We start from the raw sequence: 72,089 nt of genomic DNA on the forward strand, positions 1-72,089 counted from the left end.
ATAAGAGTCTCCCCTATGCCGAGTTCTTCTGCAATAACAGCTACCAAGCCAGCAAACAAATGGCACCCTATGAAGCGTTGTATGGACACAAATGCTAGACTCCACTGTTGTGGGGCCAAGTTGGGGAAAGCCAAGTGTTCGGGACTGATATTGTGAGAGAAGGTGAAGCTAAAGTCAGAACCATTCGAGATAACCTAAAGGTGGCAAAGTCTCTGCAGAAAAGTTATGCAGATAACCGACGCCGCGATCTGGAATTCGGAGTGGACGATTTTGTGTATCTTCGGGTCACGCCACTACGGGGAGTGCACAGGTTTCAGACAAAAGGGAAGCTCGCACCTAGGTATGTGGGGCCTTTCCGCATCATCGCCCGACGCGGAGAAGTTGCTTACCAGTTGGAGCTGCCCGCATCCTCGGGCAATGTGCACGATGTGTTCCACGTGTCGCAGCTCAAGAAATGTCTTCGAGTGCCGTCCGAGCAGGCCGATTCAGAGCAGATTGAAGTTCGCGAAGCCTTGACTTACGTGGAGAAGCCGGTGAAGATTCTGGACACAATGGAGCGCAGGACCAGGAATCGGGTAATCCGTTATTGCAAGGTCTAGTGGAGCAACCGCGCCTAGGAAGAAGCTACTTGGGAGCGTGAAGACAAGCTGAAGGCAGCCCATCCCGACCTCTTTGCCAGTTCTTCCGAATCTCGGGGTCGAGATTCCATTCAAGGGGGTTAGGTTTATAACGTCCCAAAACGACCCTAAAATATATCCTTTAAATTATGCCTAGAATAATTAAAATCCTAGTGAAAGCCTCCAAAAATTAAAATGTGCAAAGTTAAAAGTCAAATAAGGCTTGGAGGCTTTTTGTATATTTGCTAAAAGCCTAAAATGTGTAAATAAATTTTAGTGGAATTTTCAGAGCACAAATAATAATTATCAAGAAATAAACAAAGTTGAAAAGGTTTTATAAAAAGAAAACCCTAAAACCCTCTCCCCTCTCTCTTGGGCCGAATTCGGCCCAACTCCCTCCCCCTCTCTCTCCTCTCCCCGCAGCCCACTTGGCCTCCCCACCCTCCCTGCGTGCGCGCCGCTGACGGAAGGGCCCGCCCGCCACCCTCGCTGACGGGTGGGGCCCACCCGTCATCCCCTTCCTCGCGCCGCATGCGCTGCTCCCTCCGCCTGCGCCTAGCGCCGCCGCCGCCGCCAAATCCGCCGCGCTCCGCCGCTCCCATTCAAAATTGAATGAGGAAATATTCCCCCCGATTCCCTCTCCCTTTCCCCCCATTTTTTCCCTCTCTCTCTCCCTCGGATTCGTTTGGAAACTCTCCGCTAACCTCGCCGGCGCCATTAATGGCGGCCGGGTCTTCCGCGCCTATTTCCTCCTCCTCCAGCCGCCCTCTCTCACTCCCAACCCTATATAAACCCTCCCCGAGCTCCCCACCACCGTTTCCGCCACTCGCCGCCCTCTTTCCCCGCCGGAATCGAGCCCGCGCCGCTCTCCTCTCTCTTCGCCGCCGACGCGAGCTCCGATTCGCAGCTGTCGTTGCCCGGACCTCCTCCCTCCTCGGCACCGCCTCCTTTGGCTTCGCCGCGTCCTTGCTGACCTCGTCCACCCCTCCGTTTCGGTCGCCGACCGCCAGAACGCCGCCGACCCCGTCAACCCGAGCCGCACTACCGCCTCCCTCCACTCCGGCCGCCTCCTCCATCGCCGCCGTCGCCTCGGGGTGAGCCGTGGACCACCGCTTCCTTTCCCCCTTCCCTCCCCTCTCTCGGCCGCCGCTCCGCCACGCGGGTGGTCACCGGTGGCGACCATCGGGGCGCGGGCGCCGCCTCCGGGCACGCCGTGTGGCCACCGCGTGGGGCCCGGCTGTCAGCCGCCCGTGCCCTCGGGTGCGACTGACGCGTGGGGCCCAGGATGCCGGCTGGTGAGCCCTCGGGTGCACCCGGTCCATCGGGTGCGCGTGGGGCCCACAAATCCTGTGGACCCGGCCCGCGCGCCCTCTCCCCTCGGCTGACGCAATAAACCCTATTTTTAATTAAAATTTAAATGAAGAAATTCACAAATACTCACATTAAGAGCATATAAACTTCAAATGGCCATATCTTGGCCATTTGAACTCAGAATTGGACCGTTCAAGTCTCTAATTTTTCCTTAAGAAGTCAAGAACCTATTTTTGTGCTTTGTTTCTGCTTGTTATCTGGATTTTATTAGAGTAAAAGCCTTTTTCTTTCCGTTGGTCGTGTAGACGCTGCAGCTTCAGAAGATCCGCTCTACGTGGAGGTTGAAGCCGACGTTTGCAAAAGCGAGCAAGGCAAGTCACATCATCCTTGAACATATTGAATCCCAGTTTATAAAATTATTTTGGTTTAAATTACTGCATTATCGCTTTATTTAAATTCCCGCGTTATCACTGTTTTATTTAGCCATGCTTATTTACCTTTGTTATGACCTTATTATTATTGCTATTGTTATTGTTACCTTGTTCACCCTAGGATAAACAAAACCCCAACTAGTGGGTACCCTATTCATGGTTCCACTAGTATGAATTTAGCTAGCTGCTTCGCTGATTAATTAGGCAACATTAGGTGGTTTTATAACCTTAGACTTTGGGAATGCTCATATCATTTGGACATTATGGAATTGTTGGATTATGTGGAAATGGACACACACCTCCCCCTCTATTCAAAACCCTCAAAATGGTTTTAGGCTGGGCTCGAGGTGCAAGGTTTTGATAGTAGCACCTCAGCCACTATAAGGACCGGTCTTCGGGCCTCTGTTGCAAAGCACCACCGTACTTCCACATGTCTAGTGGGTAAAGCTTAGTTTGTGGCTCAGTCTGGTCATGGGCAAAAGTACACGAATGGAGATGGACGAAGTTGGGGCTCGATGGACATCTCTAGGACAAATGAAGGCTACACGAGCTGCAGCCCGGTAGTCGAGATGTCATGGCATAGGGCCGGTTTCCTGCTGCTAGGGGCACAACCTTGGTTACCTGTCTCGGGATTCCGGCCGTAGCCAGGGTTGGGTCGGTACTCTTGTTTATGGCTAGGATGGGTTGGGAACTATGTGACGTCTTTCGTCCGTATGCCGTGGTGGTATGTGGCACGTGGTTACACGTGAGGAAGATGTGTCTTGTGGGTAAAGATGTTCACCTCTGAACAGAGTATAATCTATTCGAATAGCCGCGCCCTCAGTTATGGGCAAGCTTAGCAATGTACCCAAGTTAGTGGTTTAATTCTTAAAACTTGCTTAACAATTAAAACGTGGAATGGTTGGCCCGGGTTGGCTTGGGACGAGCTGGGACCCAGGTCGGGTTGCTAGTTCGGTCTGAATTATCGTAGGCCTTGGGTTAAGGCAGGTTCGTGCGGGTTCACGGCCTTGATTAATAACACTGTGTAGCTCTAGGATCATCCTTACAAAATGGCCCTGAGCAACTAAAAGTCTTGTAAATGCTGTTTACTGCAAACCCTAACCCCTTTATTATAACTCCCTTGTACTCCTTTGCATTTATTCTGCATTCGTGGGTGTGTCGTGCTGAGTACGGTGGTTGTACTCAATCTTGCTCAATTTTTCCCCAACCCAGAAGAGGAGTTCCTGGAGGATGAAGGCTTTGGTGTCTAGCTCGTGCCTGCCGTCAAGTGCCTATGGTCGTCGCCCTAGTCTTCCGCTGCTTTCCGTTTATCTTCGTGTGTGCTGGGCCTTCGTCGTCCATGTAATAAATTAACTATTTACGCTTCCGCTTGTTAAACTCTGAATTGTATCAACTCTTGGTGTACCTTGCCTCCTGGGACAAGGAATAATACACGCACGTATGGAATGCCCGTTGGGTTAATTCCGGTCGTGACAAATACTTCCCTTTTGTATGGCTGCACATGGAACCATGTGGTTGGTCAGGCCAAATTACTTGGCTCTGTTTGTTATATTTTCTATCTGTTTGGTCATCATGAGTACTGGCTTTAAATCTTGTAATGTGCTTTGCTGGAATATTAGGGGGATGAATACTGATGCTAAGCTGCTTTCTTTAAGGCAAACGATTGAGGACAACGGATTTCAGGTTGCTTGTGTTCAGGAAACTAGAAAGGATACCTTTCAAATATCTGATATTAGAAAGTTTGCTCCTAAAATCTTGGATTCTTTTGCTTATGCCCCTTCTGTTGGTGCTTCTGGTGGTATTTTAATGATATGGATGTCAAAAGTTTCTGATGCATCTATTCGGGAAATTCATCCTTTTTCTGTGACAGTTGACTTAACCTCCAGGCAGTCCTCTCACGTTTGGTTTTTATCCTGTGTGTATGTGTTATAAAACCGGCCCTGAAATTACATTGGAAACCAAACGCGGAAGAAACGCTATAGGAGATCCAAACATGATGACGACACCGAGGAACGGTATTTGTTAATGGAGTTCAGTCGAGGCCTACATCTCCGGGGCACTGATTATGGGCGCTCCTCCCCGATCCAGCATATTACAGCGTATCAGACTTACAACGATTCACGGCCTCTCGCTATGCTATGTTGCTATGCGGTTACAACAGGCATGCCCCTCTATTTATGAGAGAGCCTAGGATAGAGTCTGACTCTTACTCTAGTCCTAATACCTAGTACAACTCCAAGTCCTAAACTGTAACCGACTACGCACACATATTCGACACAAACTCTAACAAACTCCACCTTGGCGAATATCCCACGCCAATTTGAATCTGTTACTTGCTTGAATCTCCGTGTACCAGGACTTGAGTTGATCCTTTTTCGCCGCTCACGCCGAGCTGCCCCGACAAGCCTCTGCTAGGCTCACCGTAAACAAGAGACTTTCGCTATCCCTGTAACTTCTTTCTCTTAACTCCACCTGCAACAGTACTCCACCTTCTCTCATATCACCACAGTCGTCTTGCCAAGCGAAATTGGATTCCTTCCTAGCTGTCACGTCATAGACTTCCCGAAGACCATGTTCACCTCCATCTGCTGTCTTAAGTTTGACTTGATCTAATCCATGGCTAGATAACCGATGTCGTCACCAAACAGATAAATCAAACTCACCAGACACGGAGAACTGAACCTTTTCTTCCTTATCGTCTTATGAACTAAGCTAATAAATCCAATATCCTTGCTTTCCTGCATCGTAGATTGAATATCTGATAATTTGAGAAAATCACTGTTGTTGAACCACCGTAGCGATTGCTCTTCTCCTTCAGTGACACAGTTTCCATATATCCCCATCATGCAAACCCCACAGATTCTGGATATATCCTGTACTGCCAGACAGCCCGTTGACACCCTCAACGATTTTCACCCGCTGTTGCCCGGGAATATCTTTCCAGTCACGACCATCTCCACCGAGTCACACCTTGACTTAACACGTCACCTTATCATGTCACATGTAAACATTCCCATACATAGCATGGTCACACTGGATTGACCAAGTTCCTATGCATCTTCAAAGTTGCATGCAGCCAAGCGATGAAGCAATGAAGCGATGAAGCAATGCCGTGCATCTTCAGCTTCACATGGACCCACAACCAACCTGACTCGGCCGAGAACGGTCGCAAGCTCGACCAGTCTAACCACCACCGAACCATTTTTTCCACCAAAAAATCAGCCCCGTTTTCCTTGGTCAAAACCAGTCAACAGGGGATTAGATCGAACTGTTCGTCTGTTCCCCTCGCCCCTTCTGCTCGCCTTCTCCTCGGCCCGAGCATACCGCTGCCCTGCATTTTGGCTTCGCTACCGTCGCCCCCTCTGCCGACCACCGAGCACCAGAGCCTGCCGCACCTCACCGCTCCTCCGCACCCCCCGAGAAAATTGCCACCGACTGCTACTGTCGCCGCCTTCGTTCCTCTTCAGCACTACCACCATTTTGGACAAGGCGCCGCCGCGCACGGGATCGACTCCCAAAACGCCGCCTCCCCCTGGAACTTCTCCGGTGAGTGTGCTGCCACCACCGCCGCCGTGAGCTTCCCGCCGGATGGGGATGCCGACGCCCACGCGACAGCCTTCCGACACTGGGGCAGACGCTGCCCCGCCGACGGAACCCACCGCCTCCTCCTGGAGCTGGTCCGCGTCGAACTCGTCGGCACCTGCACGACGACTACACCAAGCCGTGCTCCTACCGCTCGCAGTTCATCGCCCAAACAACCGCCGCCCAAGAAATCGGGTCCGATCTCTTTATTGCTTTGGTTAGTTTGATTCGATTGCAATATCTGCAATCCCGTGTACCTTTTGCTGATTTTTTCCGGGTTTAGTTGGAGTTCGGTTCATTCACAAAACAGAGTCCTTCTTCCCTTCTGTATCCCTCTTGGAGTCTCACAGAGCCACCATCCATGCGCACGATAGTGTTAGCGATATTATCGCATGTGGAGTTTATCTCTTTCTATTGTATCCAATCTCTCCTTCTAATCCTCCCGATTCTTTTGCTATAAGTCGGTTGAGCGGTTATGATATGGATGAGGTCTATATGTACACATGTTCCGTGATTAATCCATCTATCGCGTTGAGCTATACTCGTCTTCATGGTATCAGACTTCCCGATCTAATCGCTTCCGCTCCTACCTTCCTGCCGCGCCCGGCCACTTCTCTCGCCGGCCCTCATGTCGACCTCCGACGACGCGGCCCTCTCCGCGGCAATCAACTCCGTCACCGACGCCGCTACCTCTGCTATTCGGAAAACCCTCCGCCCGGCCGATGACACCGTCTCTCCGGACGATCTTGCCGCTGCTCAAGCCCTCGTCGAAGCCACGACTGCTGCAACCGTCAAGGCTGTCCAAGACGCCATCTCCGCCCTCGTCGTGCGTCCGTCCGCCGCGACGGCCGCGGCGGCATCGCCTTCGTTTTCCCCAACCATGGTCACCATCGACGCAGTGGCGCTCCGCGCCGCCCTCGGTCTTCCTCCGACTACTCCCGTCGACAACACCTCCGGAGCGCCCGTCGACAATTCCTCCGGTGCACCCGTCGACAACACCTCTGGTGCGCCCGTCGACAACACCGGACCTGACCTGTCAAGCCTCTTCACCGCGCTCGGCCTCAATCCTCCTCAACAACATGACAACCTCCCTGCTGGTTTTGTGTCCGGGGGGGCGCCGTCCGGCGCCGACACCGTCGATGCGCTCCACGCTCAGGCTGTCTCCGTCCTCAACGTCAAGGCACTCGTTCCCGTCGTCCTCGACCTCGGCTCAGCGAACTACTCCAAGTGTCGATGCCTCTTCCTCATCACGCTCAGCAAATATGCCCTCTCCGACCACATTCTCTCCGACGCCTTCCCCAACAATGGGGCATGGGCTCGGATGGATTGCGTCGTCCTCGCATGGCTATATGGCACCATCGCCGCTGATCTTCTGGAGACTGTTCTGCAGCCGGTCGTCACCGCACGCCAAGTCTGGCTCTGCCTTGAGCAGATGTTCCTCGGCCACCACGAGCAACGCGCCATGCAAGTCTCGGCAGAATTCCACCACTTCGAGCAAGGGGATCTCAGCGCCAACAACTACTGTCGCCGTCTCAAAGCTCTGGCGGGACACTCGCGGCGAGCTCGGCGACCTCGTCACCGACAAACAACTCGTCCTCGCGATGCTTCAATGTCTTAACCCTAAATACGAAAATCTGCAAACTATTCTTCCGTTCCCCACGTTCGTCGAGGCACGCAGCCAGCTCATCCTCGCCGAGATCAACAAAGGCTCCAAGGTCTCCACCACTGCTTCGACCGCACTGCTGGCCACCGCCGGTGGCAACCGCAGCAGCACCGGCGGCATGAACCCGGCGCATGCCACCGGTTTCAGAAATCCTTCTTAGAACATGCAAGGCGGCGGCGGCGGCAATCAAGGTGGTGGCGGCGGCAACAACCGGAGCCGGCACCGACGCAATAACAACTCTGGCGGCAACGGCGGGACGAACAACTCCGGCGGCGGCGCTGGTCAGGCGTCCCAGGGCAACAATCAGGGCGCCATGCAGACTCATGGCCCGCCAGGTTGGCCCACGCCCCAGCACCCATGGGCTGGCCCCATCCAAATGTGGCCTGGAGGCCCACTTCTGCGCGCGCGCGGCATCCTCGGCCCACTGCCCAGCAGCGCTCCGTTCGCAGGCGCAGCCGTCGCTGGGCTCCCTGCAGGTCAGCAGGCCTCCGGCTACACCAACTAGGCTAGGCTTCTTCTGGCTCCACATCAGCAACAGCCAGCCCAGCCATCGGCCTGGTACAGCGGCACCCTAGCTGCGGGCCCAACACCGGCATGGGATCAGCAAACCCTTGCTGGCCAGTTCCAAACAGGAACCTTGTCGACTCCGCCATCCACCGACTGGTACATGGACACTGGTGCCACCTCTCACATGACATCGGACACCGGTATCCTATCCTCTCCCATTCACCCTAGCCCCTCTACTCCTTCACATATCATTGTTGGTAATGGTTCTTTCTTGCCTATTACTGCTACCGACGATGCCTCCTTTATTCCTGCAAACCGAATGTTTCTCCTTAACAACGTTCTTGTTTCTCCTGGCATGATAAAGAATCTTATCTCTGTTCATCGCTTTATTACCGACAACAATCTTTCCATCGAGTTTGACAAATTTGGTTTCACTGTGAAGGATCTTCCTACCAGGACCGTGATCGCCAGGTGCAATAGCTTTGGTGACGTTTACTCCTTTCCGACGACCTTCTTCAACACCATGGCCCGCTCCTTTGCTGCCAGCACTACGACTCTTTAGCATCGCCGGCTCGGACATCTCGGTCACGAGGCTCTCGCTCGCTTGGCTCACTCTGCTGTCATCCCCCCACCCAAAGGCGGCTCCTCCACAATTTGTCATGCATGTCAACTCGGTCGTCATACCCGTTTACCCTTTACTTCTTCTTTGTCTAGGGCTAAATCAAACTTTGAGTTAATTCATTGTGATTTGTGGACCTCTCCTGTTCCCAGTGTGTCGGGTTTTAAATACTATCCTGTCATTCTTGATGATTGCTCTCATTATGTTTGGACCTTTCCCCTCCGTTTGAAATCCGATACCTTCACTATTTGCCATTTTTTTTGTCTATGTCAGGACACAGTTCTCTACACCCATTCGTAACATCCAATGTGATAACGGCCGTGAGTTCGACAACTCCGCCGCCCGCACATTCTTCCTTACTAACGGTGTCTCCATGCGCATGTCCTGCCCCCACACTTCTCCCCATAATGGTAAAGCTGAGCGCACTCTCCGTTCTCTTAATAGCATTGTTCGCTCACTTCTCTTCCAAGCCAACCTCCCTGGATCGCTCTGGGCTGAGGCTCTCCATACCGCCACCTACCTCATGAACCGCCACCCCACCAAAACCCTCCTACGCCACACTCCCTACTTCGCACTTCACGGTGTCCACCCCTCCTATACACACCTTCGGGTCTTCGGTTGCCGATGTTATCCTAACCTCTCCGCTACCGCACCCAACAAATTAGCCCCCCGCTCCACCATGTGTGTTTTCCTTGGATACCCTAGCAACCATAAGGGATATCGGTGTTTCGATCCAGTCACTAACAGGGTTATTATTTCTCGGCATGTCGTGTTTGACGAAAACACGTTCCCTTTTGCTGAGAACGCTCCTGCTAACAATTGTGCTACTGATCTCTCTTTCTTGGATGATTTTTCTGCTCCAGTACAGGCACCGATCAGCTCCGGCCGCCCCAGTGGCGCGCGGCCTGGGCCCTCTCCATCACCAACTCGGTCTCTTGGTGGGCCGACATTGTCTGGGCCGCCCCCTGCTCAGCCTCCAAGTACACGCTCGGCTGGCTCACTGGGCAGTACTACTCCTCGGCCGGACTCTTCTCCAGCACCAGCTCGGCTGGCCCATGACTCGGCTCGGCTGGCCTCGCCTGCTCCAGCTGTCTCGAGTGGACGCGTTGCCTCTAGGCCGTTCCCCTCGCCAAGCTCCCCAAGATCGGCCCATGATGATTCAGTGTCTCACACAGCTGCAACATCCCCTCTTCTCCCACCGCTCGCGATTCCAACTTGTGCGCGGCGTGCACGCGTTCCCCCACCGCGCCCGATCATCACCGGCTTCGGCAAGTCTCCCGTCGACAATGACCACGGCATGATCACCAGAGGCAAGGCCGGCGTCAGGGTTCCCATCACTCGCATGAACCTTCACGCCACCGTCTTGTCCCCAGTCCCTCGCACCTACCGTGCCACCCTCGCCGACCCCAACTGGCGCGATGCCATGCAAGAGGAGTACTCGGCGTTGCTGGCAAACAACACGTGGGATCTCGTTCCTCCTCCGCCCAGCGCCAACATCGTCACAGGGAAGTGGATTTTTCGGCACAAGTTCCATGCCGATGGCAGCCTGGATCGTTACAAGGCCCGTTGGGTGCTTCGTGGTTTCTCCCAGCGCCCCGGTGTCGACTTCGATGAGACTTTCAGCCCTGTTGTAAAGCCGGCTACGGTACGCACTGTCCTCAGCCTTGCAGTCTCTCATGGCTGGCCCATCCATCAGCTTGATGTGAAGAATGCCTTCTTGCATGGCACACTTGCCGAGACGGTCTACTGCATACAATCTTCTGGATTTGTAGACACTGCTCACCCCAACTCTGTCTGCCGCCTCAACAAGTCACTCTATGGACTAAAACAATCTCCTCGGGCCTGGTACAGTCGCTTTGCAACTTTTCTACAGTCTCTTGGATTCGTTGAGGCCAAATCAGATTGTGTTAACGACCAAATTTGGCAATATCGGTATCGGAAAAGAAGATTAGATTGAAGTGGAGTCGAAAGCGGAGGTCGATTCGAGAACAGAGCACGAATCGGCTGGAGTCCAGATCGGCTATGATTAGGATCGGCTGGGTCTGAGTCGGACTAGGTAAGCCGATGCAGCCGATTCCGACAATACGACTTGGTGTATGACATCGGGTTGAATTGAGGTAATTCAAGATGATTGCCGCACATGGATAGAGTCCCGAGAAGGCAATTGTATCTATTAATTAGGATATTTTATGTAATTTCCTTAGAGATATGTTTGGGCAACAGTCTGCGGTAAAGACTTATGGTATCTTAGAGTTTGTTAGAGATAAGAGTTGTGTTCGACATGGACATAGTTTGTAATTTTCGGGTATAAATAGACCCCGAACCCATGTAATTAATTAATACACACGTTCAATACAATTTTGGCGCATCGCCACCCTTTTGCTTTAGTTTTATTTCGACGAGTTCTTGCTTTCGGGTTGAGCTGCATCGGTTTCGATATTCAACAAGAGGTAAAACTTGTTATGACGGCTTGCGTTCTCAGGATTAGTGATTCCATCTTTATGACACTCTAATCTTGTTCATGTAATTCGTCGAGTTATCATATATCTTACATAATCTCTGGCAATATCGTCATCTAACCTATAATCGGCTAACATCTGTCGGTAGAAGGCAGTCGATTAGGTTAGATTTCGACGTTGATTAAGATTATATAAGATATCTACCACTCTATGAAACTTCCAGCGGCTTGATTGTCTAGATATTGTTCTTCTTTTCATACTTAATGCTGCATCAGTTGAGTTTGATCTATTAATTGCTGCTAGAATATCAATCTCTAGCCTGCTTTCTGGTTGCCAATTAGGGTAGCATCGGAGTTTCAGCCGATCTTATCTGATTTAACTATATTTGCTCTATATGCTTAATTGACACGTTAAATCTGCCCTTTATGTCAAGATATTATTGCATCTAAGTATATTAAGCTTCTGTTTGGTATATTCTGCTTGTTTTAACATCTTAATATAGAGTCGTATCGGAGTATTAGCCGATACACGCTAGATCTATCTAATTGGCTATGCTATAAACATATATATTCATGTTATTAGTATATATTTCAATCTAAGTGATTTATACTGTCTCGGCATGGCGACCGATCTATCCCAATCACTTGATCTAAGTATATACCGATATAAGAACTATATATTGTTAATATCTACAGCCGATCGTGTAGATTTAGTTCCTTTTTATCTATTTGCAACTGCCGATCAATTTACATATGACATCGGCTCAAAGATAAATGATATGTCATCGGCACTTAGCCAATCGGCTATCGTTTATAGGTTTAACTGCGGTTTCTTTGTCTTTATTTCTTGTTGATTGCAGGATCAAATCAACTGGTACGCTAGCATACCCGAAGGCGAGTTTTGGACCTGCATTGGAGTTAAGCAGATCTCCCAGGCCTCGTTTTTACGTCAACAACGTCCCTCTTCATTTACAGACGTGACAGTCATGTGATATATCTGCTGCTGTATGTTGACAACATTGTTCTCACTGCTTCGTCCGGATCACTGCTCCGTTGGACCATCTCCTATGTGCAGGAAGAATTCTCTATGAAGGACCCTGGTGAGTTGCATCACTTCCTTGGAGTCTCAGTCTCTCGTCAGTCCTCAGGGTTGTTTCTCTCACAACGGCAGTACTGCCTGGAAATCTTGGAGCACGCCGGCATGACAGATTGCAAGCCCTGCAGCACACCGGTAGATACTACCTCCAAGCTGTCCTCCACAGACGGTTCTCGGGTTGCTGACCCCACAGATTATCGCAGTCTTGCTGGAGCATTACAGTATCTGACATTCACTCGGCCAGACATTCAGTATGCTGTCCAGCAAGTTTGTCTTCATATGCATGATCCTCGAGAGTCTCATCTCATAGCTCTCAAACGGATTCTTCGCTATGTCCGCGGCACTATGGAACTTGGGTTGCACATTCGCACGTCGTCTTCTCACGACTTGGTGGCTTATTCAGATGCCGACTGGGCTGGATGTGCCGATACACGCAAGTCCACCTCGGGCTATGCTGTATTCTTGGGTGACAATCTTGTCTCCTGGTCATCCAAGCGCCAGCAAACTGTCTCCCGTTCTAGCACCGAAGCTGAGTACCGGGCTGTTGCAAATGCTGTCGCTGAAACCTGCTGGCTTCGACAATTGCTGCATGAGCTTCACTCCCTGCCAGAACGAGCCACCTTGGTATACTGTGACAATGTCAGCGCCGTCTATCTATCAACTAACCCTGTGCAGCACCAGCGCATGAAACATGTTGAGATTGATTTGCACTTCGTGCGTGAGAAGGTCGCCATTGGGTCAGTCCGCGTTCTACATGTGCCAACTACATCTCAGTTTGCTGATATCTTCACCAAGGGGCAGCCTACTACAGTTTTCACTGAGTTTCGATATAGCCTGAACGTTCGTTCTCACGACGCTCCGTCTGCGGGGGGGTGTTAACGATATTATCGCATGTGGGGTTTATCTCTTTCTATTGTATCCGGTCTCTCCTTCTAATGCACCCTATTCTGTTGCTATAAGTCGGTTGAGCGGTTATGATATGGATGAGGTCTATATGTACACATGTTCCGTGATTAATCCATCTATCGCGTTGAGCTATATATACTCGCCTTCAGACAGAACCAGAGTTCAACTCCGCGTCCGATCCGTCTCCGCACCACAAGCTCCACAACTCCCCTGCGATCCCGGCTTAGACAATCCTCTCTGCTACCTCCACTCTCGTCACCTCGGTGGTCTCCGGTCTCAATGCGAGCTTTGCGCACACCGCCGCAACGTGACCAATTGAGTAATGTGTATCTTCGTGTGACGTCCACGCCCATCCATGACACACCATCTGACATCATCAGTGATGAAAGTCACCAAGCTATTCAGATTATGTCCTCCGATGCGCTCGACGAATTTCGGACCCTAACAATTACGATGATTGCCTCATGTCATGTCCAAACAAACGCCAGCCACAACCTGCAGATACAATGCTTCGTAGTAGATTCATCGCCGACACCTTTCCATCAGCCTCCAAGGTCCACCCGTGGCTTTCGCCACCGTTGCTGCTCCACCTCGAGCCCGCAACCCACTCCGACCTCCGATTGATCAACCATCAATCTAGCCGTGAGTTGAAGCTGACAAATCTAGCCGTCTCCCTGTCGAACGCTGCTCATCGAAAGGCCCAGGTGTTGGTATTTCTTAACGACACTACTAGAAATATAATTCCCAGCAATGGCGCAGAAATACTTCTGGTATATTATGGTTACAGAGTTTATCCGCAAGCGCACGGATATACCATTGTAGCATTTCACCCGAGAGTATTCGAAGGGTGTTGTATTTATTTTATCCCGTGGGAAGATCATGTAGAGAGAGATTGACTAATAGTTTATATATTACTTGTAATAATCATATTCTAAACAGGGGTTAAGATAATCTAAGGGTAGAGTGACACATAAGCATTAACAACTCATTCACATAATAAATGATCTAAGCTAGGTGGAAAGAAAAGAGAAAGAGAATCTATTCCAATACTTCTAATATACATACTATACATACATTCTAGTTAACTGGTATACTAGCTAATACCCTCTATCCGATGCCCTCCTAGTACTTCGAGAAGCCACCCCTGACTGCCGAGTTCCTTACGACAGCCCGTGACAACCATACAACCAGGGCTAAATACGGAGGAATACCCTCCCCAGGGAATTAACTTAGGATTATATATAGGCGTGGAGGAATACCCGTACTGAGCTGTCACCATCAGCGACCCACCTCTCATCCGCAATATATAACCCCAAATAATGATATCCTGTAATCTAGATAACACGCCTAAATTACCAGATACTACTCTAATATCATCATCATGACATAGAGCAATTGCATATGCAAACATTATACACGCACCAAAGTATCTCCCAGATAAGCTAGCCGTATATTCAGTATAACATGAACATAATGTAAAGTAGGTACTCATATACTTGGAAAGTATTTCAATACCATAAATGAATGTCGAAGAGTATTCTAATAAAAGTACAAAGCTTACAAAAGAGAAGAGAAAAGCTACTAGAGCCATACCCGAACTCTTCCGAAGGCTTCCGGACTCCTGACTCCTATTCTATTTCTATTCCACCAGCTAGATACTTCTAAACTAAACTTGAGAGAAATGACAGAGCTATTGCTTGAGGTGTGTGTTGAAGTGAAGAGAGTGAGCTCCTTATATAGAGGTAGTTATGACGGTTGTGGAAGCGGAATTGTCCGAAGTACCCCGCAACCGCCATCAGGAGAAGATCTGGAGCGTCCCTGCCAAACCCCACATCCAACGGTGGAGAGATGGGTTCGGCCGAACCTGGGGCCGGCCCAACCAGCCCACAATTTGGCTGGTGGCCTCCTGGACTTCTCTTCTCCGCGGACTTGTGAATTTTGGCCCAATTCATCGTGTCAATTCTGAGTTTTTGGCCTATTCATACATAAGTCCGTTTCTCGAAATTGTCCGATTGATTTATCGTCTGTGTTGATATCGATTCTCCTCCACTTTATTGTCATTCTTCTGCAAAAGGTTAGTATACCTAATACTAGTGGAATATTATTATTCTAACATACTTATGCATTGCAGGCATCACTAGTTCTCCTCTATTTTAGTAATATTGACGGTCAAAACTGATCGATAACGATCGTCAACACCAGGCCACCCCGCCTAGAGTGTTCGATTCCATCGATCGAGAACGCCGATCGCCTCCAGCTTCAATCAACCCGAGCGTGTGGCCGCACATCTCCCTATTGAGAGTAGCTTGTCACAACCTGATTTTCGTTTTAGGATTTATAAATTATTTAATAAATTATTAATAGAATTTATATTAAATGTTCATTAATTTACAAGTGAAGTTAAATGTGGGAAATAAAATTTCCTAAATATAAAGCATGGATGAATTTAATTTTTATTAAATTCTCTATGATTAAGTATACTCTCTGAAATTTTCTCGGATTTTTCAAAGCTCAATTCCTAATTGATAGAAAGAACAATTCAGTAATTAGTTAATCAATTAATGATCTAATTATAATTATGTTAAGTGCTTTTCTTGTTTAAAAATCCTTAAATTATAAATTGTTGTCTACAAGGAATTATTAGAAATAATCTTAAAATCCTAAAAGAGAAGATCTAATTTTAATTTGTTAAATCTCAATATAAAAGTGGACTAGCTAAAATTTTGTTAAATACTTTTCTTGTTTCTATAGTTCCTAGATTTTTCTGGGATTTATTTGAGCCAAGGAAGTATTTTTAATAAATGGAATTGCATTTCATGAATAATTTAAATTGAAAAAGGTTTAAAAAGTTCTCTTTTGGCTTTGGGCCGAAAGTCGGCCCAAATCTCTGATGTGACCATGGCTACTACGGATACATCCATTGCTCACATCATGGATGAACAACAAGATATCAAGTTCGAGTCCTCCAAGTGCCAAAATCCAATTCGGCCACCTGCTACACTGCTGACTTCAAACGGCCGCCGAAGCTCCATACGACCTCCGTTTTCAGCCCGTGAGTACTTGATGGAAAGCTCTCGGAGTCCTCTTTCCAATGCATCAAGCCTCATTGCCAAATTCCATCTCAGTCGGCAGCAACTGAAGAAACAAGGTGCTATGACACCTGTAATGGGCCTATGGGCTTGTAACCTCATTTGGGACCCCGGCCCAGGTGGGGCCCATGTGGGGTGCGCCCCAAGCTGGTGGAGCACGACCCTAGGCACCCCTAGGTCGTCCTCCCACCCCTATATATAGCTAGTTACCTCTTGAGGGTTTCTTGGGTTTTGTTTAGATGAAAGTTTAGCCATTGCTACTTCGCTTGCAGCGCGCGTGTCGGCTAGACCGTCCGTCTGCTTGTATTCGAAACCCCAACTTATCATTTGTATTAAATTCCTATTTGCAATATCAGATTGCTTTTATCTTGTTCTTGCTTGTTTCTTCGATTTGCTTGCAGGAATAGGGTTGATCTGCACCGGCAAGATCAACAACCCACGGAGAGGTGTATCGATCGCTAAGGCGCAACACAACGTCTCGTACGGTTGTAGTCGGATCGTCAACGTTTCTCCCAAATCGTAGTTATCACAACTCACCGAAAGATCGGGCCAACAATAGCCTTGAGTGTCGAGAGGAACTCAAGGTTCATCAGGTGGTATCAGAGCTTTCGTTGCTCGGTGAGTTTTTATCTTCCTATAACCAGAAAATAGCCATACAAAAAAATTCGTATCATTTACCTAGCCATATTGTGCCATTGCATTGTTCTTTTCAGTTTTTGCTTTGTTGAATTTTGTGTTGCATCGTCACGTCGTGTTGCTGGTCTTAGCGTCTAGTTCGTTTAGAGTTTCGAGTTCTGGTCACGTTTTGTACCACAGTCGTCGCTGCCACCGTGTCTCTGTTGTTATCGGGACCTACGAAAACGGAATCGGCTCACTGCCACGGTTCTATTTTTGTAGTTTTCAGAAGTTTCTGTCGGTTAGTTTTGGAGTTCTTGAGTTGCATCTAGAGTTTGCCGATCCTTGTGTGTGTTTGTTTTGGCCGTGCCTGTGTCGTGCACGAGAGGAGGAAGGTGAATTACCATATCTGATTTTGGAAGTAGTCAAGTTTGTTTTGGAAAGATATAGTAGATTGGATTGGTTAAAAATCAGTTTCCTTTTTATCCCATACACCAAATTCGGCTGCCATCCACTCCACCTCCTTGCCGAGTCCCACTCGCCCCTTTGGCCGAGTCCGACCCCCTCCCTCAATTCCACGGTTCCGAGTTGTGTCAAACACCTTGGCGAATTTTTGTTTGGTGTCGGTTTCGAGATCTGTTTGGAAAAACGGAACCGGCATAAATTCAGCATTCCATTTTTTGTATAATTTTAATTTTGGGTTTAGACTTTTATATTTGAGTCCCTGTAAATTTTATATTTATGTTTGAGTCCCTGTAATCTTACATTAAGGTCCTTGAGTCAGTTTTTGTTAAAAAAATCAAGAAAAAAGTGAGAAAAAAAAGGCAGAAAGGTGCAAAAAAAAAAGAGAAAAAAAAGCCGCACAAAAAAAAAACAGAAAAAAAAAGAAAGAAGAAAAAAAGAAAAGAGAAAATACTGTTATGTTTGAGCTAAACTTCATATATCAGAGTTGTGCATGAGTTGTTCCTAGTGCTATCTTGTGGTATCGTTTGTGTCTAGGCTCGCGTCTCTAGTACGTTCTAGCCTAGGACCAGCACGGTACTTGACTTTGAACAATTATTCAACTTTGCATTATCTGATTTGAGCATTTGCTATTCCTTTGCTACATATTTAAGCCTACCCAGAGCTCCACATATTTGATTACAGCCGTACCGCAAGTGTTTGCCAAGGCATCGATACATCCAACCTTCATTGGGGTGCTTGGTTGAGTCGGTGTATGTCACCATTCCACTTGCATTGGTAAGATCTTGTAAGAGCTTGGTTAAAAGCTTGAGTGTGTGTGATTTTTGAGCTGCCACTACCTAGTAGTTAATAGGAACGCGCATATTTTTGTGTATGTTTCTTGTTTTCTACTAACAATGGCAGGGATATGCAAGATAATTGGGGATAGCTGTGCTCAACATCGACATCTTCGTCGAGACATGAGGAGGGATCAACATGACCATTATGAGGTAAGTGATGATGTTCTAGGTAAGATCAAATCTGCACTGCCTTATTTCGAGGGAAACTATGATCCTCGTGCTTACATTAATTGGGAGCTAGCGGTTGATAGTGAATTTCAAAAGCATGTCTTGTCGGAGAAACAAAAGGTTATGTGTGCCTCTAGTGTTTTAATTAAACATGCTTCTAATGATTGGAAACATCTTTGTAGGCATAACAAAATACCACAATCTTGGAAAGACCTGAAACGATATTTCAGAGATGTTTATGTTCCCATGTATTATGCTGACATTTTGTTCAACAAACTACAATGTTTAAAACAAGATACCAGAACTGTTACTTCATACTATCATGATATGCAAGCTTGTTTATTACGTTGTGGTTTAGATGAATGCGAAGAAGCTAAAGAATTGAGGTTTTTATGTGGGCTTAACAAAGAAATTCAGGACATGCTTGATTGTCAAAGATATACATCTCTTTCTCATTTGTTACAACTTGCTTGCAATGCTGAAAGTAAAATAGAGGAGGATATGAAAAAGAAACACGCTATGTCTTTGCCTCCAATTACTAACTATTTGCAGGAAGTGCGTAATCACGAAAAGGAGGAGAGAGATATGAAAGAGCCACCAATTCCACTGTTCACACTCAAGTTCGAGACACCTCCATCATCTAAAGAGGACATCCAAGGTAAAGTAAATGGTACTGAAATTAATCAAGGTGAGTGCATTGTTAACGAAGTAAATTTGTCCACTTTTCATGCAAAAGTAGAGCAACCGTTAGTGGAACCAAATGCTGGAATTCCTTTGTCACAAGTTGATTTACTCGCTGTTCCTGGTGATAAAGAAGAGTTGTGTGATAATGCTTCACTTATATCCATGCCACAACTAGTGAATGAACATGCTATTCCTAGTGTTTCTTTGTGTGCTAATTTTAAGCATGCTGTTCATATTGTTAATGAAGTTGAGGAACGTAAATTGCTATCTTCTTTAAATACTTTGGGCTATGTTCAGTTTGATGATTTTGGTGAGCTCGATAATTTGAAGGAGAAATTATTTGCTAAGTATGATTTGCCATGTCTAACTAATGCTATTTTTCATATCTTTGGCAAATATAATGATAGAGGAATATATTTGGTGCATAGAGTTTTCATTTGTTTGGATTTAGAGAAACATGTTATTGCTAATCACACTATTTCGAGTTTCTCTAGTTTTGATTGGATGAAACAGGTTATTTTGAATGGACTATATGAAGAACACCATATGGAAAAACCGAGGACGGTTTTCCGTGAAGAAGGGGAGGATGATGTGACCATGGCTACTACGGATACATCCGTTGCTCACATCATAGATGAACAACAAGATATCAAGTTCGAGTCCTCCAAGTGCCAAAATCCAATTCGGCCACCTGCTACACTGCAGACTTCAAACGGCCGCCGAAGCTCCATACGACCTCCGTTTTCAGGCCGTGAGTACTTGATGGAAAGCTCTCGGAGTCCTCTTTCCAATGCATCAAGCCTCATTGCCAAATTCCATCTCAGTCGGCAGCAACTGAAGAAACAAGGTGCTGTGACACCTGTAATGGGCCTATGGGCTTGTAACCTCATTTGGGACCCCGGCCCAGGTGGGGCCCATGTGGGGTGCGCCCCAAGCTGGTGGAGCACGACCCTAGGCACCCCTAGGTCGTCCTCCCACCCCTATATATAGCTAGTTACCCCTTCAGGGTTTCTTGGGTTTTGTTTAGATGAAAGTTTAGCCATTGCTACTTCGCTTGCAGCGCGCGTGTCGGCTAGACCGTCCGTCTGCTTGTATTCGAAACCCCAACTTATCATTTGTATTAAATTCCTATTTGCAGTATCAGATTGCTTTTATCTTGTTCTTGCTTGTTTCTTCGATTTGCTTGCAGGAATAGGGTTGATCTGCACTGGCAAGATCAACAACCCACGGAGAGGTGTATCGATCGCTAAGGCGCAACACAACGTCTCGTACGGTTGTAGTCGGATCGTCAACGTTTCTCCCAAATCGTAGTTATCACAACTCACCGAAAGATCGGGCCAACAATAGCCTTGAGTGTCGAGAGGAACTCAAGGTTCATCAATCTCCCTCTCTCTCCCCCTCGGCCCAAGCTGAGCCGCCCACTCGCGCGTGCGCGTGTTCGCCCGCTGACAGGTGGGGCCCGCTTGTCGGGGTCGTCGTCTTCCTCGCGCCGAAACCCTAGCCGCGCCGCACCGCCGCCGCCTTTCCAATTCGGCCGCACCTTTCCCGATCCGGTGAAATCGATTGAGGGGAAATGCTTCCCGAGATCTCCTCTACCTTTTTCCTTTTGGAATCTATCGCTATTTCGCTTTGGAAATCGCCGGATTCGAGCTCGAATCGGATTCGTTTCTTTCCCTTTAACCCTAACCTTTCCATCGCATCGCCGACCGCCGTGGGCCTTCGCCGTCGCTTCCTAGCCTCTATAAAAGGGATCCCTAGGCCCTTCGCTACCCGTCGCCACCCTCGCTTTCGCCTCTCGTCGCTGGTAGAGCCCTAGCGCCGTGCCGCTTAGCGCCGCCGTTCGTCCAGCCGTGCGCCGCCGTCGCTCTGGTCGTCGCTCGGGGAAGCCATCGCCGGGTTCGCCAAGTCGTCACCGTCCCAGTCCCGCCCTCCGTTTTCACCGAGGATCGTCGGAGCACCGCCGTCGTCGTCGACCCGATCGTCGCCGCCGCTTCTACCTTGACGCCGATGCCGTCCGTTGATCTTCCGCCGTTGATTTGGTCACCGGTGAGTTCGCCGCGTCGCCCGCATCGTTTTGGTGCCCTTCGTTAGCGCTGTCGTGCCGTAGTTCACCGGCGAGCTTGCGCCGTCCGGTCATCGCCGGTGATGACGTCATCGCCGACGTCATCGTCGCCGTGTCTCGTGCACCGGTCGTGGGCCGATGGATCCTGGCCGTCCGTTGTGGATAGGATAGATCTCGGCCGTTCGTTCCGTGAGCCGCAGCCGTGCGCCCGGTCCACCGTGCACCCGAACCCGCTGACGCAATAATCCTCTTTTCCTTTTCAAAAATAATTCTTTATTGCGTCATAATTCAATTAAAATCCATATAAATGCTTTAATCCGGTTTAATATTTAAAAATTCATAACTAATTCATTGTAACTCGGTTTAATGTGGTTCCAGTTGCAAAAGTTGAATAAAATAAAGATCTACATATTAAAATTATCCATAAATTGAATTAAATTTATTTAATCCTTTTTAAATAGGCTGTAATTAGATTTAATCTTGTAAAATTCGTAATAAATTCATATGAAGTCAGAATGAGGCTGTTCAAGTCTCATGTTTGTTTACTTTATATGTATTGTTTATTTAGTTTTTATTAGTCTTTTTCCTCGTTTTGCGTGTTAGCTTGTCGTTTCCGTCGTTTCGAAGGTTCGCGAGTGCGCCGGAAGTGTTCAAGAAGATTAATTGAAGACCCGTTATTACAAGGCAAGTCACACAGATCCTAAACACAATTCCTTTGAGCATGTTGATCCTATATTTAAATTCTCTATTTGTTTCAACTGTGCATTTATTTTTTAATGTCACCGGGTGGTGTGAACTTATTCCTTTGTTATGGCCTGTTTGCATTGATTACTCTATTCCTTGATACCTTGTGTTATTATAATTTGACTAGTTGAGCTTTATATATTGGTTCAGCTAGATGTTAGACATAATTGCTTAGCCATGCTTAGAAACATTAGCACACAATTGGGATAACTAATGCTTCACTATTATTTAATGATGGCTTAATGATAGCTCACAATGGTCAATCGTGATTGGTTGATTAATTAATGTGCCAACTAAAACTTGATAATGGTGGGTTGTGAGCACATGGTTTTGATGATAGTGCTCATGACAATTAAGGACCGGTTCATGATTTTCGGTTGTGAATCATTTACCGTGCCAACCACAAGCCAGAATGGGCAACGGCTGGACACTTTGTATAACAAGGCTCACTGCGGAGCACCAGACTGAGAAGTGGCGGAGATAAGCCCACGGGGGTCGCTGGGGAGTCCATGCCTTGTTTAAGAGGGTGATTATGATCCAGGAACGGTGCACTGCTTTGGGTTGTGTTATGCGAGGGGTCTTGTCACAATCACTCAACATGGTGACGTGTCTGGCCGGGCACGGTAACATGCTGGTGGGTTGTGTCTTGTGGGTACAATGGTACACCTCTGGCCAGAGTAAAACAATTCGAATAGCCGTGCCCGCGGTTATGGGCGGGTCGAACAATGTCTTTCGTGATTAGTCCCACACTACTCATTAATAATAATGTGGTAATTGATGGTAATTAATTTAGCTCCTGGTTTGGAATGGTACATTCCTGGTTTGGAGATAAATCTGTGCAGCCGGGTATGGTTGTTCAGGATGGTTGGGCCTGTGCAGCATGGGTGTGCTGTTCAGAGTTGATTAATATTGATGATTAATTACTCTACTGTTTTACAATTTTTACTATTTGCTAAATGCTTCTTTTGCAAATGAACCCTATATTATGCCATTCTTTGGTATCCTTGTGCACTTGCATATTTGCTGTGTGGCTTGCTGAGTATGTCATATGCTCACCTTGCTATAATCAATCAAACCTCAGTTGAAAACAAGTTGCGAAGGAGAAGACGTTTGGCTTATACCCCAGTTGAGCTGCCTGTGGGAGTGGAGCCGGAGCTTCGCTAGACCGTAATTCCACTGCAGTTTTCTTTTCTTTTGTAAGTATGTAACGTTATTATATTGATGAATCTTTATATTAAATTGTCAGTTTGTGTACCTCGGCTTATTCCTGGACGAGGATTTAATGCAAAAATTAGTTCGGAAATTACTAGTGAATTTTTGGGCGTGACATAGCTACCGGAAAGTCCAGGCCACCCGCCCGAAGTGTCTGACCCACCGATTGGATCGCCAATCGCTTTCGCCGCCATCAACCCGAGCACCACGTCTGGTCGTCTCCCTGTTGATTGCAGCCATCGAACGGTTTAGACCGCCGCCTGAAGTGTCCGATTCCACCGATCAAAATTCCGTTGATCGCCGCCATGCTCCACCTTGCGTCCATGTCTGTCCCTGGACACCCCGTGTAGTCGTCGCGGCGTGGAGCACCTCCCTCGCACCTCTACCATGGATCTCCCGTAGGCTCTGATACCACTTGTTATAAAACTGGCCTTGAAATCACATCGGAAACCAAACGCGGAAGAAACGCTATAGGAGATCCAAACATGATGACGACACCGAGGCACGATATTTGATAACGGACTTCAGCCGAGGCCTACATCTCCGGGGCACTGATTACGGGCGCTCCTGTAACGCCCCGATTTTCGTTCGGGATTAAAAATCATTTAATAATCCATTTCCTAGAAATTAAATAAAAGTTAAATCAATTCAATCAAGTGAAATTATTGGGAGAGTTAAAATTTTCCTTTAAAAATCATTGGTCGGGAATATTTTGTAATATTCCTTCTGCCCTAAAATACTCGGAGCTCAAGAAGTAATTATAATAATACAAAGTTCATTTAATCAACTGAATTAAAAAGAAAACAAGTTAAAATCTCCCTTTCTTTGTCTTTGGGCCGCCCCGGCCCAATTCCCCTTTTCCCTCCCATGGCCCGCGCCCTCTCTCTCTCTCGGTTAGCCTCCCACTCCTCTCTTGGGCCGTCGGCCCGTTTCCCCACTCCCTCACGAAGTCTGCTTTGCCTCCACCTTCCAACTATCCCTCCCTCTGTCCCCGACAGGTGGGACCCGTGGACCCTACCTGTCATCTCCTACCTCCGGCTCCCCTCTCCCAACGGCCATGGCCGCCCCGTGCTCCCCACATCGCCGCCAATCCCGCACGCCCCGCGTTCAAATCCGTGCGGACGTGGTTACCGCCCACTCCTCCACCCCTTCCCCCTCTTCTCCCCTCCAAAACCGCCGCTGAACTGCCCCACTTCACCACGTCGCCGGAGCCCACCCCATCGTCGGTTGCCGCCTCTCCCGGGATCGATCCCGCCTTCCCGAGCCTATAAAAGGGATCCCCGGGCTCTCCTCTTCCGTTTCCTCCTCCTCCCCGAGCTCCCCGCGCTCTCTCCCACTTTCCCCACGCGAGCCCAAGCGCCGCCGCTCGCCGGCGACCCTCCAACCGGCCGCCACCGCTGCTCCTGCCGCCGCCGCTCCGCACGACCGCCACCAACGTCTTCGCCACGTCGTGCCGTAACCCAGCATCCCCTCCACTTCCCCATTTTGTCGCCGGAACCACCTCCCCACGGTGCTCCCACTCCCCACCACTCACCGGCGTGCTCCAGCCGCCGCCTCCCGCCGCACTAGCCACCACCGAGCCGCGATGACACCACCATCGGCATCGCCGTGCCGATCTCCACCCCGGCCCCTACTACATTTTCCCATTCCGTCTCCGGAACGCCGCCGCCACGCGCACCACCTCTCTTCGTCGCCATTGCCACCTCCAGCCGCGTCACAATGCCGCTTTGGTCCACGCCGACCCACGCCGTCGCCTCCCTTGGCTTCGCAAGGACGGGGAGATCCTCGGCCACTGGCCCTCTTCGCCGGAAATCCGCTCGAGCTCCACCCCCCTCGGTCACCGGTGAGATCCTCCTAAAATTGTCGTGGTCGGTAGTCGTTTCCGGTTACCTCGCACCAGTCCTCACCTCCCTAACCCCTCAATGATCTTCCTTAGATCAAGGCTGAGCTCGTCCGCCCCTTCCCGAGCGACGCCCGTCACCGGAGCTCCGTCGCGCCGTCTTCCCGAGGAGCCCCGCCGCCGCCGTTCCTTGCCGTCGGCCGCTCGTTTGCCGTCGTGCCGCTCGGTGAGCACTCCCTTCCCTCTCCCCCTTCCTCCCCTTCGTCGGCCACCTCCTGTGCCTGCTCGTGACGCGCCGCCACCACTTGTGGTCGTCCGACCGGGTCGCCGTCGCCGCGCTCCGCGCTCCACGCCGCTACCGGTTGTGTCGGGCAGCCGGATGCCGCCTCCCCTTGTCGCGCCGCACCACCACTCCCTAGCGTGCGTCGCCGCTCCCCGCACCATCGCCGGTGGCCGCGCTGCCGCGTGCTGTCGCTCGGTCAGGCCGGCCTGAGCCGTGCCTGTGTCCCGGCTGCGCCGCCCCATGGCCGCCCGATCGGCTAGGGCCGATCCGGGCCGTCAGTTCCCGTGGACCGGCGGTGGACCGCCTCGATGGTCCCGGTCCACGATGGACCGGTGCCCTTGTGTTGCCGATCGGTGGGGCCAGCTTGCCGGCGCCGCCCCTCCCCCTTATGACGTCAGCAACCCCCTTTTCCTTTGGAAAAATAATTAATAATTGCGTCATAAATCATATTTAATTCTAGAAATTCATTTAAATGGCTCAAAACTTCTAAAATTCATATCTAATTCATTTGAACTCCAAATTGGGCCATTGAACTTGCAAAATTCATCTAAAATTGAGATCAACATGTTTGTTTACTTTTTATGTACTGTTTCCTAGGTTTTTATTAGAGTTTTTCCTTGTTTTGCGTGCCGGCATGTAGAATCCGTCATTTCAGAAGTCCGCGGTCGCGAGGATCAGAGTTCGGAAGATCGTTTGAAGAAGCAAGGCAAGTCACACATTCGCCTTGAGTATTTTGACCCTACTTTACAAATTTTTTCCGTCTGCAAATAAATATGCATCGTTTTGCTAATTACATGGGAATAGGTTTCACCTATCTGCTTGCTTGTGCCATATTATTTGATATCTGTCCTTTGTCAACTTTGGATGATAGATCGACTAGCTTGGGTTACTATGATGACCTAGCTAGAACTTTATACTTAGCCATGCTTAATTACCACTAGCTCAGTTGATGGGATAATTGCAGAATTAGACATGTTAGTATCATGACGAGTTGCGTGCTCGAGACATCCGGCCATGTTTCATGCTCATAATTATCCAACTAAAACATGACTGAATGGTGGGCTGTGGGTGCATGGTTTTGCTGGTCGCACCCATGGCAACTAAGGACCGGTTTGCGGGAAACCCTAGAAGACATACAGCACTTGCCACAAGCGGGAATAGGTAACTACCTAATTTGAAGTATAGCTTTCCGCTGGCTGACGCATCCAGGCAAGGGTGAGCGTGATGGAGTTCGGATGGGCCCTGCGACGGCCTATGCGGCTTTCTGATTCGCCTAGGCACGAGAGGGGACTGCCCACCGCCTGTTGGGGGCGGGGGTGAAACCTGAGGTGTGGTGTGCTTGGTCAGAGGGGGTTATATGGAGGGTCTTGTCACAATCACTCGACATGGTGACGTGTCCGGCCGGGCACGGTGACATGCCGGTGGATTATGTCTTGTGGGTACAGTTGTGCACCTCTGGCCAGAGTAAAACTATTCGAATAGCCGTGCCCGCGGTTATGGGCGATCGACCAGATTCACCGTGATTAGTCTCACCCCTAATAAATCGACCCAATGCACTGTAGTTCAGGTGGGTTGGTTGGGCCTGTTCAACGTGGTGTAGCGTTGATCAGTGGAGATCTAATTTACTTTAATTAATCAACTGTTTTACTGTTTTGCTCAATAAAATGTTTTACAACCGCCTTTATGCAAATAGCCACAAACCACCCTTGTATCCCCTTGCACGTCTACATCATTGGTGTGACTTGCTGAGTACGGTGGTTGTACTCAGCCTTGCTATTATTCCCCTTTTTTAGAAGTGTAGTGCTTCTGAGCTGAGGATGAAGTTAGAGGACCAAGGCTCAGACCCCAGTTGAGTTTTGCCTGTGGAGTGGAGCTGAAGCCCCGCTAGGATCGCCTTTTTCTGCTGCTGTCGTTTCTTTTCGGTGCGAGGACTAAGAGCCTCTTCTGTAAGTATTTTACGCTTTATTTACGTTTGGAACTGTATATTACTTGTCGTTTTGTGTACCCTGGCTGGTCCTGGACAGGGATTTAATACACAAAATAGTCTAGAAATTTGGTCTAAATTTCTGCCACACCCTAAAAATCCCAAATATAAAAATTGTTGCTTAATTGGAATTATTAGAAATAATTTTAAAAGCCTAGAAGAGAAGATCTAATTTTTAATTAATAAATTCCAATATAAAATTTGGCTAGATAAAATTTTATTAAATACTTTGCTTAATTCTATAGTTCATAGATTTTTCTGGGATTTATTTGAGCTAAGGAAGTATTTTTAATAAATGGAATTGCTTTTCATGAATAATTTAAAATGAAAAAGGTTTAAAAATCTCTCTTTTGGCTTTGGGCCGAAAGTCGGCCCAAACTTCTCTCTCTCTCTCCCTTGGCCCAATCCGGCCCGCAGCCGAGCCGCCGCTCGCGCGCGCGCGCTCGCCCGCTGACAGGTGGGGCCCGCTTGTCGGGGTCTTCGTCTTCCTCGCGCCGAAACCCTAGCCGCGCCGCGTCGCCGCCGCCTTTCCAATTCGGCCGCATCTTTCCCGATTCGGTGAAATCGTTTGAGGGGAAATGCTCCCCGGGATCTCCTCTACCTTTTTACTTTTGGAATCGATCGCTAAATCGGTTTGGAAACCGTCGGATTCGAGCTCGAATCGGATTCGTTTCTTTCCCTCTAACCCTAATCTTTCCATCACGTCGCTGGCCGCCGTGGGCCTTCGCCGCCGCTCCCTAGCCCCTATAAAAGGTTCCCCAGGCCCTCCGCTACCCGTCGCCACCCTCGCTCTCGTCTCTCGTCGCCGGTAGAGCTCTAGCACCGTGCCGCTTAGCGCCGCCGTCGCCGTTGTTCGTTCAGCCCTGCGTCGCCGTCGCTCCAGTCGTCGTCGTCGCTCGGGGAGGTCACCGTCGTGGTCGCCAAGCCGTCGCCGATCTCGTCCGCCCCTCCGTTTTCGCTGAGGACCGCCGGAGCACCGCCGCCGTCGTCGACCCGATCATCTCCGCCGCTTCGACCTCGTCACCGGTGAGTTCGCCGCGTCGCCCGCATCATTTTGGTGCCCTTCGTTAGCGCCGTCGTGTCGTCGTTCGCCGGCGAGCTTGCGCCATCCGGTCGCCGCCGGTGGTGACGTCATCACCGACGTCATCGTCGCCGTGTCCCGTGGACTGGTCGTGCGCCGATAGATCCCGGCCGTTCGTTTTGGATGGATCGATCTCGATCGTTCGTTTTCGTGAGCCGCCGTCGTGCACCCGGTCCACCGTGAACCCTAGCCGATGACGCAATAATTCCCTTTCCCTTTTCAAAAATAATTCATTATTGCGTCATAATTCAATTAAAATCCATATAAGTGTTTTAATCCGATTTAATCTTTAAAAATTCATAACTAATTCATCTTAGCTCGGATTTAGTTGGTTCAAGTCTCTAAATTTTTCTAAAATTGAGATCTACATGTTAAAAATATCCACATGTACTGTTCATGCTTGTTTATGAGCTGTTTTGGTGATTTTGTTCTTTTCTCTTTAGATTCCGACGTTCCGGGAGAGTCCGATTTTGTAGGAGAAGATTTTGAGGAATTCCAAGGCTAGCAAGGCAAGTCACAAAAATCCCAAACAACCCTTTGAGTATGTTGATCCCGTTTAAAGCTATTGTTTCTATTCAACTATTGCACTTATTTTCGAATGTCATTGGGTGGAATTAAGCTATTGCTTGTTATGGCCCTTTTTGTTCTTGATTACTTTATTCTTTGATACCTTGGGTTATTATAACTTGACTAGTTGAGCTTTATATATTGGTTCAGCTAGATATTAGATATGATTGCTTAGCCATGCTTAGAAACATTAGCACACTATTGGGATAACTAATGCTTCACTATTATTTAATGATGGCTTAATGATAGCTCACGGTGGTTAATCGTGATTGATTAATTAATTAATTTGCCAACTAAAACCTGATAATGGTGGGTTGTGAGCATATGGTTTTGATGGTTGTGCTCATGACAATTAAGAACCGGTTCACGATTTTCGGTTGTGAAACGTTTACCGTGCCAACCACAAGCCAGCATGGGCAACGGCTTTACTTTCTGTATAGTATGGTTCATAGTAGAGCACCAGACTGTGAAGTGTCGGAGATAAGCCCACGGGGGTCGCTGGGGAGTCCATACCTTTTTTATAAGGGGGTGATTATGATCCGGGAACGGTGCACTGCTTTGAATTGTATTATATAGAGGGTATTGTCACAATCTCTATTCGGGTACTTGTCAAGTATCGCGACGCATGGTTGACATGATGTTGAGGTTGTGTCTTGTGGGTACAGTGGTACACCTCTGGCCAGAGTTTAAACTATTCGAATAGCCGTGCCCGCGGTTATGGGCGGGTCTAACAATGTCTTTCGTGATTAGTCTCACCCCTCTCACTATATTAAATGATGATGTTAATAATTTGATTAACTCCTGGTTTGGAATGGTTAATTCCTGGTTTGGAGATTGAACTGTACAGCCGGGGTTGGTTGTTCAGAATGGTTGGGCCTATGCAACAGGGTATGTTGTATAGCGTTGGATTAATATTGTTTAATTATTATTTAACTGTTTTATTAAATTCTGAAGTATTTATTAAATGTTGTTTATGCAAATGAGACTATACTATGCCATCCTTTGTTATCCTGTGCACTTGCATATTTGCTGCGTGGCTTGCTGAGTATGTCATATACTCACCTTGCAATCATTCATCAGAGGAGGAGTTCTACAGCGATGCCGATGGAGTGGATGATTAGGCGTAGCCCTGGTCAAGCTGCCTGTGGAGGGGAGTCGCCTGCGCTATTTATTTATTTTTCCACTGCTTAGAACTTTATTGATTGAGAGGAACTATCTACCTCTGTAATGACATTTTATTCGCTTATTAATTAGAGTAATAATTGTACTCTATTATCAATTTGTTATTGTGTACCTCAGCTGATTCCTGGACGAGGGTTTCTACACATGTAAGCGTTTGGAATTTTGGATAGAAATTCCGGGCGTGACATTTCTGGGCGTGACAGCTCCTCCCGGATCCAGCATATTACAGCGTATCAGAGTTACAATGACTCACGGCAGGTCGCCGCCGGCAGCCGCTTCCTCTCGCTATGCTATGTTGCCATGCGGTTACAACAGGCATGCCCCTCTATTTATGAGAGAGCCTAGGATAGAGTCCGACTCTTACTCTAGTCCTAATACCTAGTACAACTCCAAGTCCTAAACTGTAACCGACTACGTACATATATTTGACACAAACTCTAACAGTATGGTCCCTGCTCTGGCCCTGCAAGATCTGATTTTGTTACCTGGATGAAGAATGTGCATATTGGTCAGAACCAAAATTTCTCTTTTTCTAGGGGACTTTAATTTTTACATGTCGGTGGAGGATAGAAATAAGTCTAGGGCAAATATAAATGATATTTTCATCTTTAATGATATTATCAGCTTTTTGGGATTATTAGAGATCCCTTTGAAAGGTAGAAGGTTCACATGGAGCAACATGCAACAGAGCCCACTCCTAGAGAGACTTGATTGGGTTTTTTGTTCTGCCTCTTGGACTCTGTCTTTTCCTAATACAACTGTAGTTCCTCTCACTTGAAACATTTCTGATCATGTGCCTTGCGTTGTCAAAATCGACACCAAGATCCCCATGTCTCCAATTTTTAGATTTGAAAGTTTTTGGGTGCAAGTTGAGGGGTTTTTTGACATTGTGGCTCAGATTTGGGCTTTAGATCCTGGGTTTGATGATACTGCCAAATGTATATCTTATAAGCTCAAGTTGCTTAGGAAAAGACTTATTCATTGGAGCAAAGGTCTCTCCAAATTAGCTTCCCTCCTCACAAATTCTAACAGAGTTATTGATTTTTTTTGATCTAATAGAGGAAACCGGGCAGCTCACTGTTCAGGAGTGGAATTTCAGAGAAATTGTCAAAGTTCAGATTCTCAAGCTCTTAGAGTTTAGAAATCAATATTGGAAAAAAAGGTGCACACGTAGATAGATGCTATTAGGGGAGGAAAATACAAAGTTCTTTCAATCCATTGCCACTGAGAGATTTAGAGCAAACTCAATTTCTCATGTTTATGATTTCAGTGGTGTTGGCGGTTGTTAAATGCCGATTCTATACCGCCAATATCTGCATAAAATCCAGATAATAAAGCATCCAACATAGTAATAGGTGTTAAATCTCACATTTTCCACAAGTGTTGTTGTATATTTGTATGCAGATGATAAACCTAGAAGGTAGGAGGAAAATCAAACTAAAGTGGAGAAGGAAACATATCCATACAAGGATGGACTTTGAACTTTATCAAAACACTAGAGAATCAGCCCAAAAACTCCGAGAATTGGATAGAGCAGGATCAGAGGAGGAGATGGGCCAAAGGCCATGCTAGGAGGGGCCAGCCATGCAAAGAGGCCGAACCAACATCTCAGCCATTTAGGCTGGGGTTTGGCATGGACGCTCCTCATCACTCCCTGATGGCAGTTGCAGGGAATTTCCGACAATTCGTATAGTGATTACCGTCGTAAATGTCCAATTTAAGGAGCTTCACTCCTTCACTTCTCCACACACTTCCAAGCTTGAGCTAAACTATAAGAGACTATTGTACTATTTGTATACTATAATTAGGAAGAGAGTAGAGTAGAAGAAGTCGGAAGAATTCTGGAGCTATCAGTAATCTTCTCCTATTTCTTTTATTCTGTTTATTACACTAATATTAATAGAATTATCTTCCTGAATAATTTAAATTTATCCTGTGAGAATTATTTCTTGGTTAGTTCCTAAATAGCATATAGGATTATTGTTCACTGTAATCAACTAAAATATACTGATTGCTTTGGTGAGTTATAAATACTAAAGTAGATATTAATTGCTTAGACGTGGTGTTTATGTAATTATTATCCAGTAATTGCTGCGTATCCCACAGTACGTTTGAGGTGGGTGTAGAGGTGGTGACAGCCCTCAGGAGCACTTAAGTCCTCCCTGTCTGTGTACGGAGTAGAGCGACATCTGGGAACAGCGGGTTGCCAGCGCCTGAAGTATTGTGTTATGATTAAAATTAAGCTTTCCCTAGACACTGTTTCCCACCAGTGAATCCTCACTATCCTAGCCTACCTTTGCTTGGTTTCCTTGGATGAACCGGAGGAAGAATTAATCACACACATTCCCTTGGATTTGATACCCTTGGAACACTCCGTAGGGGAAGTGCTACATCGGTATATCCGTGCGATTGCGGATTTTATCTGTGATCGTATGAAATACCAACAAGCATTTATGGCACCGTTGCCGAGGAACGGTTGCTGATTATTTCCGAACCCAGTTCATCCTCGTATCTCTTTATTTTCATTTTTATTCTACCTTCACCCCTGCTACCTAGAGAAGTATTCATGTTCAATTATTCTCAACCATGGAGCAACCTCTCTTTGAGCTGTCTGCTCCTAGGGATGAATTCTATGAGCCACCTCCTTCATCGTAGCCAATTTATACAATTGGCTATGAAATTCGCCCCGAACTAATCTGCATGGTTAGGGAGAATCCTTTTTTCTAGTCTTGATCTAGAAAATCCCTACCATCATCTGTGGGACTTTGAGCAAGTTTGCTCATGCCTTAAGATTCGTGGCATGAAGCAAGAAACTGTACGGTGGAAGTTGTTTCCGTTCTCCCTTCAAGAGAGAGCGAAGCAATGGTACACATCTACCGTAGGATGTGTAGACGGTAGTTGGGAAAAGTTGCGAGACAGGTTCTGTCTTGCCTTCTTCCCAGTTACCCGTATTACCGCCCATCGAGTAGAAATCCTCAGTTTCCGGCAGATCAATAACGAATCAATCGGTGCAGCCTAGTCCAGATTCACTAATCTAGTGCAGTCCAGACCAACCTTGTCTTTACCCAAGTATGTGCTTTTACAACATTTTCATACGGGTCTAGAAACAGAGTCTGCATTCTATCTGGACATAACCCCCGGATGATCATTCATGCATAAAATGTCGTCAGAAGGAAAAGTAATTTTAGATCGCATTCTAGAAAATACTTCCTTCATGACGCAATGCGATGAACCTCTGCTGGAGGCATTCGTGTCCAAGATAGAGAAGCCTTCGACAGTCGAATCACAACCTGAACTTTCCACTTCGACCGACTCGACTGATGAAGTAGTTCCCGAGCCGCCATCCATTCAGAATGAAGAAATTCAGACTTCGGATTGTGCTCCAATTTTATTCAGGGATGGCCTTGATGAAGACTACGGCAACACCCTGAATTATTTCAGTAAAAAGATGCTGATTGTTCCTTTGCCACCTCCCGATCCTATGGAACTTGCATTCCTAAGACAAACTGTCTGGGACGTTACATCCATAATGAGTGACGAACGGCTAAGGGAGGCAGAGCTTTCATCCGAAGTAATTTGGATAAATACCGCTCCCTGAGTTATTCCTTATCGTCTAGAAGGGAACGGCATTGGCATTCTTTACAGTCAAACTATCGGGGTTAATCTCATTTCTGAGTCATTTGCATTTGTTTACCTAAGCGATAAAGCAATAACCCCGACATACAAATTCTTCAAGCACTCAAATGGAAAAATCATTGAAGGATTTGGAATTGTGCAAGATGTACATGTCCGCTTTCAAGATAGGGAGGCAGTCTTGGATTTTCATGTCTTTAAAATCCAAGACTTTGACATTTTGGTCGGGTGCCAATTGAGCAACTCCTCATAAACACGCTCGATTAAACAGCCTCAAGATAACTTTGGGAGGGAACGAATTTTCAGTTCCATTCTCGCAGGCAAGGTTTGCCTCGACCGACTCTCTCCCAGAAGATGAGTATGTGGTGGAAGTAACGGAAGTTCTCTCTCACGAGTCTCCTGAGACCCTTCTGGAAAATGAAGTCCCTAACTTCATAAAAGAGGAAGCGGAACCCAGTGAGACTCTCGAGCTTCCAATCATAGAACCGCCGCCTCGACCTCCGATTGCGCTGAAACCTCTGCCTCAAGGCCTACGCTATGCTTTCCTGCACGGCAATAAGGAAGCTCATGTCATCATAAGTAACAAGCTTTCTGAAGATGAGACTCAACGTCTTCTAGCTGTGTTAGAAAAGCATCGCTCTGTTCTTGGCTACTCTCTCTAGGATCTCAAAGGAAATAATCTTGCGCTTTGCACTCATCGTATCCCTATTGAGCCCGAGAGTACTCCCTCCAGGGAACCACAATGACGGCTCAATAATACGATGCGAGAAGTTGTAAAGAAAGAGGTTCTAAAACTCCTGCACACCGAGATTATTATCTCGTCCCATACATTGAGTGAGTTAGCACAGTCCAGGTTGTGCCGAAGAAAGGACGAATGACGGTCGTTGCAAATGCTCAAAATAAACTTATTCCGCAACGAACCATAACTGGATGGAGGATGTGCATAGATTATAGGAAGCTTAACAAGGCTAAGCAACGGATCATTTCCTGCTATGTTTCATTAACAAAATGTTAGAACGGCTGGCAAATCATTCCTTTTTCTGTTTCCTTGATGGGTGTTCCGGGTATCATCAAATTCCCATCCATCCAGAGGACCAGAGTAAGACCACGTTCACATGTCCATACCTATGCTTATCGTAGGATGTCCTTCGGACTGTGCAACACTCCTAAATCTTTTCAAAGGTGTATGATGTCCATTTTCTTGGATATGATCGAGGACATTACGGAAGTCTTCATGGACGACTTCTCGGTCTATGGAAAAACCTTCGGTCATTGTCTACAGAATTTGGATAAGGTCTTACAACAATGCCAAGAAAAGGACCTGGTACTCAATTGGGAAAAGTGTCATTTTATGGTCCTTAAAGGGATTGTACTTGGTCATAGGGTGTCCGAACATGGAATTAAAGTTGATCGTGCTAAGATCGATGTGATTGATCAACTTCCTCCTCCTGTGAATATCAAGGGGATCCGTTGTTTCTTGGGTCACGCCGGCTTTTATAGAAGATTCATCAAGGACTTCTCTACAATTGCCTGACTACTGACAAACCTGCTAGCTAAAGAAGCTCCCTTTGAGTTCGATGACGCGTGTCTAAAATTCTTTGAAATTCTCAAAAAGGCACTCATCTCTACTCCAATCATCCAACCCCCTGATTGGACACTACCCTTTGAAATTATGTGTGATGCAAGCGATTTCGCTGTTGGTGTGGTCTTGGGCCAAACCAAGGATAAAAAGCATCATGCAATCTGCTATCCTAGCAAAACTCTAACCGGAGCTCAGTTTAATTATGCAACTACTAAAAAAGAGCTGCTCGCGGTTGTTTTTGCTATCGATAAGTTTACACTGATCATGCTGCTCTAAAATACCTGCTCACTAAGAAAGATCCTAAACCACGTCTCTTGTGATGGATTTTGCTACTCCAAGAATTTGACTTAGAACTTAAGGATAAAAAGGGAGTAGAAAATTCCATAGCAGATCATTTGTCTAGGCTGCAAATCACTAACACGCTCGCAGGAACAGTCGATAAATGGTTTTCTAAGAGATGACATGCTGATGATGGTGCACGACTCCAACTCATGGTATGCCAACATAGTGAACTACATGGTGTTAAAGTACATACCACCCGGAGAAAATCAAAGGAAGCTGAAATACGAGAGTCACCGTCATATATGGGATGAGCCATACCTGTATAGGGTTTGCTCTGATGGTCTATTGAGAAGATGCGTGCCAACTGAAGAGGGACTTAAGATCATAGAACGATGCCACGCCTCGCCTTATGGTGGACATTACAGTGCATTCCGCACCCAGGCAAAGATTTGGCAATGTGGTTTCTTCTGGCCGACAATGTACGAAGACTCAAAGGAATTTGTCAGAAGATGCCCAAGCTGCTGTAGGATCGAGATGTCGACTAGAGGGGGGTGAATAGGCGATTTAAAACTAAGTGGCACGTAATCAAAACTAACCTATGTTGCTAGGGTCGGTGAGAGACAAGTCTAACTAAGCAACTAAGTTATGTTTTGCAATCCTAGGGTGAAAGTGGTTCAAGTGTATCACTAGGAAAGTAAATCACACAACTAAATTAAGTTTTGCAATCCTAGGGTGATATGGCCACAAATAAGTTTTTATGAAATATAAATTGCACAAATGTAAATGCAACAAATAAATGAGACAAGAGACAAGGAATTTTTCACTGAGGTTCGGAAACTCGCCGATTTCCTAATCCCCGTTGAGGTGAGCCCAACTCCACCACTCAACCACGAAGCCGCCGCACGCCCCCTTCGTCAAGGGGTGGGCAGGGCAGGAGTTGGCCCAAGGAGAGGACTACCCAAGCCTCGATCACTAGGGGTAGTTCTTTCTTCACTCCGAAGGTGGTGAACTCCAAACCACTCACAAACCAGCGCCGGGCCTCCTCCACGATCTCCTCGGAGAGGTCACCGGCAACACCTCCACAAGCCGTCTAGGAGGCGGCAACCTCCCAGAGTAAAAAGCGATGACCCGGCTCGGAGATGATCAAGTGCCACACTAGCTCTACAATGGAAGCAAATGCACTTGACTCTTGGCTAATCAACCCTCTAACACACTAAGTGGATGAATACAAAGCTCAAGTGAGTGTGGGAGAGGTGCAAGGGGTGTATGCAATTGAAGTGGGTGCCAAGAGAGTCCCCTTGCTGCTGGTGGGGGAGGTAAGTCCACTCGTGATCCGCCATTTCCTAACCCTGCAGGAACTAATGGGATGTCAAAAGAAACGCCATCTACTGACTCGGCTGACAAGGAGATTTAGCCAGAGAAAATCGTGCCGCAGGACTACTGCGACACACGGTTGCTGCCATTCCCTCAGCGGAGTAGGAAACCGTCAGTGGACGAGCAGTTCACTCGTTTTGTTGAAGTAATCCAGAAGATCCACATCAACATGCCGTTGTTCGACACTATGCAAGTACCAACATACGCCTGTTATCTCAAGGACATACTCAACAACAAGAGACCGCTCCCAACAATGGAGGTGGTCAAGCTGACGGAACACTGCAGCAACGTCATACTCCACAAGCTCCCAGAGAAGAAGAAAGATCCGGGGTGTCCCACGATCACCTGCTCGATCGGGGCACAACAATTCGACCAGGCCTTGTGCGACCTTGGAGCCAGCGTCAGCGTCATGCCAAAAGACGTCTTTGACAAGCTCAACTTCACGGTGTTGGCACCAACACCGATGCGCCTCCAACTGGCTGACTCGTTAGTCCGTTACCCGGCGGGGATAGTGAAGGATGTGCTAGTCAAGATACGGGATTTCTTCATCCCGGTTGATTTTGTGGTGCTAGACATGGACACAGGGAAGGAGACCATTCCTGGGGCATCCATCCTGGGGCATCCATTCCTTAGCACCGCAAGAGCCAACATTGACGTGGGAACGGGGAGTATCTGTTTCCATATCAATGGGAAGGAGGAAAAGTTTGAGTTTCAACCGAGGATGGAACAATGCTCCATGGTCAGAATCAAGTACGGGCCAAACCCACAGAATATTCAAGTGGTCGAAGTGGAGCCACCCAAGACGGATAGCCTGATAAAGTTCATGCAGAACTTCCTGGAAAAGGAAACAACAATACCCAGGAACCGTTATTGGAGGACGCCGGTAAAATCACCTGTACCGGCCAAGAAGTTAGAGCAGCCGGCTCAGAAGAAGCCGTCTTCCGAACCGAAATCAAAGAAGGTGTGGAAGGAAAAGCCAAAGACGCCCGCTCCATCACCTCTGGAGACGGGTGGAAAATCCGTGCACTGAATCGAAAGGAGGTACGGTCTTGCACGTCGGACTTTAAATGACGCGACCTTCCCCAACAGGTAAATTGGAATGTATCCGCACATTTGCTTTCAACAATTTGAATTTTTGCATCACCACATGTTTGAATTTCAAAATTGCATTTAGGGTTTTTGAAATTTAAGGAAATCCTTCAAATGAATTTTTCAGAGCAAACCAAAATAAAATTTTCAACGAAAATTCACTGTGCCACGACCGCACTGACCGTTGGATTCCAACGGCCGAAAGTGGGGCCGATTGGGCCCACAAGGGGTTCGGCCGAACACCCTGGTTCGGCCGAACCGGCCAGGCCAACGGTCGGCTCCTTCCTCTTTTGAGGCAACGGCTAGTGGGTCCCACAGGTCAGTTTTGACCGTTATGGGTGCACTACTTAAGCCACCCGGCCGAGAGAGGGAATTCCACCCTATTTCAATACATTTTCATGACGAGTCTAGTACTCGCTCATCAGCCGATGTCTTGACGGAAGACGCCGACGCTCTGCGACAACTCCTGAGCGACGTTGACCTTTACCTTATCAGTAATCGGGAGAGACAAGCCAACTACATGCTGAGCGACCGGGAGTATGCTCACACACGAGAATACTCACCGGAGTTGCTGAAAAAGATAGGTATGGATGTTGAATTTCGTTCTATTTGGAAATCTGTTGGTTGGCAGAAATTTGTTGTGGTAGATGAGCCTGGTTCTCGTTTGCTTACTTTGAAAGAAATATAAGATGGTATTTCTTTTCGCATTTTCCGTAAGGAGTTCACGCTCACATGGAAAGGCTTGAGTATACTTCTTGGTTTCACGATTCCTGTAAAATCGATCTCTAGAAAGGAATTTCTGGGTTCGAGAAAAATAGGTTTTGGGAAGATATTTCTATTGCTCCAATTTGCAAGAAACCTAGAACGAATGATATCCATAATTCTACACTTAGGCTCATGCACAAATGGATTGCTATGACTTTGTTTCCTAGAGGTGATTTAAGACCCATTAGGGGAGATGAATTAATTATCATGTTTGCCATGGTTAGAAAGTATAAAGTTCTCTGCTCCTGTTGAATGCACTTCTCTGATTACTCAGAAAGAAAAAGGCCTAGGGGTCGTTAGCGACCAGATTGCTTTTATCTCAGCCGCTCGTCCGTGTATTGATGAGGCCTATCTAGTGCAAGGGCATATTTTGAAACATGGAGCAGATGGATATTTGAAATACTTTTTCCCCGATTGTACAAATGAAATCATGTTGCTAAATGCGAGGTATCATTTGTACAACTGTCATGAACTAACCATTCCCCTGCAGACCATAGAAGAATCTCGTGCAGGTGGAACATACACGGAGACGCGCAACATGACAAGGAACGAACAAGGAAGTTCATCATCCTCGACACTCGTGCAGATGTATGAGGCAGGTTGGGCACCAACTGGGGATGCAACCGGATGGACCCAAGCTCCACGCCATAGCATCGTAGTCTCAACCTGGGCAAGCGCCAGTGAGGACCGGTGGCATACGCCTCGTGACATCCACTGGGGGAACAACCAACCCTCCAGATCAAGTGGTGTGCCTCAATCTCCAAATGAATGGCGCTCAAGTTCTTCTCGTTGGGACTTGGGTGAAATCACTAGGAGAATGGACACCCTTGATGTGCAGACGGGGGAGATCCAGTATGACCTCGCGGAACACATAGCTCAAACGCAAGAATGGCAACAATCTGCTGATGCTCAGTTCGCCAACATCAACAACAAGATGCAACAACAGCATGCTGACCTTTAGGCGTACTTTCGCTTTCAGGGGTTCAATCCTTATCAAGGACCCTAAGCGAAAGCCAAGCTTGGGGGGAGACCTCGCTCCCCCCACTAAGGTAACTTGTATCACATTGCATATTTTCGTTTCCAATTGCATCCTATAAAACTTGAAAACAACATAAAAATTTGCAAAATAGAAAATACCAAAAAGATAGGATAGGTTTGAGTCATGCTAGGTAAGACAAGCTAGTTCACTTTGTTGAAATGATGAATAGTTGCTCTATTTTATATCTCTGATATATGGGTTCTTGGTAAGTGCTCTCTCAAAGATTGAATAAAAGTAGCCAACAATTATCCGGGAACCTGAGGTAAATGTGCTACACTTACTGATCTAAGTCTAAGCTGTTGCAAGATATGAGATAGTAAATATGAGTAGCTACGATCCTGATACTAGTTTGACTTGAATTCCGGATGTTTTGTTTTTCAAAATGATAAAATTGAAAGTTCCTTATTTGATATAAATTCCTACCAGAGCCAAAAATGTGCTATCATGATTAAACAATATACATTTTGGTTACTTTCCATTCCATTGAACTTTGTCAAACTCTTGTGACTTGTGTAGATACTTCTCATGCTCTATGATCAAGATCGTATACCCACATATATGCACATGCTATACTCCTACACTGGGAGCTAAGCAATATTCCATTCCATTTCCATATTACCACCAAAATAAATTCTCCATGTTTTCATATGCTTTCTTCTCCTAAAAGAAAAGAAAAATCCTTTTTAAAAAAAGAAAGAAGAGAAAGGAGGGAAAGGCATGGTTATGAAAAAAAAATAAAGTTATGCTCCATCAAGCATGAGCATGATTGAAAAAAAAATGTAATCATGCCCTCCCCTAATCAATAAAAGAAGGATTTTTGGGAGAAGAAAGTAAGCACAAAGGAGAAGCATTTTTCTTTTATTTTTCCTCATATACCATTTCCATCATATACCACACACACATTATGCACGATCTTGATCTTGAGTATGTTTAGTTATCTGCTCTAGTCTAAGTTTTTGACTTAGTAATAAATGTGAATGCGAGTATGCCATGTTTGATCCTTACCAAGCTCCACATATCAAAAACCTTAGAGTAGGAATCAATAAGGCAACATTTGGTGAGGAATTCATTTTGATACACTTAGAGAGACTGAGTGAATCACTTGAGGAACTTGGTTTTCTTTTCCAAAATCATTTGAAAACTTCCGGAACAAGAGTTGAATAAAGATCGGGTGATTGGTGCTCTAATTGCTGTTCTGTCTTTCAACCGCCCAAGGCAAGGAGAAGCAGTGTCTCGTGGGAATCAGGGGTAAGGGTAAGCCACCATGCCAAACATTATTTAACCTAAGAGAGAGTACATATATCTTGCACCTGTATCTTTGAGATATGTAGCATAGTAGCAACTCCTGATCAACAACCAAGTCTATGTTTCCTTTCGTCCTTCACTCGGGACGAGCAAAGGTTCAAGCTTGGGGGGTTTTGTTGACGGTCGTTATCGATCAGTTTCGACCGTCAATATTACTAAAATAGGAGAGAACTAGTGATGCTTGCAATGCATAAATATGTTATAATAATAATATTCCACTAGTATTAGGTCTACTAGTAAAGAATGATCGTAAAGTGGAGGAGAATCGACATCAACACCAATGATAAATCAATCAGACGATGTCGAGGACCAGACTTATGTATGAATGGGCCAAGAACTCAGAATTGACAAGATGAATTGGGCCAAAATTCACAAGTCTGCGGAGTGGAGCAATAGAGGAGGCCACCAGCCGAAATTGGGCTGGATTGGGCCAGCCCCAGGTTCGGCCGAACCAATCCTAGCGCCGTTGGATCCTGGTTTTGGCGTGGACGTCCAGGACTGCATCCCAATGACGGTTAGAGGGCACTTCGGACAATTCCCCTTCCACAACCGTCATACCTACCTCTATATAAGGAGCTCACTCTCTTCACTTCAACACACACCTCAAGCAAGAGCTCTCTCATTCCTCTCAAGTTTAGTTTAGTAGTATCTAGCTCGTGGAATAGAATTAGAATAGGAATCAGGAGTCCGGAAGTCTTCGGAAGAGTTCAGGTATGGCTCTAGTAGCTTTCCTTTCCTCTTTTGTAAGCTTTGTACTTTTATTAGAATACTCTTCTAAATACATTTCTGGTATTGAAATACTTTCCGAGTATATGAGTACCAACTTTACATTATGTTCTTGTTATAATGAATGTACGGCTAGCTTATTTGGGAGATGCTTTGGTGCGGGTATAATGTTTGTTTATGCAATTACTCTATGTCATGACGATGATATTAGAGTAGTATCTGGTAGTTTAGGCGTGGTGTCTAGATTACGGGATATCATTATTTGGGGTTATATATTGCGGATGAGAGGTGGGCCGATGATGGTGATAGCTCAGTATGGGTATTCCTCCGTGCCTATATATAATCCTAAGTTAATTTCCGAGGGAGAGTATTCCTCCGTATTTAGCCCCGGTTGGATGGTCATGACGGGCTGTCGTAACGAACTCGGCAGTCAGGGTGGCTTCTCGAAGTACCAGGAGGGCATCGGATAGAGGGTATTAGCTAGTATATCAGTTAACTAGAATGTATGTATACTATGTATATTAGAAGTATAGGAATAGATTATCCTTCTCTTTTCTTTCCACCTAGCTTATATTATTTATTATGAGGATGAGTAGTAATGGTTGTGTGTCACTCTACCCTTGGATTATCATAACCCCTGCTTAGAATATAATTATCACAAGTAATATATAAATTATTAGTTGAGTTCTCTCTACATGATCTTCCCACGGGATAAAATAAATACGATACCCTTGGAATACTCTTGGGTGAAATGCTACAATGGTATATCCGTGCGCTTGCGGATGAACTTTGTAACCATAATATACCAGAAGTATTTCTGCGCCATTGCTGGGAATTATATTTCTAGTAATGTCGTTAAGAAATACCAACAATTGGCCTCCCATAGCGCCACCGCTGGTCACCAAGGGGGCCGGTTAGACCGGCATAGTGCTTGTGGTCAGACCGGCCACTACCTGCCAGTCAGACCGGTATACAAGCCGCGATCAGACCGGATCTGGTCAGTCATCCCAGTGACAGCAAGAAATGAGAAAATTAACTCAAGTCAACATGCGCGTGACCTAATGTGGCAATATGAATCATCTCTTTGTCTAGATCATTACCCTTCTTAATAGTACGGCAAAGCTAAAATTAAACTAGCAAATTTTGATCGCTCAACTCCTCGATCAATTTAACATTAAAACACTAGTTTTACCGTCTTCCTTTCCTTTTGCTTTGCGCCATCAATTTTAGTCCACAATAATCATCTATGCGCACACATAATGTGAACCTAACTTAAAATATATAGCTCAATAGAACGGTTAGTCCACAAAAACAACAGGGGCCTAGATGCTTCAGCTGCCAGAGGCAAGGAAGAATAGCTGCTCGCGACGCAATGCCCCTCACATACAACCTACAAGTCGAGATATTCGATGTGTGGGGTATTGACTTTATGGGACCATTTCCCAAGTCCCGTAATTGCGAGTATATTCTGGTGGCAGTCAACTATGTCTCCAAGTGGGTTGAGGCTATGCCGTGCAGCGCCGCGGATGCGAAGCATGCCAAGAAGATGTTCACAGAAATCATCTTCCCGAGGTTTGGTACCCCAAGGATGGTCATAAGTGATGGAGGCTCGCTCTTCGTCGACAAAACTTTCCGAGACCTCCTGTGAGACATGGGAGCCAAACACAACGTTGCTACACCTTACCATCCATATACCAGCGGTCAAGCAAAACGTCAAACAAACAAATTAAGAACATTCTGCAAAATACGGTCAACAAAATGGGCATAGGATGGAAGGATAAGCTACCAGATGCACTGTGGGCATACCCGACAGCTTACAAGACACCCATTGGAATGTCCCCCTATCAGATTGTCTACGGAAGTCATGCCGACTCCCTGTAGAACTTGGGCACAGAGCATACAAGGCCATCAGAAACTAGAATATGGATTTTGAGGGAGTAGGAGATTGGAGGAAAATGCAGTTGGCTGAGCTAGAAGAATGGAGAGAAAAAGCATATCACAACTCTAGGATATACAAAGAAAGGATGAAGCGCTGGCCTGATAAAAGAATAAAGATCAAGAAATTCAAGCCAGGAGACAAGGTCCTAATGTTCAACTCCAGAGTTAAGCTTTTCGGCCATGGAAAAGTACGAAGCAATTGGGAAGGACCGTTTGACATCATCGACACCTCTTCGCACGGAGCGATAACACTCTGCGACGACTCAGGTAACATATTTAAGGTAAACGGTCAACGTTTAAAAATTTTCCTTGAGCCGAATAAAACTTCAGATGAAGAAGTGGATATTATTGAATTAATTGATTATGAACCATGATGATCTCATCTAAAGCATGCTTAGTTGTCATTTTTGTGCCTAGAATAAGATTGTGTGGGCCTAGGAAGAAAATTGGCAGCCAGCCGGACCCACCAGGGTTCGGCCAAACCCCGAACCAGGGTGACGCCCAACTGGACCCGTTTTCGAATGACAGCCCCCCCCCCCAACTCGTTTGTAGTCTGTTGTGATGTGCATTCGGAGGTAGATCAATCGGATCAAGCACCAGAGCTCTAGTTCTTTCTCCTCCTCCACCTTTGCAAACCCTCCTCTTCACCTCACTCAATTCCTTGCTCCCTCTGCTCAAACCACCAATGGCTGGCAAATCCTTAATGCCATACATTGGCTCTTCCTCAAACTCCACATATAACCTTGAAGGAGAGCCAACACCGGCCAATCAATTGATCCCGGTGGAGAATTATACAATGGAAGGGGTGAACGCACTCTGGGCTCAACCCCTTGCGACGGTGCTGGGCTCCCCTGCGAATCTAGAGCCCATCGGCGAGCTCCCTAGTTCTTCTGAACCAGGGGTTCGGCCGAACCCATCTCGGCCCCATTCAGCAGCACGCTCCCTCTCCCCGATGCACGTCACATAGACAAAAGTACAGGGTGATTCGCCTGCGCGACGGCCGACAATGGGCGAGCTCAGCCTTTTGAAGGCGAGGCGTCTATTCCAAGATGACGAGAAGGCCGCTCCGCTTCCCGTTGAGTAATATGTGGTCACTCTCTACACCAAGGCAGGGGATGAGGTGCTCCACAAGTATACCACAACCACTGCTGCTCCGTCCACCCCTAAGAGGGATCGCTTTTGCATTCAGGGAGTGCGAACTCCCGGCGGTGGATATGGTAAAGGCTTGCTCCGTCCATTGACGGCATCGGAGAAGAAGGGGGTAGCGGAATCCTGCATCCCTCCACCTATGAAGGTGAAGCGTCATTTGACGCATCCTCCTATCATTAGGGCGCCCAGGCAATTCCAAGAAGATGAAGTAAAATCGTCGGAGCCCTCGGTCCACAAGCTCGCCGTTCAAGTGAAGAAATTCCGTAAGGAGAACATAGAGCTTAGGGATCGCAATGCGAAGCTAGGGGTAGAACTCGCTGAACTTAGGAACAATATAGACACCCTTAGTTGCGGTTTGTGCGCTAAGATCAATCGCGCATTCCTAGAAATGGGAAAGGAGAATAAATACTATGCTAACTACATGTCTCCTTTTCCATTAATAATGTAGTTAGTAGGTGCTTAGTTTCTTTATTACTTCTTGATCGTTGTAAGCATCTGTTGTCAATAATGTGGCTCATTGGCCTTAACCCCAATGATTGCCGATTTTATTTTATGATGATTAATAAAGTTTAGGTTTCAAATAAGTGTGGGGGAGATACCTTGGCTTTCTGATGTGCAAACTCTGAAAATGTGACTAAATATCTGAACTCCTGTGAGGCACTGAACTCTGTAGAAAATTGCAGGGTGATTGGGCACCAGGGTGGTTCGGCCAAACCCAAACCAGTGCTGGCCACAATCACCCTCAGTTTTCACTAGTAAGCAGGTCAGCACGTCCACTGCCTCTATATCTCCACCATTGTATAGTACAAGAGCTAGGAATTCAGAGAATAATTGGTTCAAGCATAATTGAAAAGATAAAACTTCCAACTAATGGAATTTCCGATGATTAATCTTGTATATATTTTATTCTCAGCTGAACTTGTTGCTTGTGCACAACCATCCATGTTTAGAGAACCTTATTCATCTAAGTATTTGTTACATGAGAGATGGTTAAAGATCAAAGAAATTCTTGCAACATTTGTCATGACTCTTGGGAATTTGTTTTTCGAAATAAAAATTCTTTCAAACCTCACTTCTCTAAATGATTTCATAATTATACCTACCAAGGCCATATGCAAGTATATCAATGATGAACCATATTGCGCATATGACTGTTTGACATTATATTGAGCTTTGCCAAATTTATGTGACTCGTGCTAGATATCTTTCATACTCTCATGATCAAGGGGTCATATCCACTTTCATTTCCATATAACCACATAAGCTAAGCTTCTACATTGGAAGTTGGCTTTCCACAAAAAGTTTTATTCAAATAAACTCCTACTTTAGACCATGCTTTCTTCTCCTGGAAAATCATTGGCAACAAGAAAAGGTGGAAAAGGCATGACTATGAAAAAAAAAGAGAAAATAAAAATGCTTGCCTTCAAAGTGCGGAGCATGATGAAAAAGGTAGCCATGCCCCTTCCTTATGTATGCAAGGAAAATTGAAGAAGAAAGTATAGGAAAAAAGAGAAACATTTTATTTCATCATTCCACGAAAATATTTTACACTTTCCACCATAAATAAAGACCCTTGATCTAGGAGTATGATTGATGATCTTCTTGAGTCCATGTATTTGGCTTTGCAATATATATGATGCAGGTATGTCACAATTTATCCCTACCGAGCCCCACATAACAGCCTGTAGAATAGGGTGAATTTTGGCACAATCCGCCTTGGAGAGGATCCACAAAGTCAGAAACACTTGAGTGACAGAGAGAAAGTCAGTAAGAGGAAAAGAGCTATTTTGTGAAAAATTCATAAAACCCCATGAGTCTGACAGAGGAAGTAGGAAGGACTGGAATCATGACCGTTCCATTTATCAATTACCCAAGATGATAAGATAACCACTGATAAAGTTCACAGGTACAGGTATGGTTTTGAATAATCTATATGCTTGAGTTATATCTTGGAAAATTTCATTCTACACTGACCTTTACTCAGGGACGACTAAAGAGCTAAGTGTGGGTGGTTTTGTTGGCAGCTGTTAAATATCGATTCTATACCGCCAACATCTGCTTAAAGTACAGATAATAAAACATCCAACATAGTAATAGGTGTTAAATCTCACATTTTCTACAAGTGTTGGTGTATATTTGTATGCAGATGATAAACCCCGAAGTTGGGAGGAAAATCACACTAAAGTGGAGAAGGAACCATATCCATATAAGGATGGGCTTTCAACTTTATTAAAACATTTGAGAATCAGCCCAAAACTCTGAAAATTAGATAGAGTAGGATCAGAGGAGGAGATGGGCCAAAGGCCAGGCCAGGAGGGCCCAGCCATGGTTTGGCCGAACCAACATCTCAGTCGTTCAGGCTGGGGTTTGGCATTGATGCTCCTGATCACTCCCTGATGGCGGTTGCGGAGTATTTCCGACAATTCGCATAGTGATAACCGTCATAACTGTCCTATTTAAGGAGTTTCACTCATTCACTTCTCCACACACTTCCAATCTTGAGCTGAATTATAAGAGACTCTATTGTACTATTTGTATACTATAATTAGGAAGAGAGTAGAGCAGAAGAAGTCGGAAGAATTCCGGAGCTGTCGGTAATCTTCTCCTACTTCTTTTATTCTGTTTATTACTCTGATATTAATAGAATTATCTTCCTGAGTAATTTAGATTTATCTTGTGAGAATTATTTTTGGGTTAGTTCCTAAATAGCATATGGGATTATTGTTCACTATAATCAACTAAAATATAGTGATTGCTTTGGTGAGTTATATACACTAAAGTAGATATTAATTGCTTAGACGTGGTGTTTAGGTAATTATTATCCAGTAATTGTTGTGTATCCCACAGTACGTTTGAGGTGGGTGTAGAGGTGGTGACAGCCCTCAAGAGCACTTAAGACCTCCCTGTCCGGGTACGTAGTAGAGCGACATCTGGGAACAGCGGGTTGCCAGTGCCTGAAGTATTACATTAGGATTAAACTTAAGCTTTCCCTAGACATTGTTTCTTACTAGTGAATCCTCTCTATCCTGGCCTACCACTGCTTGCTGTCCTTTGATGAACAGGAGGAAGAATTAATCACACTCGTTCCCTTTGATCCGATACCCTTGGAATACTCCGTAGAGGAAGTGTTACATTGGTATATCCGTGCGCTTGCGGATTTTATCTGTTATCGTAAGAAATACCAACAAGTGGCCAAGTGGTTTCTTTGTATGAACAGAAGGCTGCTTTGTTCTTATCAAAGTTTTAAAAATAGAATGGGAGTTTCTACATTCCCCACAATGATCTTTGATCTGCAAAAATTTCTTCTTTGCTAATCATAACTTGGACAGTCTTGTAGATCCTTTCTCTACACATGAAATTGACAACCTTATCAAGATAATTGCTGTAGACAAGGCCCCTAGTCCTGATGGTTTCAATGGGCTCTTTTTGAAAAGCTACTGTCCTATTATTGCACAGGATTATTACAGACTAGCTGCTCATTTTCATGCTGAATGCACTGATCTACAGGGTTTGAATAATTCCTTCATAACTCTGGTGCTAAAGAAGACTTCCCCTAAAACTGTGAATGACTTCAGGCCTATTTCACTCATGGGGATCAGTTTAAAGTTCATAACAAAGTTGATAGCTAGTTTAAAGTTCATAACAAAGTTGATAGCTGATAGATTGCACGGGGTGATCTTAAAGTTAATCAGTGAAAATCAGTATGGTTTTATCAATGTCAGTAATCCAAAAGAGAGAAAAATATACTAAAACTGGACTTTGAGAAAGCTTTTGACATAATAGAGCATTCTGTCATAATCTCAGTTATGCAACATATGGATTTTCTAGAAAAATGGCTTCACTAGGTTCAAATGGTGTTCTCAACAGCTAACTCTGCAATGCTCCTCAATGGTGTCCTAAGGAAATCATTCAGCTGTAAAAGAGGGGTCAGGCAAGGTGACCCTCTTTCTCCCTTGCTATTTGTGCTGGGAGCTGGGCTGCTTCAAAGAGTAGTGAATAAAGCTTTTCAGATGGATCTGTTATCCAAGCCTATCAATGAAAATGGTGGCACTAGTTTCCCAATTATCCAATATGCTGATGATACTCTGGTTTTGTTGATGGCATCCCTTTTAGGTTTTTTGTTTCAAAGCCATCCTTAATTCTTTTGCTCAATCCACTGGTTTTAAAGTTAATTTCAACAAGTCTAGCATGTACCCTCTCAATCTCACTGCTGAGAAATCTGACTTGATGGCTGGTTTGCTGGGTTGTTCTATTGGAACTCTCCTTTTCACCTACCTGGGGCTGCCCATGGGGAAAGAAGGCTCACAGCAAGTTCAATGTTCCTCCCCTAAGGTGGTAGGCTGACCTTAATCAATTCAGTTCTTTCAGCAATCCCTACCTACTATATGTGTTCCCTACAGTTTCCTATTACAGTTGTCAATGCCATTGATACAGCAAGGAAAAATTGTCTTTGGAGAGGAAACAACCCAATTTCTACAAGGAAATCTTTGGCATCCTGGGATCTGGTCTGTAGGCCAAAGGATAAGGGAGGTTTCGGTATAGTGAATCTCAAAGTGCAGAACATAGCATTGTTGCTAAAACACCTGGTGAAACTTTACAAAGGTGTAAATCTGCCATGGGTCAATTTGGTATGGAATTATTACTTCTCTGTAAAGGTACCTCATTTGGTTTTTAATAAGGGTTCCTTTTGGTTAAGAGACATCTAGGCCCTCTCAGCCTTGTTCAGAGGTATTGCAAAATGTTCCATCCAGTCTGAGAAATCTTATCTTTTTTGGGATGACTTGTGGAATAAGGAACTGCATAGCTCCAAATTTCCTGCTCTGCATGCTCTAGCTTTATATAAGGAGGAATCAATTAGCTGAATGTGATCTAGGACTTTGGAGGATTGTTTCATGATGCCTCTTTCTACCCAGGTTTATGGGGATTTTTTGCAACTTTAGGACTTCTTGAATCCTCTGAATTTGAATGATGCACAGGGTGACAATTGGTGTTTTATTTGGAATTCAGAGATATATACCTCCAAGCGGTTCTATAAGCTTAACTTCATGTCTTTGAGCCCTTCTAGGCCTTTTGTTTGGTTATGGAAGACCAAGTGTGTTATGAAAGTCAATGATTTTGCATGGCTTTTATTTTGTGACAGGCTGAACATACGAGATATGCTTGATAGAAGGCATTCTGCAAAGGAGGATGATGATCTCACCTGCCCCTTATGTCCTGAAGGACGGAGGGAAACTCGGCTACATCTCATTTTTACATTCCCTTTCAGTATGTGATGTTGGCAATCTTTGGGAATTGTTTGGAATCATAATTTGGAGTTCTTTCACCTCGTAATTCTTGCAAAATGGAGGTTCAGTAGAAATGACAGAAAGAGCTTCTTGGAAATTTTCTTTTTAGCATCATGGCACATATGGAAGCAGAAAAATGGGCTCATTTTTTATAATATTATTCCATCATTTCAATCTTGGAAGGCCTTGTTCGCCAAAGAAATTCTTCTACATCTATGTAGAATGAAGGATCCTTTAAAGCAATTAATCTGTTTTTTATTGGTTACAAACTTTGTAGCTTGGCAAAATTTGCTGCAGCACACGCAAAAATCATGTAATTGGCTAAGAGACACCGTAAAAACATGACACTGCCAATGAACACTACAAAAGTTATGTAGTTAGCTATAGGACACCGGAGGCATTATTTTATAATTTCCGGGCTAAAAAAAGGGAGAGAAATTTCGAAATGACGGGAATGCCCCCCTCTACTCCTTCTTCCTTTCTTCTCACTGCAGCCAACATGTGGGCTTGCAGAGAGTGTTGTCGTCCTCCTGTCGCCAACGCTCAACGCCAGCTGCCGTCCCCGACCTCGACGCCACCGTTGCCTCCACTTGCTGCCACACCCACGCTCAGACCACCTCCCTCCACCTCATCTCCTCCCTCCTCGCCCCGCCCACAGCTCCCCTCCTCCGCGAGCTGCCATCGCCTCCACTTGCTGCCGCGCCCACGCCCAGACCACCTCCCTCCACCTCATCTCCTCCCTCCTCGCCCCGCCCACATCTCCCCTCCTCCGTGACGCCCTCGCTCGCGCCCGCACTTACCCCGCCGAATTCCGCAACGGGGACATCAATCTCACCATCCTCCGCCCATGCCGCTCCTCGGCCGCCTCCCCACGCGCACCCGCCCACCGCCTCTCTTCCTCTGGTGCTTGCTCGTCATCCAGAACATGAGCCGCTACATGCGCGGTGTGTCCACCACGTCGATGTAGTTGACGACGGTTAGGCAAACCTGCAAGATGGGGAGGCTGCGTCTAGCGACGAGCAGGAAGGCGAGGTCCCTGTTCTCCATGACGACGCAGCCGAGGCGGGGGAAGACGGCGTAGTGGAAGGGGCCCGGGTGCACGGCGAAGACGCGGGACACGGCGCCATTGACGTCGCCACCACCGCGTCCCTCCGGTGCGAGGTGCACGTTGACGAGCGCTAGGGGAAGCGGTGAGCACGTAGAACAGGAAGATGGATAGGCAGATCGACAACGGCAAAGCCATCGACACTCGGGGGGCAATCCGGGCGTTTCAAAAAAAATCTCACCGCTTTCATCCCGAAAATGATAAAATAATGAGTTCGGTGTCCTACGGCCAATTACATAACTTTTGTAGCGTCCATAGGTAGTGTCACGTTTTTACGGTATCCCTCAGCTAATTACACTTTTTACGTGTCCTGTAGCAAATTTTGCCATAGCTTTAAGATCTTGCTATATGTAAATCTCTCTTTAATGAAAATACACTGTTAGACAAAGCCGGTTTTTTCAGGTCAACAAGATAGAGCCGATGTACACAAATGAAAAAGCCATTAACATACAATTAATCAATTTTAACGGGAAATGAGATAAAATTTACAACTTGATTTACCAAATCAAGCGCTCAAGTGTGAGATGCGTGAACAAGCGCTCAAGTGTGTACGCCTCGTGTTTGTGTCAAGTGGCCTCAATTGGAAGGGAAGTAAATATGTGCATTTCTGTGAAAGTTATTACTAGTACTGAGCATGCTAAAGCTTTTACATGCGCCGAACCATATGGTTCATGGAGAAAACGTACAACCAAACAATCGCAAATTTTCTTCGCCGTGTGGGCCAAGCTCCGTGCGAACAACCAAAGATGCTCTTTTTGAATCTTGATTAGTTAGTTGGTTGTTTGTACAGTACAACCCAGGATAGATTTAGCTGTGTTCGAACCCCTTCTCCCGGCACGCAAAACAAAACTCGTATTGTTGCATGATTAATTAAGTATTATTTTTAAAAAAAAAATGAATCAATATGATTTTTTAAGATAACTTTCATATAGAAAGTTTTTCATAAAGCACACCATTTAGCAATGTGAAAAGTGGATGCGCGAAAAACGAAAGAGGTGGGTTGGGAAAATGGGAGGAAGAACACAGCCTATAGTTGAAGGCAGTAAAGTTCTTTTCTGCTTTAAGGCCCGTTGATTTATACAAAATATATAAAATTTGGAGGATTTTTAGTCTTGTAGAAATATTCCGTACGAAGGCATTTGAGACAAGAGATTAAATCCCATCTTATCCTTTGAAATTCCATAAGTAAGGAATGGACAACCTATAAAAATTGTGAAGAAAATTTAGTAATAGATGTAACCTCATCAAAATTTTATTTTGAGTTTATCTCTCTTATCGAATTTATGTGTTTTTCTGCGTTGAATCAAATGGTTATTTAAGCGTTTTTAATGTGTTTTACATTCTTTATTAGAATACTACGTTGTTTCTATCAAAGAGGGCCTAATAGAGACGCTAACAAAGCATATTTTGAATTTGTCGTTGTTTGTAACTCCGGAATGTGTGTGTCAACATAAATATACCAGAGTACGATGAAGCACAAAACGTTTCTGTTTACACCTAAAATTGGCATGAATGTTCAAATTAAGGAAAATTGCTAAGATTTGGGAAAAATCGCTGGTTTCCTCCATAGGGCCAGTCTGACCGGCGTGTATTGGCCAGTCAGACCGTTGATTGAGGGTCGGTCTGACCGGTGGCATGTGGTCGATCAGACCGGTAGAGTCCGAGACCGAGTCTGTTTTTGTCAGGTCTCGGAATTCCTTGCTCGAGAGACTATGCTTTTGGTTTCCTTTGGTTTCTATACCGAGTTGAACGTGGAGGAGAATCTGTAGGAGACAAGACCAACCCCTATATAAGGGACAAAGCCGGTTCAATTGGAGGAGAATCCACATACAACCCAATTTAGCCAATTGAATCGCTTTTTGAATATTTCAAATCTAGTTTTAGTCTAGTTCGTCCATCTTTATCGATCTGCGTCATAAATCGTCCACCTTAGCTGCAAGAGGGCGAAATCCTTTTGTAGGTTTGTCTCGTAAACCTTCCGCTTATCCACGAAACGGGTAGTTATCTATTGTTTTAACTAAATTGGCTCTGCTAGCCGGTTTAATCTATTAAAACCCATCTTAATCACCATAAAATGTTTAGGTGTTTCAACCGTGATTGTCTTCATGTAAAAAAAAAAGTTGCCAACAACTTCTTGTTCAATCGACTTGTTTATTACTGATTTTAAGGGGTCCTAATAGTAGAGAATGACGAAGCAAATTTTGCATTTGCCGTTGTTTCTAACTCCGGAACGTATGCGTGATGAAGCGCAACGCGTTTCTTGTCTAATCGACTAGTTTATTTCTACTACACAGCCGTAGCCCTAGAAACAACGGGACGTACCATACATATGCTTCCTTAGCGAACCCGCAAATCGGCCATAAACACGGTGTGCCGTAGCTCTGTTGCCACTACCGCTCGCCCACACATTGTCATTATGTCAACCCATCATTACGAAGCGCAGAGGTACACTGATCCACCCAGAGACATACTCATATCCCTACGTACATCGGTACAGGTATACGCGACCGGCCGCGGCAGGGCCACACCGACGCCCTTTCCGGCTTTCATCCCGACCCGACCTAGCTAATCTATCAGCCGCCCACGCCCAGGCTTTTATCAAAACAGTCCATGGTGCACCTACCGACCGACGTTGTAAAGAAACAGCAGAGATCCACAGTGCTGTCAAAAAACCCAACCCCACGTTCCCACCATCTATTCATTCTTAAATCTCGAACTCTCTGCTGCTGCCGCCAGGCGCCCCAGATCCACTCGCTCGTCTCGTCTCTCCGCTCTCTTCCGGACTTCCACTAGTCGCACACTAGCACTCGCCACTCGCCAGTCGCTACGACTAGTAGCTCCACCTCTGTAGCCTAAAGCCCACCCCCCAACACCACCCTCTGTGAAGTAGCTTGTCCTCTTCGCCGAGGCCGAGGTGACGCACATGGCGCTGCCTCCTCCTCTGCTCCGCTTCTTCATCGTCGCCGTGCTGCTCAGCTCGGTCGCCGCATGGGTGGCGGCGGCGACGACGCTGCACGAGCGCGACGCGGCGGCGCTCAGGGACGTCCGGGCGGGGCTGCGGGACCTGCCGGGGTCCCGGTTCTTCGAATCCTGGGATGACGCCACCGACCCGTGCGACTATGCCGGCGTCGTGTGCGAGCCCGACGAGGACGACCCGGCCGCGCTCCGCGTGTCCGTGCTGACGCTCGGCACCGGCCTCACCGACTCTCCCGGCCTGGCTGGCACGCTCCCGGCCTCGCTTGCCAGCCTCACTGCGCTCACGGACTTCGTCCTTTATCCAGGACGCGTCGCGGGAGCTATTCCGACGGACATTGGGTCGGGTCTCCGGCGCCTCAGGCTGCTGTCCATGTCCGGCAACCAGCTGACCGGGCAGATACCCGAGTCCCTCGCCGGGCTGCCAGATCTGCACACGCTCGACCTCGGCAATAACCACCTCGACGGCTCCATTCCCAGCGGCTTGCTGCTGCCGTCTTCGCAGAGCCTCAAGGTGCTCATCCTAGCGAACAATGGCGGCCTCTCCGGGCAGATTCCAGACCAATTTTCCAGCTCACAGCTTTTCCATGTCGACCTAAGCCGGAATTCCATCACTGGCTCGCTCCCACCGCTGGCGCAGACAGTCCGCTACTTCTCCGTCGCGGCGAACTCAATGCAGGGGAGCCTCGACGGCGCGTTCGGCAACGGTTCGGCTCCGACCGACTTGGCCTTCCTCGACCTCTCGATGAACAACTTCTCGGGTTCAATCCCGCGGGAGTTGTTCGCGCTCCCGAGCGCGTCGTCCCTTCTTCTGTCCCGCAATAACTTCACCGGGTCCCTCGCCGTGCCAGCGTTCGCATCGGAGCGTGCCGCAACGCCGCCGTGGTCGGTTGTGGACGTCAGCCACAATGGCATCACGGGGGAGGTCCCGGAGGAGCTAGCGGCCGTGGAGAGCCTGTACGTGAACAACAACCGGATGTACGGCGAGGTGCCGGAGGCGGTGGCCCGTAGCGTGTTCGCCGGCCGCATGACGACCTTCTACGCGCAGCACAACTTCCTGACGGGCTTCCCGGTGCCGCCGCTGCCGCTGCCGGACTCCGCAGCGCTGTGCCTCTCTTACAATTGCATGGAGCTACCGTCCGCTTCTGCCGCCAACGGGTGCCCCACCATCGGCGGCCCAATGGAGTCCAGGCCCGCCGACCAGTGCCGGAGCAGCACCGCAGCCAACGCCGGCAGCAGCGGAGGGGACGGCTGAGCCGCCAACATTCCTCAAGGCTGACAGGTGGGGCCCACCTGGTTCAGCTCATCAGCTGGGCACGGGTGGGGGCGTGAGGAAGGGACGGCCAGGATAGCTAAGCCTGGCTCACACATTTTCGTTTTGTCCGTTTGTTTCGGGTGTGGTTTTCATGTGATTGGGTTTGAATTCATCGGCATCCGGGCTTGTCGTCGGGCGCGCAACGGTTACACGGCTACAAGGTTAGCGCGTTCTTGTGCGTGTGTGCAATTACTCGCTCTGGTAGTTTGTACGCTGCGTCTGTGTTACTCTGTTCATTGTGAGTAGCTGGCAGTGTCCATTTAAACAACTCTGTTCATACTCTACTAAGTCAGCTAATGTAAAGGGAGGCACTATTTTAGGGGGTGTTTATTTTTTAAAGTACATGTCACATTGGATGTTTGGACGCTAATTTGAAGTATTAAATATAGACTAATAAAAAAACTAATTTCATAAATGCGAGCTAATCTGCGAGACGAATTTTTTAAGCCTAATTAATCTATAATTATGAAAAGTTTACTGTAGCATCACATTGTCAAATCATGGCGTAATTAGACTCAAAAGATTCGTCTCGCGAATTAGTCCAAGGTTATGGAATGGGTTTTGTAATTAGTGTATGTTTAATACTCTAAATTAGTGTCCAAACATCCGATGTGATAGGGACTTGGGGAATAAATCCATGTTTCCCAAACAGGCCCTTAGAAAAAAATATCAAATCATCTCACTTGTTGATCCATGTTTGGAGTCTCGACAGAGTTCGCGGTATCGGCGGTTAAGAGTTCACGGTATCGACGGTTACCGTACTCTAGTAACTAGGTGGTAATGTTGGTATTTCTTACGATAACACATAAATATGCAAGTGCACGGATACCGTTGTACCATTTCAGTTATGCGTATTTTCAAGGGCATCGTATTTATATTTTTTAGGAAGACGGTGCTACGAAGACATACTTATATCTTTTCAATCCATTTATAACTAATTCACCATAGTCTAGACATGAGTTATAATAAGAGGCAATTACGTTTTTGGCCCTGCTTTTTCGAGTTGCTCATTTGACCTTCTTTTTTTACAAACGAGGATGAGACTTGGCCCTATTCCGTGAAGGCAACATGACGGTGTTAACTCACGACAAAAGTTCCATTTATACCCTTGTGAATTTAACGCGGTTTCTCAAAGTTTTTTATTCAATACAGTTTTGTGCACTTATTAGTATATATCAAATTGCGTCAAACACAAATACATGGTACAAATTTATGTCTACCAAAAACAAACAAAAATACCATGTCAAGCAACAGGACACCGCGCCACAGACGGCTAACTCCTGAGCCCATCCATGCGGAGCAGCCGCCGCCACTACTCCTCCCTCCGCCCACCGGCTCCGCTGCTCCGACCCGGCCACCGACTGTGCAGCTCCGACCCTCTGCGAGCCACCATCGCCTCACCGTCAGTGCTCCCTCCCTCCTTGCAGAACCGTCGTCTCCCCACTAAAGTCCGCCACCGCCGACCTGCCAGAGCCAGATGCACCACATGCGCATCTCGACGCCGCCGAATGCGCCATGCGCGTGCCTCGGCGCCACCGAATTCGTCGCCTCGTTGCCGAGCCTCCGCCAGATCCACCTAGTCGCCCGTTGAGCCGCCGCTGCCACTTCTCCGCCTCGTCGAGCCGCCGCTCCTCCTCTTCGTCAAGCCACCGCCATCCCTCCCATGCCGCTGCTGCCGCCGCTCCTCCGCCTTGTCGAGCCGCCACCCACCCTACTCCTCGTCGAGCTGCCGCCACTCCTCCTCTTAATCTAGCCACCCCCATCCCTCCCATGACACGGCTGCGCGGTTGCTGTTGCACGAGGAGGGTGGCGGGAGGAAGTTCCTCTTAGGGTCTGGTGAGAAAGAGGAAAGGGAGAGGATAAGGATTTCAAGCTTCGGTGAGAGAGAGAGAGGAGAGGAAGAGGATAAGGAACCAATGTTGATGTGTACAAGGGTATTTTGGTCAATTGTGGCTCATAAAAACATTTTTTTCTAAACCCTAATGGTGTGATGAAACCAGGGTTAGACGACAACTCCAATTTTTTAAAAATAGGGCCAAATGAGCAAACTTTAAAAAGTAGGGTGAAATTAGTGGTTATGCTTCAGAACATGGTCAAAGAAGCAATTGTTCCTTATAATAAAGTTTGATGAGGTAGCGAACACACATAGAAGATTCACATATAATAGAATGTCTAGTTGGAAATAGCCTAAGGCGAGGTTGGGAATGAAGTTGCATTTATCCCCTTAGTGGGTTTTGGTGATCAATAACAATAGGGTTAAGGGACTAATGAGTTTTATTGAGCAATACTTAGGTGTTTTAGTCCCAAGATGACATTGTGTGATCAAGAGATGCTTGGAGACCCCCCACAACATAGATTCGAGCGGAATCGGAACTCGAAGTGTGCATAGGCTAGTTTATTTCTTGTAATTGGGTTTTAGGAAAAACTGTACTATTAAGAGGGGTTCTAGATGTGGTTCTGGGATACAACAAGTGCTCTTAGTGAGATCCAAGTGTCAAAATATTTTTAAGAGCTATTTTTGAGAATAGCCCTACCTAGGACATATCAGGTTGGCTGGAAGTTCCGGACCGTTGAAGGGTGAAAATTTCCTAAATGTTGTCTGGAACTTCCTGGAAATTCCAGACCTGTTTTCTAGTTCAAAAATGTGAGTAACGGCTAGATAACGTCACCTAGCCATTATATATATCCAAATCATCCACAACTCACTCTTTGGCCATTTCACTTTTGCTTTTCCACTCCATAGCTGTTGCTAGCCTCTCCCAAGAGTTTCTTTGCTTCCTCCACCCAATCTTGAGCCATTCTTGAGAGAGAGTGAGATTTTGAGGGTGAAGGAGAAGATTTGGAGAAGATTTGAAGGCTAGGATTGGTGTGAGCACTTGGGGTATCTTGTGGGCTGACATCTCGGTGCTTACTGCTCTTGGAGATCATCTCTTAGACGGTTAGGTGCCGCCCGCGAGCTTCCTTTGCAATTGTGGATGTCCCGGGAAAGTTTGTGAAGGTATTCCTCACTTTCGCAAGGAAATGAAGTAAGTGAGTAAAGAAGCTTGTGCTGAAGTCCTAGAGGTTTTCCTAGTAGAGCAACTCACACTTGTGATGTTTTCTAGAAGGATGTTGAGTTGGATCTTGGTGGTCACTCAAATTATAGAAAATGACCTAGAGGTGTTGGGGTTGAAGGCTGTGGATTTCGTTCAAGATTTTTGTACAAGTGAGGCAAGGGGTTAATCGAGACCCGGCTCTTTGGAGCACCTCAACGGAGAGTAGGATCGCGAGATCCGAACTTCGGGAAAAAAATCCACCTTGTCCCTTCAGTGATGTTTCTGTGCATGTGTCTATGATATTGCTACCTCTCTGTTTGCCTATGATTCAACTCGTGAAATTTGGCTGAGTTCCTGTTAGTGTTATCTGAATTTCTCTGTTGCCCGGAAGTTCTAGTCCAAGAACACTAGAACTTCCGGTGTTCTAACTAGGAGGTTCCGGGCCTGTTAAATTTTACCGCAGCGATTTGTTTTTGAGATTTCAGGCAAGCCTATTCACCCCCTTCCCGCCCCCCTTCTAGGCTACATCTGTGCGCATTCAATTGGTATCAGAGCTTCATGCTCCTGATTCAAGCTTCACCGCTTGGAGTGATCCAAGATGTCGCACTTAGAGGGAGATAAAGAGTTGGATGAAAATGGTGATGGATCAACTAGCAAGGGAACGTCTACACCTAAGGGAGCCTCTATTTCTTTTGATTACAACAAACTTACCATTCCCTCTCATAACTTTGTCTCCGTGCCTTCCCTGCGTTCTCCTCAATTTGATGGGACATATTACGCCGCTTGGAAGCACAAGATGAAGTTGCGTACATCTAATCTCTTTGCACCCTAGCATTTGGAAAGTTGTGTGCACATGTGTTGATGTTCCAAATGAAGACATGGAGTTTACCACGGAGCAAGAGAAAGCAATACACCTCAATGCACAAGCCGCCAATGCCATTCTCTCTGCCTTGAGTCCGGAAGAGTTCAACAAAGTTGATGGACTTGAGGAAGCCATGGAAATTTGGGATACTTTGCAATTGGCTCATGAGGGTTCACCCGCCGTGCGTGAGTCCAAGATTGAGTTGTTGGAGGGAAGAGTTGGACGGTTCGTCATGGATGACAAGGAGACCCCTCAAGAAATGTATGATAGGATGATGCTCCTTGTCAACAAGATTAGAGGACTTGGGAGTGAAGATATGACAAATCATTTTGTTAAGAGACTCCTTCGTGTCTTTGTTCCAAGAAATCCCATACTTGTGTCAATGATCCGTGAGAGAAAGGACTACAAGAGGCTTTCTCCAAGTGATATACTTGGACGGATCGTGTCAAATGAGATGCTTGAAGAAGAAGCTCGTGAATTGAAGCAAATGGTCAAGAATGCCGCCATGATCAAGAACCAAGAGATAGGTTTGAAGGCCAATCAAGAAGAAGATTCAAGTGGTGGTGAAGAAAGTGAAGATGAGGAGATGGCCCTAATCGTCAATAGATTCAAGCACTTCCTTCGCAAGAGTGGATATGGGAAAGGAAGAAAGGAAGATGACAAGGGCAAGAGGCAATCCAAGCGAGCATGCTTCAAATGTGGCGAGTATGGCCATTTTATCGCGGATTGCCCCAAGACCAATGAAGCAAAGCACAAGGTGGTCAAGAAGAAGCCTGATCGTGCTCATGTTGCGGAGGCACACATGGCGGAAGTGTGGTACTCCGGAGATGAAGGCTCTCCCAAGGCTATGGAGAAGGGAGATGGAGATGGTGGCGTGGCTACTGTCGCCATCAAGTCCTCATCAACAAAGGAGCGCCTCTTCAACATCTTGAGTGACGACGACAACGACTCCTACCACCACTCGTGCTTCATGGACCATGGGCGCAAGGTAATGCCTATCCAAAAGCCCTCTCTTGATGATGATAACACTAGTGATGAGGATAGTGACAATGAACTTGATTAGATGTTTAAGAATTTTAGCAAACCGGCCATGAAACAATTGTCAAAATTAATGAAAGCTTTGGATAGTAAAGAGAGATTTCTTGAGAGGCAAGAAGACTTGCTTATTCTAGAAAAGAAAAAAAAACCTTGCCTTAGAAGAAGATCTAGCTAAGGAGGGTGAGAGGATTGAATTACTACAATATGAGATTTCTTTGCTTAATGATTCCATGGCTAGTTTGACGAGTGTGAACGAAACTCTTCAAGAGGAACTTGTGGTTTTGGATAAAAAACCATATAAATCTTGAAGTGGAAATTGACACTCTTCGGAATAGCGCATCCTCTCTAAATGAAACTCCTATGACACCTATGCCTTCTATTAGTGTTGGTTGTGCTAGATGCTATAATTATGATTTGAGTTCATATGCTACTAACCTTGAAGCTATGGAGGCCCTTGAAAAGAAAAATGAGAGGTTAGGTACTTTGGTAAAGTATGGATGCATGAAGACATACCACTCCAAAGACGCTCTCTACAAGACCATTGCTACAAATCCAAACAAAGATGGACATGAGCTTGGTTTTTCTGATGAAAGTCCTGTGTCCAAACGTGTTGTGGTGAATGGGAAGATTTTCTTGATGTTTGTAAGAGAAGGAAAGGCTCCACAAGAAAGTGAGGTGACTCTACCCTTTGTTGGTCAGAGACCCGGAGCTTCCGGACAAAATGTCCAGAACTTCCTGGCACCTGTCAGGATCATCGTCCTCCTCGCGCCGTCGCCGCAGCCAAACCCTAGCCGAGCCGCGCCGCCGTCTCCTTCCAAATTCGGCTGCCACTTTCCCGATCCGGCCAAATTAATAGAGGGGAAATGATCCCCGAGATCTCCTCTACCTTTTCCCTTTTGGAATCATCAGCTAAAATCGCTTGGAAAGTGTCGGATTTGAGCTCGATTCGGATTCCTCTTTCCTTCCGAACCCTAAAACTTTCCTTCTCGTTGCCGGCCGCCGTGGGCCTTCGTCGCCGCCCCCTACCCGCTATAAAAGGATCCCCGGTACCCCCTCTACTCGCCGCCACCCTTGCTTTAGTTCGCCGCCGCCCGTAGCGCTCTAGCCGCGTCAAGCCGTGCGCCGCCGTCGCCGCCGCGAGTTCAGCCGAGCACCGCCGCCGCTCCGGTCGTCGTTTTTGCTCGGGAAGGCCGCCATCGTGATCGCCAAGCTGTTGCCGACCTCGTCCACCCCTCCGTCGTCGCCGAGGAACGCCGGAAGACCGCCGTCGTCGTCTACCCGATCGTCTCCGCCGCTTCGACCTCATCACCGTCGTCGTCCGGTCGCCGTCCGCCGCCGTTCGTGCCTCGGTAAGGATCGCCGCGTCGCCCACTACGCGTAGATGCCCTCCGTTTGCGCCGCCGCGCCGTCGTTCGCCGGCAAGCATGCGCGCCCGAGCCGCCGCTGGTGGTGACGTCATCACCGACATCATCGACGCCGTCCGCCGTAGACCGCGATGAACCGATTTGATCTCGGCCGTTCGTTTTGGATAGGGTAGATCCCGACCGTTCATTTCCGTAGACCGCCGCGGTGCACCTGGTCCACCGTGAACCCGAGCCGTTGACGCAATAATCCCTTTTTCCTTTTCAAAAATAATTCATTATTGCGTCATAATTCAATTAAAATCTATATAAATGATTTAATCCGATTTAATCTTTGAAAATTCATAACTAATTCATCTTAGCTCGGATTTAGTTGGTTCAAGTCTCTAGATTTTTCTAAAATTGAGATCTACATGTTAAAAATATCCACATGTACTGTTCATGCTTGTTAATGTGCTGTTTTGGTGATTTTGCTCTTTTCTCCTTAGATTCCGACGTTCCCAGAGAGTCCGATTTCGCAGGAGAAGACTTTGAAGAGTTCCAAGGCCAGCAAGGCAAGCCACACAGATCCCAAACAACCCTTTGAGCATGTTGATCCCGTTTAAAGCTATTGTTTCTATTCAACTATTGCATTTTATTTTTGAATGTCATTGGGTGGAAATAACCTATTGCCTTGTTATAGCCCTTTTGTTCTTGATTACCTATTCTTTGTCACTTGGGTAATAATTTGATTAGCTAGAACATTATATAGTTTTAGCTAAAGTGAATAGGATGCTTAGCCATGCTTAGAGACACTAGCTCATATAAATGGGATACTTATGACTCACTTTTATTTCATGATGACTTAATGATAGCTCACGATGGTTAATCGTGATTGGTTAATTAATTAATTTGCCAATTAAAACCTGATAATGGTGGGTTGTGAGCACATGGTTTTGATGGTCTCGTGCTCATGACAATTAAGGACCGGTTCACGATTTTCGGTTGTGAAACATTTACCGTGCCAACCACAAGCCAGCGTGAGCAACGGCTTTACTTTCTGTATAGTATGGTTCATTGTAGAGCACCAGACTGTGAAGTGGCGGAGATAAGCCCACGGGAGTCACTGGGGAGTCCATGCCTTGTTTACAAGGGGGTGACTATGATCCGGGAACGGTGCACTGCTTTGAATTGTGTTATGCAGAGGGTATTGTCACAATCTCTATTCGGGTACTTGTTAAGTATCGCGACGCATGGTTGACATGATGTTGAGGTTGTGTCTTGTGGGTACAGTGATACATCTCTGGCCAGAGTTTAAACTATTCGAATAGCCGTGCCCGCGGTTATGGGCGGGTCTAACAATGTCTTTCGTGATTAGTTTCACACTTCTCACCATATTAAATGATGCGGTTAATAACCTGTTAGCTCCTGGTTTGGAATGGTATATTCCTGTTATGGAGATAGAACTGTGCAGCCGGGATTGGTTGTTTAGAATGGTTGGGCCTATGCAATAGGGTATGTTGTATAGCGTTGGATTAATACTATTTAATTAAATACTCTACTGTTTTATTAAATTCTAAAATATTTATTAAATGCTGTTTATGCAAATGAGACTATACTATGCCATCCTTTGTTATCCCGTGCACTTGCATATTTGCTGCGTGGCTTGCTGAGTATGTCATATACTCACCTTGCAATCATTCATCAGAGGAGGAGTTCTACAGTGATGTTGATGGTGTGGAGGATTAGACGTAGCCCTTGGTCAAGCTGCCTATGGAGTGGAGTCGTCTGCGCCGTTTATCTTATTTTTCCGCTGTTTAGAACTTTATTGTTTGAGAGGAACTATCTACCTCTGTAATGACATTTTATTCGCTTATTAATTAGAGTAATAATTGTACTCTATTATCAATTTGTTATTGTGTGCCTCGGCTGATTCCTGGACGAGGGTTTACACACATGTAAGCGTTTGGAATTTTGGATAGAAATTCCGGGCGTGACATTGGGGGAGGACCCGACAGGTGGGCCCCACCTGTCGGCGACCCCGGGAGAGAGAGGAGGGGGCGCGGGCTTAGCTGGGCCATGGCCTTCGGCCGGCCCAGCAAGGGCACGGGAGGGAGAAGGAAATGGGCCGGCGGCCCATTAGGGAAAAAAGGAGGAAAAAGGAAAATTAAAAAGGGAAAAGAATTTCCAGGGATTTAAATATTGCTTGTGCTCATTTTTAATTGGTTAAAATTATTTCTAGAGCTCTGAAAATTCCACTAAAAATCTTGTTAGCATATTTCGACATGTAGAACTCAAGAAAAATTCCACATGCCAATTCCGATTATTATTTGCATTAATTTAATTAGGGTTTCACTCTTGCTTTTACACTGGTATTTTCTCGAGACTATTTATAAATTCAATTTAGGCTTGGGAGAAGAAATTCAGGGTGTGACATCTTGGTTGTTTTCCTTTATTGTGAATTTTCTCACCACCTTGCTTTTCATACTTATTCAAAAGCATATCGAAAGTCACCTCAGTCTTCTTAGGAGCTTTGGAACTTGAAGCTTCACTCCTATTCTCCTTCCAAACATCAACCTCCGGATTCTTTGGCACCATCATCTTTGGCCTAGGCTCTCCAATGAACACTTTTTTCCCCTTAGTGGATTCGGCTTGCTCTGGCCGAATCAATACCTTCTTATCATTGAAATCAATTGTGTTCACCGGGAAAGGATCATGATCAAGCTTCATCTTGGAACCATCAGTGAATTTCAATCGTCCTTCATCTATGGCCGATTGAATCTGTCGTCGAAATACATTGCAATCATTAGTAGAATGAGAATGAGAATCATGCTATTTACAATAAGCTCGACGTTTCAATTCCTCTTGAGATGGTATGACATGGCCTTTAGGCAATCTAATTATCTTTTCTTGCAAAAGATAATAAAAAAATCTTATCACATTTGGCCACGTCAAAACTATACTTAATCTCACTTTGTCGATCTTTACGAGGAGTCGGCATTAAATTAGAACAAACAAAAGGATTATTTTTGTTAGTCCATGACCACTCAACAACATATATATCATGATCACCATCATCATCATAATCACTAGCCTCAGGGTAATCAATCAAATTAACATTAGGCTTCTTACCATAGGGTCTAACAAATTTCTTACTATTTTTAACCCGACTTTCTTGAGCCAGAGCCTTTTGCATGAGTTGACTAACATCAAGAAATTGTTGGCCTTCTAATCTTTCTTTAATAGGAGCAATTAAACCATTAAAAGCAAGATCAGCCAAGTCTCTATCAGTTATATTCAAGCTATAACATCGGTTTCTAACATCCCTAAATCTCTTGATATAATCAATGACATATTCACTGTATTTTTGCCTAATCGATGTTAAATCACTTAGGCTAAGTTTAGTTTAACCAGTATAGAAATAATCATGAAATATTTGCTCTAATTGAGGCCAAGTATGGATAGAATTTGCCGGTAAAAAAGTAAACCATGTAAAAGCAGTACCGGACAAAGATAAAGAAAACAAGCGCAATTTATAAGTATCAGAACTACTAGCCTCACCACATTGCGCTAAGAATTGACCTACATGCTCCCATGTGGTCCTACTATCCTCACCACTAAATTTGGTAAATTCGGAAACTCTATAACCACGAGGATATGGGATGTTGTCATAATAATCAGGATACGACTTTTGGTAAACCTTAGCATGATTCCTAGCTTCAATCCTGAATTTATCCCTAATAATACCACTAATCAATTCCTCCATATTCTCAGGCCTATGCTGATTTGGTGGTGGGTTTGGTGGCCTAAGAGGTTGCGGTTGCGGCGCAATATAATTATATTGGCCATACCTAGTATTGGGAGGATATCCCCTAGTAGGATTATTGTAAACATTTGGGATATGTGGGGGAACTTGGGTATTAACAGTAGATACAGGGGAATCATGTACTGGAATATGGTATAAAAACCCATTATTTGTCATTGGATCAATCCCCTGTATTGGGATGATTGCGCCGGTCTGACTGGTCCAGGGCCTGGTTTGACCGATCTGGGGTCCAATCTGACCGTAGGGAGGAAACCCGGTCTGACCGGCCATCTGTCCTGTATGACCAGCGGCGAACGTGCGGTCTGACCGCCCATCTGGCCTGTCTGACCGGCGGCGAACGCGCAGTCTGACTGGCCGTCTGGCCCGGTCAGACCGGCTGAATGCACAGCTTCTCCCTCACCGGTTGTTTGCATATTTGCCCCATCGGTTTTGCTATAAATTTGATCTACAGGGGCTTTACTAGTACTGGTAGAGGCTTTATCTTTAGGTTGGAAATCGGCTATAAAAGAACTGAATCTATTCCTTATAAAATCATCAATACGCTCATTAAAACGAGATTCAAACGATGCATCTAATTTATTATTTAAAGCAGCAATGGATGAATCTATTGTATTTGCTATGAGTTGTTGGATAGGAGTTGTTACCTCTTCAGTACTTACCACATCAAAATTAGGTTTAGGCAACAATCCATGCTTGAGAACCACACCTTGACGAGTCCTGGTGCACGATCTCATCAACACCTTGAGGTGTTCCTCCATGATCTTGCGTGCTTCCCCATCAAGATCCTCCAACGAGATTGGAATAATATTGGATGGTTCAACCTCCGGTTTGGTTGTTGGCGGCTTCGTCATGGTGGCGTCGAAGTTGAGATGACGTTGAGCAGATTTCCCCAGCGGAGTCGCCAAAATTCGTGCTGGCAACCTTTTGTAACAAGTTGACAAGCACGATCGCAACACCTAAATGACTTACGGTGATCCTAGAGTCGCTAACCACCTCAATCTAGCCAAAGCTAAATCAAGATGGGTTTTGATAAACTAAATCGGCTAGCGGAGCCGATCTAGATAGAACTATGGATAACTACTCGTTTCGTGGGCAAAACGGAAGGTTTTCAGGATAAACCTACAAAGAGCTGTCGCACTCTCGCAGTGGCGGTGGACGATTTACGACGCAAATTGATAAAGATGGACAAACTAAACTAGTACTAGAAACAAAAGTAAAAGAACGATTTGATTAATTGATAGTTGATTGCTTGTTTACAATTGAACCGGCCTTGTCCCTTATATAGGGGTTGGTCTTGCCCTCTACAGGCCCTCCTCCACGTCCAACTCAGGCTAAAAATAGATGGAAACACGAAACATGCAAGGAAACCCGAGATTCGATGAAAACGGAGTCTGACTCGGACTCTGCCGATCAGACCGGCCACATGCCGGCGGTCTGACCGGCCCACTAGCGGTGGTCTGACCGGCCAACACACGGTGGTCAGACCGGCCCTTTCAGAGGAAAACCGGTAGATCGTTCAAATTTTGGCAATTTCTCTATTTTAATCCTAGGTGCCAAATTTGGGTGTAAACACAACCATTGCATATCTGAAAATTTGTGAGCAATATAAAACCTTTTCATTTCTAGATCTAAGGTAAGAATGAAAACATGGTGTGTGCTTGCATGTGCATAATGAGCATGATATGACTTGAGCTCTTTCATGTACCCCAAATAAATCACTTAAAACAGCAAAAACCTGGAAATTACAGATTTCACTTAACCCTCTTTGCTAATCCACCATAAATTAATCATAATCCATTTAGGGGTGAAACCTGGTCGAGGCTGTAGACCAAAACTCCCTCTACCACCATCTTTTAAACCACAGCAAGGCACCGACAAGTAGAGTCAAAGGCTCAATAGTGCTGCAGTTAAGGAGTAGGGCAAAATTCTTTGTTTTCCCCATCTCTCTCAACCTCTCACTGCCAGTGGGCCACAGGGCGATGTGGGACCCACTGGAAAGCCTCACAAGCCCTTCACCCGGCCCCACCATCTACGACGCGTGCGCCATGCCTCCCACACGTCGCACACGCCGGCCGAGTTCTCTCCACGTCAACCACCTTGACGATCTCCACCATTCAACCCGCCACTCCACCGAAAGTCTCCTCCTCTCACCCCGAGTCTGTTACGTGGAAGAGCCAAGGAAATCCATCCTTCGCTCGCCGGGAACGGAAGCATCTTCATCAGTGCCGGTAAGATCTTTGCCGTCGCCATTTCCGCATTGGTGAGCTTCGCCGCAAACCGAGCACGGGAACGTGATCCACTTACCACACTTAATCCATCCGTGCATTTTGGATCCAGTTGCGAAGGTCCAAATCGTCGCTTAATCGCAATTCACACTCTCGCCGCCGACGAGCCCTAGCTGCTGCACGGCCACGTTCTGGCGCTCCGGTGGACTCCAAGACGAGCCACTACACCATCATCTTCGATATCTCAAAAGAGCCCAAGAGCCCAAGCACTCGAAGCTAGGTAGCCGGCCGGAGCGAGTAGAACAAGCATTCTTCCCCAATTCCGGCCGCTGGCGTCAACCTTCGATTCTAGCCGTCCCGGCGAGCCTCACATCGTTTCCTGGCACACGCACCAGTGCACCACCCTTGGGACCTCACTAACATCATGCGTACCATGTTGCAAGCTAGATCGAGCCGTCACTGCCATCCCGGAGTGGAGCGTCGCCACCGAGGAGTTCCGCGAGCCGCGCGCCGTCGCCAATGAGGCTTCACCAACCCCTCACAGCCACTCGGCGAGTCCCCTAAGTGCCCAAGACAACGCATGCAAGCATCAACACCCCTAGATCCAGCCTCTAGAGTGACATGCAACACAAACCGAGAGCCATCACCGTGGCCATTGAGTCCGATCACCATTATTTGCAACAAGACCACCGATGGCTTCGCCATGAACCCCTCTACGTTTTGGCCTTTGGTCGCTCACCGAGATCAGCCTCCGTCCGCCGCCAGCGATGGTGAGAACTTCGCCGCCGCGCCGTGCCCTGCTTCCTAGCCCCCATCACGCTGACATGTCGGACCCACATAATTAGGCGCTGAGGATTACACTTAGCAAAAGTTTAAAACTTGCAAGGTTCTAAATGTGAAATATGTTAAGACTTACATGTGGGATCTTGACCTGAAAGTAATTACCTAAATCTTGGGTATTCTTAATGAATCTCCCTTTTACCACGTGTTTTGATCACGGGTTGAATCCTGGAAACCTCAGGGGCCTTTTTGCATATTAGCCATTCCCTGACCATAGGACCCCATCTATTTAAAACCCGAAAATATGAAAGAAAATAACTAAAACATTATCCTTTCAACAGAAAAACATTCAAACTTGAAATTCATATAAAATCGAATAAAACTCATTTTGACATAAAACCAACTTCTTTAGAATCGTAAGATTATGAAATTTAATGTGGTAAACTAAAAGATACACTTACTGTATAAGAAATACCCCTAAAATTTTTATAAAGAATAATTACCATAAAACGTACTTCAACTTGTAAAATTGGAAGGAAATTCATTTTTACTCAAATGGAGTGAACCAAATTTCTGTAGAATCAGTAACATGTGAACTTCAATTTAGTAAAATAAAATTTGGACCTTCCGTGGCAAGATCAGTACAAAAAAGATTGTATAGCAAAATAATCACCAAACATATAGCCCAATTTCTAAAATTCATAAGAAATTCCTCCTAACTCAAAATACAGTGAACCAAGCCCCGCTAAGTCCACAGCCATGTACTCTTAAACACTGTAAAAAAAAGTACCTTTAGTATAATGATCATCTCTAAACTTTTACGTACGTAGTAAAACAAGCACTAAACTACAAGGTATAACTTGTGAACATCATTTAAAATGCACTTGGTAAGACCAGTAAAGATATACTTTTCATTCTTGATAACCAAAACCTGGAACACCCTAGGACATACAATGTCTCCCAAGTTAATATAACAAATTATCAACATAGACCATATTACTAGTTGTAAAATACATAAGAAAATCATACAAACTCAAAAAATTATGAAACCAATTGGGTTAATCTTGTAAAACAATCCTCTTTCACCTCTGTAAATTCAAATTTAACAAAATCACCTATCAAAAGTATTTCACAACACTACCTAGGTAAATAATACCCTATGTCAGCACAAATTTGGAAATTCATAACTGATAAATAAAAAGAGATAAAATAGAAATTCATTCACCTAAATTCACCCACTATGGAAAAATTATGTATTTTAGAGTATTTTGTATTTTTCACATATTTTGGTATTTAATTGCATACCATGTATTATATAGATATTTGTGTTAACGGTGAAAGTCTGACTTAGGTGCTGACCATATTGCTCAAGATCAAGGCAGTTTCTCCCCACCTCGTTTGATCACCTTGAACCCTATGATTTGGGGAATGAAATTGTTATTTTCAAAATAGCACATGTATTTTGTTAATACATGTGCCCAACTTAGTAAATAGTAGATATGCCCAACTTGCTCAACTTGGTAAATATTAGATATGCTCAACTTGTTGCATTAACCACCTTGAATATTTGTGCGCTCCTCTGTTTGTACCCCTACGAATGGTTAGAGCACACTACCTATGCTCGATTGGGTCTATACATGCTTTATATGCTACTACTTGCTTAGGCAAGCCTATAACTATACAAATATTCATTTTTAGCACTTTATAAATGCAATTTTGGGCATTTATTTATTTCTTGACAGAAGCGAAAATGTTTAGTATTTGTGAACTAAAATGAGAATAAAATGGTTTTAGACTTGGGCGACAACTGTTGTACGTATGGTGGTAGTTGTACACCGATAGGGGGAGTGTTTGCCCACATCCACATGTGCTATTCATGGGGAGGCCTTAGCTAATTAAGTTATTTAATGACTAACTTTGCATTTTGGTAGGCCGAGAAAGAACGGGCAGTGCCTATTGACCCGTAATGGTAGTAGGGCTATCTAGAGGAGCTATCCATGTGTGTGTGTTTCATGTGAGGATGATTCATTCCCTCGTGTGTGTGTGTGTGTGTGTGCGTGTGTGTGTGTGTGATCCGTGGGGGGACAACTAACTATTCCACCTCACAGAATGGGTGTCTAAGTTTGTTCAATACAACAGTATTGTGCCTTGTGGGGAACCGGGTTGGTTGCGCCTATGGCGTTAGGTTTAAGCCATGGGCCAGCCACCTAGCGATGTTACAGTCTAGATGTAGCATGGAGTAATACACATCATGCTGGTGCAAGGCTAGGCATTAGATAATGTAAAGGCTTCGTTGTATCCTCTAGACCACATTCAACATGTAGAATGTGGTAGTGCTTCGCGAGCACGAGACAAACTAGATTGTTCATAACATATGGGTAAAACTGTACAAACTCTACAGAGTCTAAAACTAATCGATTAACCGTGCTCACGGTCAAGAGCGACTTGGTGAGGTGTCATGAGTATAGTTTTATACTTTTAAATTGTGTTTGTGAAATTGTGACTTGGAAATGGTGATTCGAATTTGTTTAGATGATTTTGGATGATGAGATTATGCCTTGTTGCCGAGGCAACAAGGGTAATAATGTGAATTTGCTATGATCTGTATTATGGAACAATTATACTCTACTTTAAAAATGATTTACAAATTCCTTTTGCAAATGGTTGTGAAACAAAACTTGCTCCAAAAACAAAACTACAAATAGCCATCCTTAAATTATAAGCCTTGCATGTAGAATGTTATGAATGTACTGACTCTTGCCATACATATTTAACTTTGTTTTGCAGGTGTCAGACCTAGTTTATTTTGAGTGATCGGGTACCGTTGTTTCTTTAGGACTTGATTCTATTAGTGGTCTACCCCTAGTCGACTGCTTGTGGTTTGGGTAGCCAAGCTTCCGTGAATCTAATTATATTTGACCGGTCAACCTATGTATATTCCATAATAGTGTTATAAACTGAATTTTATTAAAGTTACACCCTATTTTATATGTGTAACATTGCTTTAGATGAAACTGTGGGACTAGTGCTTATCTTGTGAACTAGTCCTACATGAGTATGAGTTTAGAGCATTTGAGATGTTATTGAGCTCTAGCGATTTTGTCAAGTCTCCTTTGTGTGGTTTGACAGACATGTCTCAGGCTAAAGTTGACTAGCACGCTTAGTCCTAGCTAGCAATATGTCACACCCTGAAGTTCTTCTCCCAAGCCTAAATTCATTTAATAAATTATCGCAAGAAAGCTAATTGTTTAAGGCAAGAGAGAAACCCTAAATTAATAAATGCAAATAATAATCAGAATTGGCATGTGGAATTTCTCTTGGGTTCTACATGTCAAAATAAGCTAACAGGATTTTTAGTGGAATTTTCAGAGCCCTAGAAATAATTTTAACTAATTAAAATTTAGCACAAGCATTAAAAATC

At 46.0% G+C, this 72,089-nt stretch overlaps 3 protein-coding genes across 3 annotated transcripts in view; all 3 read left to right on the top strand.

Moving 5' to 3' along the window:
• The window catches only part of LOC136357003 (uncharacterized), a 2,337-nt gene extending 1,738 nt beyond the window's left edge, over positions 1-599 (top strand). The window contains exon 4 of the mRNA XM_066311726.1: positions 219-599. Within this exon, the coding sequence (XP_066167823.1) occupies positions 219-599 (381 nt within the window). The remainder of the gene's footprint in view (positions 1-218) is intronic.
• A 5,830-nt stretch (positions 600-6,429) lies between these two features.
• On the top strand, positions 6,430-48,687 carry LOC136356841 (uncharacterized). Its single transcript, XM_066311318.1, has 2 exons — positions 6,430-7,470; positions 48,547-48,687. The coding sequence occupies exons 1-2, from the start codon at positions 6,570-6,572 to the stop codon at positions 48,558-48,560; spliced, it is 915 nt and encodes a 304-aa protein (XP_066167415.1). The 5' UTR covers positions 6,430-6,569; the 3' UTR covers positions 48,561-48,687.
• Positions 48,688-54,008: 5,321 nt separating this feature from the next.
• Positions 54,009-55,901, top strand: LOC4341044 (DNA damage-repair/toleration protein DRT100). The gene has a single exon (XM_015787097.3). It carries the CDS (start codon positions 54,198-54,200, stop codon positions 55,500-55,502), a length of 1,305 nt encoding a protein of 434 aa, XP_015642583.1. The 5' UTR covers positions 54,009-54,197; the 3' UTR covers positions 55,503-55,901.
• Positions 55,902-72,089: the final 16,188 nt, after the last annotated feature.

The sequence above is a fragment of the Oryza sativa genome, chromosome 6 (genome assembly GCF_034140825.1).
Source record: "Oryza sativa Japonica Group chromosome 6, ASM3414082v1".
In the NCBI taxonomy this organism is placed as follows: domain Eukaryota; kingdom Viridiplantae; phylum Streptophyta; class Magnoliopsida; order Poales; family Poaceae; genus Oryza; species Oryza sativa.

Coding starts and splice junctions, on each gene's coding strand:
- LOC136356841 (XM_066311318.1), top strand. CDS start 6,570: ATGTCGACCTCCGACGACGCGGCCCTCTCCGCGGCAATCAACTCCGTC.
- LOC4341044 (XM_015787097.3), top strand. CDS start 54,198: ATGGCGCTGCCTCCTCCTCTGCTCCGCTTCTTCATCGTCGCCGTGCTG.